General features: G+C 32.9%; 3 protein-coding genes and 1 pseudogene across 5 annotated transcripts; 1 reads left to right on the forward strand and 3 right to left on the reverse strand.

Annotated features, from left to right (window-relative positions):
• The first annotated feature begins 19,936 nt into the window (after positions 1 to 19,936).
• LOC111365668 lies at positions 19,937 to 20,535 on the forward strand. The gene has a single exon (XM_022986210.1). The coding sequence runs from the start codon at positions 20,007 to 20,009 to the stop codon at positions 20,343 to 20,345; it is 339 nt and encodes a 112-aa protein (XP_022841978.1). The 5' UTR covers positions 19,937 to 20,006; the 3' UTR covers positions 20,346 to 20,535.
• A 3,009-nt stretch (positions 20,536 to 23,544) lies between these two features.
• LOC111373460 lies at positions 23,545 to 39,029 on the reverse strand (annotated as a pseudogene).
• A 2,854-nt stretch (positions 39,030 to 41,883) lies between these two features.
• On the reverse strand, positions 41,884 to 48,314 carry LOC111365674 (maltose excess protein 1-like, chloroplastic). Of its 3 annotated transcripts, XM_022986213.1 has the most exons (11): positions 48,229 to 48,314; positions 48,063 to 48,129; positions 46,940 to 47,223; positions 46,509 to 46,697; positions 46,021 to 46,311; positions 45,832 to 45,921; positions 44,508 to 44,609; positions 44,301 to 44,419; positions 43,402 to 43,464; positions 43,242 to 43,303; positions 41,884 to 42,319 (listed from the first exon to the last, which is right to left on the reverse strand). In XM_022986213.1, the coding sequence occupies exons 3-11, from the start codon at positions 47,171 to 47,173 to the stop codon at positions 42,237 to 42,239; spliced, it is 1,233 nt and encodes a 410-aa protein (XP_022841981.1). In that variant the 5' UTR covers positions 47,174 to 47,223; positions 48,063 to 48,129; positions 48,229 to 48,314; the 3' UTR covers positions 41,884 to 42,236. The 3 variants fall into 3 exon arrangements, 2 of the variants coding, with proteins under 2 accessions (XP_022841981.1, XP_022841980.1); XM_022986212.1 differs by having other exon boundaries at positions 46,940 to 47,296; positions 48,063 to 48,307; XR_002697473.1 differs by lacking the exons at positions 41,884 to 42,319; positions 48,063 to 48,129; positions 48,229 to 48,314 and having other exon boundaries at positions 43,249 to 43,303; positions 43,402 to 43,477; positions 46,940 to 47,599.
• A 12,463-nt stretch (positions 48,315 to 60,777) lies between these two features.
• Positions 60,778 to 61,416, reverse strand: LOC111376071. The gene has a single exon (XM_022999001.1). It carries the CDS (start codon positions 61,377 to 61,379, stop codon positions 60,963 to 60,965), a length of 417 nt encoding a protein of 138 aa, XP_022854769.1. The 5' UTR covers positions 61,380 to 61,416; the 3' UTR covers positions 60,778 to 60,962.
• Between the last annotated feature and the right edge of the window lie 10,673 nt (positions 61,417 to 72,089).

Genomic DNA, 72,089 nt, shown 5'->3' on the forward strand with positions numbered 1-72,089 from the left:
TAACCCCAATATCTCTATTCCGAATTAAACATATAGAAATTATCAAATATCTGATTCTTTAAATGAATTGGCCTCAAAGATTCGTACTTTCTCTCGAAACTTACGAATTCTAGGTTATGTCATTCTTTAAATCACGCCTAAATTTCTCTCTCTCGAGCAGCAAACTTGAAGCATTAAATCATTCAATTATTGATCAGGCAATTAAAAGCATTAAGCAAGAACAACATAAATAAATTTCAGGAAAATTAAAGGAAATAACTGTATTGGAATCAAAACATGTTTCAAATAGGTTACGTCAAGCCCTATATCTCACAGTTTAGTTCATAATTAAATTGATTGACATAATGGAATATACAATAAAAAACTTGAAGAAGAAGTAGGGAATAAGAGAAAAAACTAGTTGTGTTTCGTGAATTCTTCCCCCAATTATTGTCAATCTTCTTGCAATTGTTTGTTAATTTTTGCCTCTTAGATTTTCTTTCCTTGCAAGCCTCTTTTTTTTTTTGTCCAGTCGAAGAAGGAGGCGTTCTGGTCGTAGCCCTAGGTTAAATAGTATGTTGAATTTTGTTTCCATAAGGGTTTGTGTCAAAAAAGGAATCTGTCCGATTTTTCTCCGAAAAATGCCCACGCGCGCGAGGTATATTTCCTTACGCGCGTGCCGCCTATTGGTTCTACGTTCTGCTTATGGAATTCAACCCCTTGCGTGCGCGAGAGTTTTGGCCTCCACACACGCGCTGTTATGAAATTTTTCCGTGTGTTGCACTTTGGTCCCTATACTTCATTCTTCGTTCCTTTTGGTCCATATCTGATATCTTCTCGATTATTCATCTTCTTACACCATTTAATTGCCTCTTTCTCTTCTTCAATCATTAACATCATGTCCAAATCAAATATTGATACTTTAGGATTTAGTGCCCAAACTTTTGACTAGGCCCAAGTTAGCACATTTCCTGCTCTTCTGTCCAATATCATTGTTTTGCCTCGAGTTACACCTAACAAACGAAATATGTATGAAATTAAGTATCAATTCATCCTAAATAACAAAAATTGCTCTAGTTTAATGAATGAAATAAGTGTATAAAATACACATATCACTCTCAATAACGCTTCATCTCATAAATTAAATGGCAACTTAGAATAAGTTAATATGACATTTATCATTTCAACTAGAATTCTATTTTTCCTTTCAACTAAACCATTTCATTCGATTGTCCTAAGTGTAGAACATTGATGGATAATACCTCGTTGTTCATAAAACAAGTTAAAATCACTAGAAAAATATTCGCCTTCTCCATAACTTTTTAGAGTTTTTATTCTCTTACTTAGATTATTTTCAACTTCATTTTTATATGTCTTATACATATCAAAGGCCTCATATTTATGTTTCATCAAATAAACATATATATACCTAGAGAAATTATCTATAAATACTTATTTCCACCTCTAGTCAACACGTCATTTAATTCACATATGTCCGTATGAATTAATTCTAATATACTAGAAGTTCTTTATACACTTTGATAAGGTTTCTTTGTCTTTTTAGATTCTACACATGTTTTACATTTAAATGCATCATTCTCATTGTATGATATTAAATTAGATTTTAACATTCTTTTCATAGTGTTTTTACCTATATGACCTAATCTAGCATGCCATTAAGTAAATTAATCAATGATATAAGCAAAATCAATTTTTATTATTGATAATTTTGTCAACAGTACTTAATTTGACAATTCCTTTACAAGAATAATCTTTTCCAAAAAATTTCTCGTTTAGGGATAATACAAGTTTACCGAACTCATAAATGCATTTAATGCCCGATTTTCCTAAAAAATTGCCGCTAACCAAGTTCATATTTATAGCATGAACATGCAACACATTTGTCAAGGTAACGATCTTGTCGGAAGTGAAGATGGTTTCTACATTTCATTTCCCAACTACCTTGGATCGAACTTCGTTACATATTTGAATCTCTTGATCTCCATCCACTTCATAGTATATTTTGAACAACGAGTCATCATATGAAATACGTACAATTTGACATGTATCACCAACCGAGAACATTTCACTTGATAGCATCGATCTTGCTTACGGTGACCATGATATTGTATTATTCGATGGAGTTTGTTTCGCGCGGGTTAGTCGCTAACAATTAAAAGGGATCAGACGATTGTGTAAGGGACAAACCTCTTGAGACAAAGTCCCAAAAAAGGGTGTTCTTTTATTGGCGATGACTTTACAATTGAAAATGAAAAACAACGTGCCTCCAAGGGGCGCAAGCACACGAGTTACTGAAAGAAAAGTGTTTAAGTCTAAAAACTAAGGAAATGAAAATTACATATTCTCTGTTCGAGAGTTTTGGATTCGGTCCTTTGCTTCTATGTCCTTTCTCTCTTTTATACTTCATAGACGATCTCTTTGTGATTAACTACTCTAAAAACTGCTTGATCGTCCTATAACTACCCACTTTCTTCGTAGTGGCCATTTTGTCATGAAAACTGTCTTTTAACTGCTGCCATTACCTTTCATCGTTCAACCGCTTTCGATTGAATTCCTTGAATCGTGGAACGTGATAGGACTGCTTTAACAACTGCTTTGATAACTGTATTTCTTGATAACCACGATGCGTTATATTTGTTGATACCTTGGGCGACTTGAAGGTTTGGGCGAGAATAGAGTAACAGCTCTGGGCGACTGTATGACACTCTATTCGTTCAGATTCTGGGTGACTTGCAAACTTGGGCGATGGCGTTACCGCATTCTTGGGCCTCCTTATTTGGGCCTTCGTCTTGATTTGTTCGATTGGGCTTCGTTCTTTGGGCTGTTTGATTTGGGGGTCCTCCAATTGGGCTTCACTCCTTGGGCTCCTCGATTTGGGCTGAGTTTTTATGTGTCAACAATTACCCCCCAATATGGCAGAATTAATAATAATTATTGAATTTTGCCATATTCACTTTGTGCTTCCAGCAACGTTCGAAATTTCCAAAAATTTCAATCATTGTTTCCTTCTATAACTTGAAAAGGTGCGTCGTTTTGCAAACCCTTATAAACCCCAAACACATCATTTCATTACTACCAAACCACGACTCATATTTTTTGTGTCTCTTTCACGGTTCACTGTTCATCTTTTGCTTCTTTGCTACGTAACCCTGAAAAACTTCGTTCCTTCTCTAATGGCTGCTTCACAATCTCAAGCTAGCGATTCCTTTAGTTTTGATGACTTTCAGAGACTTCTGAGTCGCCCATACATAACCCCAAGTTTTCTCGCACCCGCCGACGTTGGACGTAATGAGTTCTACTTGGGTCCTTTCTTCAACAATGCAGAGGCAGTTGAACAGGCGGCGGTGGGTCAATTGTTTCCCTACACTCAGGGTCCTCCATTCCTGAACTCTCTACTGTTGGGGCCACTTCGCGAAAGAGGTATTCGCACTTGGCCTAAATCTGATGTAGCTTTTCGTAGGTGGCATGCTCGTCTTGTGGGTCATAGTCCTACTAAGGCACTTTTTGATAGCGCTAGGATTTCTGACTTGTTAGAAGTCTCTATTCGCCCCCCTACTTTTGATTCAGCGCTCTTTTCGATTGCTTTGAGTTTTTGGTCCCCTGAGTATAACACTTTTATTTTCCCTCTTAGCCCCATGTCTATTACGTTAAGGGATGTTGGGGCCCTGGTGAATCTACCACCTTTGGGCGATACCATTTTCCCAGGTATCTTAGTTTCTGGTGGCGCCCCAAAATTTGGTAAAAACTATACCGACTCTTATTCAAGCCTGCAGACCCTCCACAATCATTCGAGTGCTGAGCCTACCCATACTGAGCGAGTGGCCTTCCTTTTAGTTTGACTTTGTAAATATATTTTGTGCGTGCCAAGTATAAAGCCCTCTCTGAGTTATTTACCTATAGCGCACGAATTAGCGCGTGGCAGGCCTTTGAATTTATGTTCTTTGTTTCTGGCTGCCCTTTATAGAGGCATGGCTTCTCTTCAAGCTCAATTGAAGAATGGTGCATCTCCCACTGGCAGTGGACCTCTTTGGTTCACTCAACTGTGGTTGAGATCCTATTTTCCATCGCTTGGTGCTCCATCCATTTCTCGTTCTTCTGCTAGCTGTTACGGGCTAGCTATGGAGCCCTTAACTCCAGTAAATATGTCCAGAAGGGACATTTTTTTATTCTTTTATTCTTTAGATTCAATCTCTTCCTTTTTTCCTTTTCCTCCTTTTTTGACTCCAAACTATGTACATCCCCCTTCCACCATAGATAGCGCGAGCACCTCCCTGCTCATTTGGATTCAGTTTTTAACCGGGAGGGAGCTATTTCATGATATTCTAACTGGGACTAATGCCAAGGCAGGGGTAAAGATTTATGCTCCCCAATTTTTTGCTCGCCAGCTTGGTTTTGGCCAAACTTGGTCTGTTCCTCCTTGCTATTCAAAGAATTTAGTTGACCGTTTTCATACCATTACTAAAGCGGAGGCAGAGGCTATAGATGCTCGTAATCTCCTTTTAACCAGTCATTTTTCATTGGCCCCTTTCAATTCTAGCCACGCCATTCACCCTCTTTTTGAACAGCTCTGGCCATCGGTGAAGCGCAGATTATTTGCGACTGAGGCCAATCGTGTCTTTCATTCATTGGACCAACCGATTATTTCTTCTCCTCCTCCTGTTTTGGTCACTCCTTTGTCTGTTCGGAGCCCCTCTCCTTCTCGTCGCACTAAACAATCAGCTCGTCCATCTTCTTCCCTCCCATGCCAAGCCTACTACGGCCAAGAGTGCTCCAAGCCGCAAACGGCCAGCCTCAGCATCTCCCATTCTGGAGGATGATGTCGATGATGATGATGATGCCCCTCTTATTGTCAGGAGGAAGGTAATTAAATTGGTTTACTTACAAGTATACTTTTCCATACTTGAAACTTTTCTGTGTGCTGATGATCTTTTGGATTTCTCAGAAAAGTTCAGCCTCTCCTTCAAAGGCTTTGACATCGACAACTCCTGCTCCATCATCTTCTGCTGAGGCTACTTCATCCAAACTGGTTGATGAGGGGGCTACGCTTAAAGAGACATCTTCAGTCCCAGAATCCTCATCACAACCCATGGATGAGCCACCTTCTTCCCAGGGCGCCAACCCCCCAAACATCGAAGCAGAAGGTAATTCAGTTTTTTGATGTCTTACCTTTGCTCGTGCTATTGGTTTCTGATTTGTTGCTCTTGAGCTTTGCAGATACTCCTATGAGTCCGCCCGTTGTGGCAACATCTTCTCGTTCGGACAAGGGGAAGTCCTCACGAATGGATGAGTCGTTGGTGGCAAACTTGGCTGAGGGCGCGCCATCTTCTACGATCGTCGACGAAGTAGTTTTTTACTTCACTTCTATTTCCACCTTGTTCGCTGTAGTGAGGATTTTCAATATTGGCAGTTTTCTTTGCAGGATGCTGACAGGATTGTGCGTTCTATCTAAGACTTGTTCGCTTCCTGGGGGCAAATTCAGACGTTTCGCCCTGCTCCATCCGATCGTCCCGCTGCTTCTTCAGAGGAAGACTTGAAGTTCCTGAAGGAATTGATATTTGAGTACGTATCCTTCATGGATATGGATATTGGAAGGGCTAGTGCTGCCAGGCATAAGGATGAACTTGAGCACTTGAGTGCGAAGTTGGAGCAAGCATTGACGCTTCCGTCGCTCAATCTTTCTGTCGATTTTAAAGCGACGTTGAAGGTTATCTACTCCGAGGTCCTTTCTATGCTGGCCAAGAATACTGAACTAAAGGCCAAGCGTACTCAATATCTTTGAGCCGTAGCTGAGAAAGAGTCTTTGCGTATGGAGATTAACAAGGCTGAGGACGAGTTGAAAGAAATCTCCTCCGAAGTCATGATTGAAGACTCTTTGATGGTTAACTTGGCTGCTCAGATGAGGGAACTTCAAGCTAAAATGGACGACTGCAGGGCGAGGATGGCTGCTAAAAAGCGCAACGCCTCCCAGGGAATTGAGCGAACTAAGTCCTTGGTCGAGCAGTACAAGAAGTTGGAAGTTGATGATGATGACGTCGCGGCTGAATTGAACATCACTTCCTCTCGACAGAACGAGGATTGGGAAAAACTTAGGGAACGAATTCGTTCCTTATGGGGTAGACTGTAATTAAGACATACGATATCTTTTTTCTTTTGTAATTCGATTTTTCCCTTTGTAACTTTATTCGTCATTAATGAACATTAACTTCTTGTGCATTTATTTGACGTTTATTTTTTAGTCATCAATTCTTTAAGTACTTAACTGCTTTGCACTAAGAATCTTGTCCATTCCCTTTTGATATTTCCACCACTTTTCCCAAGATTTAGGGCTATTTAATTCCGTTTATTAGACAGAAATGTGGCTGTTCATATTCTGTCTCTTCATCTTCACCCCCCTATAAATGCTTCACATTTTTCATCCTCTATCTTCATCTCTTCATTTTCTTCTTCAAAACCAATTTGCTGCCATTTCTTGGCATTTTGACGATCAACCTGATCCAAAAATGGACTGTTTAGTCCGTCCGCCTCATATTTACCTTGATGTCACCTTTGGTATGGGAGGTATAGGAAATATTTTCTGGCCAGCAGCGAAGTTCTTTCCTGCAAAATTATTCCCATCGTCTCTTTGTTCTTCACAAGGAGTCAATGATGGAAGGCAATTTTTGGGCTGCTTGTGGGCCACTTTGCTTGCTGAGAGTGCTTCTCAGCTTGCCTGCTGAAAGTGTTTCTCATCCTTTTTGCTCGCCATTGCAGCGATGCATTTAGGAAGGTGGTGAGGCCAGTACACCCTCTTACTCGGCAATCCCACCATTGCAGCGATGCATTTAGGAAGGCGGTGTGAAGCTTACTCAACGATCAACCGGGAGATCATCTTACTTTAGTTGTATTTTGTAGCACGTCCATTATTTGTATCTTTTGTATTCTTGTAATGAACGTTTGATAATAACGAACTTTATTCGAACGTATTTCGCTCTGTCTTTATTATCTTTTGATCGTCCAGAATGTTTGGTTATGTTTTTATCTGTTCACATTCCCATAAAGAAGGAACATATTTTTTCAAATATTTGCCGTTAATGAATCTTACGTGCTTGGTGCCGTCTAAATCTTCCAAGTGGTACGCTCCATTAGGCAACACACTGTTTATTTTGTATGGTCCTTCCCAATTGGGCGACCACTTCCTGTACTTTGGATCCTTGGTATCCAAAGGGAGTATCATTTTCCAAACTAGTTCACCCAGGCTGAACGACTTGGCTATGACTTTTTTATTATAAAACTTAGCCATTTTTTGCTTTTGAACTTGCAACCTATCTAAGACATCCAACTTCAATTCGTCTAAACTCAATAAATTTTGAACTAGTGACTCGGCATACTCATCATCATCCAGCTTATGTTGCAAGCACACTCGAATCGATTGCACGTTGATTTCCATAGGCAAAATGGCCTCCTGTCCATAAACAAGTTGAAAAGGAGTAACTTTGGTACTTGACCGAGGTGATGTTCTATAAGCCCATAAGGCCTTGTTCAAACATTCGTGCCAATTTCTGGCGTTTTCATCTATCATCTTCCTGATGATATTTTTCAGAATCTTATTAGAAGATTCCGCTTGTTCGTTGGATTGAGCGTAGTATGGTGTGGAGTTTACTAATTTAACCCCAAACTCGCTCAAAAATTTGTTCACTGATCCCCATTCAAAGATGTTCCGTGATCTACCATTAAAGTTTGTGGAATTCCAAACCTATAAATAATGTGATCACGGATAAACTCTATAACATTCTTCTGGGTGATCTCTTTCAAAGGTATCGCCTCTACCCATTTGGTGAAATAGTCGGTTGCAACTATAACAAAAGTATGTTGCTTGGACGATGGAGGGTAGATCTTCCCTATTAGATCTATCGCCCAATCTTTGAACGGCCAAGGTTTAATAATAGGTGTCATTTCTCGTGCTGGCGCCCTTTGTATTGGACCATGCTTTTGGCATGCTAAACAACTTTTTGCATACTGAACGCATAGTTCACCCATCTTTGGCCAAAAATATCCACTTCTAATAATTAACTATCTCATCCTTTGGCCAGCTTGATGAGCTCCACATATCCCTTCGTGCACTTCAGCCATGATCGTCTTGACTTCTTGCAAACTTACACACTTTAGTAATATACCATCAGAGCGTTTCTTAAACAACTCTTCATCTATTAGTGTGTAATTCAGCAAACATAGCTTCATTTTCCTACTAATCCCTCTGTTAGGTTCTTTAAGGAACCCTTTAATCTCTGTTCTCCAATCCACTGCATCTCCATCTTGTATACAATGAAGTTCAATTTTTCTCGCCCTTCTTTGAGTTACGGGCAATATGGTTCCATACTCACAAGTAGACTTCCAATTCAAGACCTTTGAGTACCCTGAAGCCATTTGGGCTAACTCATTTGCCACATCGTTATATATCCTATTAACGCATTGAAGTTCTACTTGATCGAATTCCTCTAATAATTCTTGGGCAATCTCATATTGACTTATAATGGAATCACTTTGGCATTTAAAATCACCGATCAACTGATGTATCACCAATTGAGAATCACCCCTAACGATCACATTTCTTACTCCCATATCTATCATTAGTTCCAGGCCTACAATTAAGGCTTCATATTCGACCTGATTGTTGGTGCACATTCTGTCTAAGGTGAATGCAAATTTGTAGCAAATCCCTAAAAGATTAATCAATGCTACTCCTACTCCTGCACCTTTAGAGGTTTTTGACCCATCGAAATACAACACCCAAGGTTTTAATTCGAACGAATTGATTTCTAATTCGATTTCTTCAGGCATGTCAAGGCATGGATGATCGGCTAGAAAGTTAGCCAAAGCATGATTTTTGACTGCCTTTTGAGGTATATATTGTATTTCGAATTCTGATAAAGTCAGTGTCCAAAGGCCTACCCTTTGGTGTAAGATAGGGCGCGAGAACATATACTTAACTAAATTTACTTTAGAAATTAAATAAACGGTTACGGGCCGTAAATAAGCCCTTAATTTTGTACATGTGAAATACAGTGCAAGACATAGTTTTTCAACAGCAGAGTAATTACATTCACATTTCGTTAACCGTCTACTTAAGTAGTAAATTGCCCTTTCTTCACCAAATTGGTCTTCCTGTGCGACCATTCCAGCTATTGATTCTTTTTCAGCCGATACATACACTTTCATTGGCCGTCCTTGGATTGATGACACCAACACTGGTGGACTTGATAGATATGTCTTCAGGCTTTCAAAAGCCTTTTGATGTTCTTCTTTCCAGATGAATTCGTCCTAATTTTTCAGCTTTAATAGTGGCGAAAAGACTTTAGTTCGCCCTGCACAGTTAGAAATAAAGGGTCTTAAAAAATTTACTTGGCCTAGAAACCTTTGCAACTCCTTTTTGTTGCTAGGTGGTTTGGCTTCTAAGATAGCCTTCGCTTTATTTTTATCAAGTTCAATCCCTCTCTTGTGTACTAAGAAACCAAGAAAGTTTCCTGCATTAACACCAAATGCACACTTCAAGGGATTCAACTTTAGCTTGTACTGCCTCATTTGTTCAAACGAACATCTTAACTGTTCGAAATGGTCCTTTTCTTTAATGGACTTGACTACTATGTCGTCTATATACACCTCAACAAACTTGCCTATCATATCATGAAAGATTAAATTCATTGCCCTTTGATAAGTTGCCCTCGCATTTTTTAAGCCGAAAGGCATAACTACCCATTCAAAACATCCTAGAGACCCAGGGCATCTAAAGGCAGTTTTGTGTATGTCTTCTTCAGCTATATAAATTTGATTGTATCCTGAATACCCATCCATGAAAGAATACATGACATGTCCGGCAGTTGAATCTACTAAAGAATCCACTGTGGGCATTGGATACTCATCTTTGGGTGTAGCTATGTTTAAATTCCTAAAGTCTATACACACCCTTAGTTTACCATTCTTTTTTAGTACTGGCACAATATTCGACAACCATTCAACATATCTGGCTGTTCTTATAAAACCTGCTTTCAATAATCGCTCTATCTCTTTCTTAATCTCAGGGAGTACATTGGGAGCAAAACGCCTAGGAGGTTGCCTATGAGGTTTAAAATTAGGCTTAGTTGGTAACCTATGTTCCACCAAGTCTCTATCTAAACCAGGCATTTGTTCATACTCCCAAGCAAAACAATCTTTGTACTCTTTTAACAAAGCGATTAATTTGTTACTAACCTCTTGGTCGAGCATCTGGCTGATGAACGTTGGGTGATCTTCTCCTTCATCGCCAATATTTACTTTGATCAGAGGGTCTTGTGCTTGAGCGTATCCAGGTTTGACAATCAGCATCACTTCGTCGTCCAGTTCTCTTGTAAGTACTTCCTCCTCCAAACAGTCCACCTTGTTGACTTCTCGGTCAATGCTTTGCTCTAACTCGAATACTGCCAACTTGTCCTTCAGCGCTTTTAGGGCAGTCTCTTCCTTTGCCTTGTCACTGCATTCCTTATTGAAAGCCATCAGTCTAGCTTTGAAGGCCTGAATGTCGGCCATTTGCTTTGGTAACTTAAAGTCCATTCAAGACTCCTTAGTTATTCTTTTGCCAATTACTGGCTCTTCCAGGGCCACTATATTTGGCCTCATCTGTTTGAACATCTCAGTGAGTGCGTCCACTGAGAATGGTTCTTCGCTTTGCGCGACAACCTGAGTTTCTTCCCCGTCTTGTACTACTCTGACAGGTCCATAGTTTCCTTCGTACATGAACTTTTCCACCGAGTTTGCTTCCGCGACAAAAGGCCTGTGTGTGATAGGTCGACGTGTAGTATGTCACGCTTATCCTCTGTCTCCTGAATCTCCTTCTTGCTTTTTTCTAATGCTTCCTCATCAGTTATCCAACCTGTGGGAGGAGGCATTATTTTTGCTTCCTCATCAGTTATCCAACCTGTGGGAGGAGGCATTATTTTTGCTTCCTCATCAGTTATCCAACCTGTGGGAGGAGGCATTATTTTTGCTTCCTCATCAGTTATCCAACCTGTGGGAGGAGGCATTATTTTTGCTTCCTCATCAGTTATCCAACCTGTGGGAGGAGGCATTATTTTTGCTTCCTCATCAGTTATCCAACCTGTGGGAGGGGGTATTATTCTTGGAGGTGACCCATAATTTTTGGAGCGAGGTACTCTCTTCTTCCTTTTGGTGTCCCGTACAGTACGTAAAAATCGAAAGGACGCCCAGATGGCTCTCCCAACAAGTCTACTTCGCGAACTCCCTCTTGATGTAATTGCTTAAACAGGGTATTGCGCGATACTCCTCTCTTTTTCCTTTCTGCTTCTAGATCGATTTCTTCTTCAATGTCCGTCATCCCATCGTCTTCTTCGTCGTTACAGGCCTCTCAAGAAGTCTGGCCTTCTTCGCATACCAACACGCAGGCTTCTCCTTCGTTGTCCTCCCTCTCTTCTTCCTTTTCCTTATTCTTGAATTCATTGGCCATTAGGTAATTATTGGCCATGACAGGAGGCAACGTACCGAATTGGATAGCAAGGGGCTGATCTGGATCTTCTTCATCCCTCTTGTCCCTCTCAAACCTTGATCTCCCAAAAGAGGTTTCTGGCAGTTCCTTCATTGATTCATCTGTACCGATTTCTTTACTACCTTTGAGGACGTTTTGATTGGCTACCTTGAGTAGTATAGGTGCTTTAGGGTGTGGCATTCCTTGTTGCTGCCTCATCATCCGTCCGTAGTTTCGTTGGAAACGCCTTTGTTGGGTCCTAGTCATCTCATCGAAGGGTATTGCCCTTCCTACACTGTACTGGAATGAATGCCATACATTTGGCCGGCGAGGTTGTGGCCTAAATGTTCTTCCAGTATATGCTGGTCTGAACTGCCTTTCAAAAGGCGGTCCTCTATAGAATGATGTACCTCGCCCTCTACCAAGCTGAATGTTTGGGAAGAAGGCAGGGCGATGAGGATGCTGCCATGTCCCTAGTTTCTCCGTGTTTTCATTTACTTCCCTTTTACACCTTGCACACAGGACGTCTTCGTCCTTTTTTGGTTCTTTTCCTTTGATTCGTTCAAAGACGCTGGGATGTGGTTTAAGATCTTCTTCTCCGTCATCTACGACCAATTTGAATTTTGGTAACTTGTTCTTGAATCCAAATGTTACCATGTTTACTCCAAGTGGCTGTGGGAAAGGATTCTTGTCCACTGCCATCTTTTTCTTATCATCGAACGTAATTCGTCCTGATTCAATAGCATCCTGCAATACATGACGAAAAACCAAGCAATTGTTAGTCAGATGTGACCATGTGTTATGCCATTTACAATATTTTTTACCATTAATTTGTTCAGGGTTTGGCAATTTGTGCTTATCGCTCAATCTTATCTGCTTATTCCTATATAATTTATCGAATATAAGGTCAGTTTTGGTCACGTCGAACGAGAACGTTCTAGCCTTTATGTTTCCATCCTTTATGGGCTCATCTTTGCCCGATGGTCTAGGCTTGGCCATTATGGGACAAGTATATGTATCCCTTTTAACCAATTCGGCCAAACACATTTCGGCCTGATCGTATGACTCGTCGTCGATGGTATGAACGTCGAAATTTGGGTCTTTGTAATAAGTCCCTTTACTATAATTTTTCATTTGCTCTTCCTCTCTTATCAGTTGCTCATACCTAATCACATTCGCACTCAATTGGAACAGGTCAGGAAATTCCTTGTCCTAGAACTTCTTTTTTAAATCAAAGCTCAAGCAGCCTTGAGCGATCTTAAAAAATTCTTTTTCGGGCAGAGGTACAAAACACTTGCTTCTTGCTGTCTTGAACCTTTGGAGAAAGCTTTCTGCCCATTCATTTGGCATTTGACGTAGATTTGCCAAATCAGCCAAGGTGACCTCAGACTCAGTCTTGTAAAACTGAGCGTGAAACAACTGTTCCAATTGTTGCCATACTTGAACAGAGTTCGCTGGCAAGTTGATGAACCAGGAGAAAGCTACTCCTGTTAACGAACTAGGGAAAAGTCTCATTTTATGGTAATCGGTTACATCACCACTTTGCAATGTGAATCGCCCTATGTGTTCTAGAGTAGACACCTCTCCTAAACCAGTAAACAGTGAGAATTCTGGCACTTTGTATCCTCTAAGCCATGGATATGCTTGATGTACCCAATCAGGATATGGCTTTGTGTACGTCGACCTAATGACGGGACGCACCCCAAAAGCCATCTGATCCTGTACAATTTCCATAATCTGGTTCCTCAACAAGACGTTGGGATCATATGGAATTTCTACAGGTTGGTTAACTGGGTGGTTTGCATGAGGCCTGATGTTTGGTCCTTGATTGGCAACAAAATTACCATGATTAGGACCATTACCATTAGTCTGAACATCTACTCCCTCGTTACCACGTGGAATATTCTGTCCATTGTTTAGGACATTATCTCTCACGTTTGGATTACCCCCCAAGTTAGGCATACCACTACCATTGCTTTGATTTGGTACTGTAGTACCCCCTTGGTTTGAAGTAGAGGAACCAGAAAGTGGTTCTACCCCTTGACTCGGATTTAGGACCAAATGATTATGTCCTACAATTGTCCTAGTTTGAAAGTGATTTGTAAGATGTATAGCTGGTTGACATATTTGGCCTACTAACTTGTTCATTGTTTCATTCAACGTCTTTAGTTGTTTGGCCATGTTGTCATAGTGTACATTCCCATTTTGTGTAAATCTTTCCATATTATGAATACTTCGAAAATTTACCTGTTCAACGACGTCTTGTGTGAGTTCTCCAAGTAATGCACGCATGGTTCGAGGACTCAACTCCGTCATTGGTTCGTAACGACTGTTACTGCTCTGATTTTGTCCATCTGTTCGTGGAGAGGCATGCTGCTCCTCATATCGCTCGATTACAGACTGGATTCCTCCCTGACTTGCTGCTTCCTTATCGGATCTCTGAGGCATATTGTTTCCCATTTTGTACTTTCAACACCTAACACCAAGGTCCCACTGGGCGTGCCAAATTGTTTCGCGCGGGTTAGTCGCTAACAATTAAAAGGGATCAGACGATTGTGTAAGGGACAAACCTCTTGAGACAAAGTCCCAAAAAGGGGTGTTCTTTTATTGGCGATAACTTTACAATTGAAAATGAAAAACAACGTGCGTCCAAGGGGCGCAAGCACACGAGTTACTGAAAGAAAAGTGTTTAAGTCTAAAAACTAAGGAAATGAAAATTACATATTCTCTGTTTGAGAGTTTTGGATTCGATCCTTTGCTTCTATGTCCTTTCTCCCTTTTATACTTCATAGACGATCTCTTTGTGATTAACTACTCTAAAAATTGCTTGATCGTCCTATAACTACCCACTTTCTTCGTAGTGACCATTTTGTCATGAAAACTGCCTTTTAACTGCTGCCATTACCTTTCATCGTTCAACCGCTTTCGATTGAATTCCTTGAATCGTGGAACGTGATAGGACTGCTTTAACAACTGCTTTGATAACTGCATTTCTTGATAACCACGACGCGTTATATTTGTTGATACCTTGGGCGACTTGAAGGTTTGGGCGAGAATAGAGTAACAGCTCTGGGCGACTGTATGACACTCTATTCGTTCAGATTCTGGGTGACTTGCAAACTTGGGCGATGGCGTTACCGCATTCTTGGGCCTTCATCTTGATTTGTTCGATTGGGCTTCGTTCTTTGGGCTGTCTGATTTGGGGGTCCTCCAATTGGGCTCCTCGATTTGGGCTGAATTTTTATGTGTCAACAGAGTTCACATTTCCTTCGGAGTTATTTCTTTTCTGGTGTCGACATTCCTTTGCATAATATCCAGGTTTTCCACATACGAAACAAATTGCTTTTGGACTTCTTGAACTTATTAAGGTTTCCCGAAGGCTTTCTGTTGTTAGATTTGCTTGAAGGTTCAGTTTTCTCTCCAACATTGGCCTTGGAAGTGCCTTCATAAGAATTGTCATTCTTATCTCTTGCCCTAGAATCTTCCTCGATGCGAAGATGTTTCTGCAATTGTTCCAAAGAGTGATTTTCGGAATTATACATTATTTTCTTCTGATATCCTTTCCAAGTCCCCGGGAGTTTAGCAATAATTCTTCCGACTTGAAAAATTTCCGAAATCTCAATCTTTACCACCTTCAACTTGTTGACAAGAACTAGCAATTCATGGATTTGTAGAGGAAGGGGAATATTTTCAAGATACTTAAAGTCAAAATACTTAAAAATTAAGAATTTCTTAGTACATTCTTCTTCAGCTTTGTACTTACTTTCCAAAGCGTTCAAGATTGTTTCGTCGAAAATGTGTTAGTGTAGAGATCATACAATATGTCAGAAAGAACATTGAGAATATGACCATGATATATAAGTTCAATTTCTTGGTGCTTCTATCTTTCGGCTTTTATGGCATTTGTCTCTCCATTTGGTAGTTCGTGTAGCGAAACCAATTTTGGATCATGCATGCAAAATATCTTCAACGTCGTTAGTAGAAATTTCAATTTGTCTTGCCATCTCGTGAAGTTGGTGCCATCAAAACGATCCAATCAAACAAAATCTTGATTCATCAATTTTATTGTCACCATAGTGGTTTCATTCTCCATTGCGCACACAATTTCGTTTGAGAATGTTGGAAATTATTGTTTGTACAAAGAGGGAACGGAAACGTAATTGCCAAAATTGATATTTCAAGTGTGTTGTAATGAAAGTCAATCACCTATTTATAAACCTCATTAAGATCCCATGAAGTGATGCCAAAATAGGACGAAAAGCCGCCAAAATTCAAACAATGGCCATAAACGACTAGTTTTTAACACTAGGCATCACATAGGCCAAACCTATACGATTGCATAGTTAGTTCCATGGCAGGGAACCGCATGCAGAAATGGCCTATGTGATCGCATGGTATTTGTTTTGGCCTTTATTCCATTTTTTATTTCATACTCGTTTTATTAATTTTGAACAACATACAAACACCCCTTCGATTCATTGATTTATAGGGGGGCTGTCTCCCCCCATTTTCTTGAAACTCAATAAATTTAAATTTTCTGTTGTTATCAAATATTTATAGCATTCCCATAAATGTTACATGTAAATTTGTTGTTTTTATAAGATGTTGTGTGAGGATAAATTATAAAGCATGATGCACGTTCTTTCGTAGAAAAGATCCCTATAGTTTTTGTTGAAAAAATGATGCTTCTTGATCGAACTATGGATTTGACCCTCTTTAAGAATTTCTCTTATGATACTTATTTGCTCACCTTTATGGATTTGTCTCAAAAGAAGATCTTGAAAGATGACAATTTGGTTCGGCTGAAAACAAAGTATCCCATTACTTATAATTAAAAATCAGCTTAATTCAAAATAGATGCGTCGAGCTTGTGCTACATTCTACTAATATCAACTTTTTTTTCCTTTCTTCTTCTTCTTTTTTCAAAAAAAAAAAAAAAAATTGTTGAACATAACATATTTGAGCCGATACTTTCCTCGAGTGGAAAGATTCTTGTTTACCACATTTTTCCAAAAACTGCAATATATATATGTGTGTGTATATATATATATATATATATATAGAGAGAGAGAGAGAGAGAGAGAGAGAGAGAGAGAGAGAGAGAGAGAGAGAGAGGGTTAAGCACTATTCAATATCAATTTTGACTAGATAAAAGAAAAATGAAATAAAATCAATCTTGGAATTTCGATCTCTATTCGATATCAATTTTCAAGCGTCCGTTTGGCTTGAACTTTGAGAAGTCACAAGGAGTTTTTGAAACTCAAAAATTGCTTCGGGAAGAGAAAAAACTTTTAGAATTTAATTTTTATATGCTAATTAAGCCCTTGTTTGAGCCCCAATTTTTATTTTTTAATAATATATTTTTCTCCAAACTCATTTTTAACAACATATTTTTTTAATAAAATAATAATATATGCAAATCTAAAAATTTTTTCTACTTTTTAATCACACATTATTCAAAAATTTACTATTCCAAAATTTATTTTTACTAAATAATGGAACTCAAACAAGGACGTCCCCATAGGCTTCCTTTAGCATGACAAGAAAGGGCTTGTCATGGAAAGTGAGCAAGTTTCCAAATCATGCAATATTGGGTCAATCGAACTTTTTCTTGTTCTCTTTCTAAATACTTCAAAAAGTAGAAATTGATGGACGTTGTAAGTTTAGGATATTATTTTTCCAACGAGTGAATATTATTGTATAAATTTTTTATTTAATAAAATTTTTGACCCTTCGTAAAATTTAATCCTTCTTTTTTATATTTTTTTCATCTAGTATTTTTTTTTAAGTCTGGGTAAATTAAAAGAAATTAGCTCAATTCCCAACATTAGCTCCTGTTTGGGCTTCATTATTTCAAATTATAATAAAGGGAATAGTAATTTTTAGAAGAATGTGTAGGTAAAAAGAAATGAAAAATTTTTAGATTTACGTATAATATTATTTGGTAGTATAAAATTGCGGTAAACTCTTCATATTTTTCAAGATGGCAGGTGGGCTTCATCTAGTAAATTAGGTAGCGTTGGGCTCAGCTTATTGGAGGGTAAGTCCATATCATAAAAGTCCATCTCAAGAATGGACTTTTTTTTAACAATATTTTGTCAAAATTATTTTCAACCACATATTTTATAAAATTAATAATAGTTTCTACTTTTAATTACACAATCTACGACCAAAAAAACACTTACTAAGTTCACGTACAAGTTTATAAGTTAGATTTAAAATGAATAATGTTATTATTAAATAAAGTTAAGAACATATAAGTTGCTTATTTTTTATACTAAGGTAATAATTACTTTTCAAATAAGTAATTCCTTTCTACTTAAAAATAGGTAAAATTACTTATTTTGAATGAAATTTCTGGCCCATTTTTCCTAGATTTCTCTATTACACAACATTGATGGGTATATTGGGCTGCAAATAATCCAGCCCACCAGACACCAATTATATCAGCATGTAACTTTGCTAATATAACTAGCAACTTGGTTAGTTTTCTTTTAATAATTACTTAAGAGTGTATTCAATTGGGAATTTGAAAATTTTGATGGATTTTATTTAAGTGATGATTTTTGTGGATTTCGTAGATCTTTTAAAGATTTATATAGAATTAGCGGAAGTCTTTCATAGACTTCTATAGATTTTCATTTTAAAAATTTTATAGACTTTTGTGGAATTCAAAAGACTTTTGAAGACTTTCTTTTGAAATAGAATTTACATGGATCTGATGTGAGATTCTCACATGCGAGGTGTTAGTTCTCATAATTCCCCTTTTTCTTCCCCTTCTTCTTCCGATATAATAAAAAAAAATTGAAAAAAAAAATATTTAAGACCTTAATTAAATAATTAATAATCAAAATTATATATATATATAGTTTTTTCATATAAAATTTTATAATTTAATAAAAAAATAATATTTCTCACAAAAAATTAATGAAAAAAGAAAAAAATGTTATAAGAATCTTATTTAATTTTTTCAGAGAAAATAGAGATAAATAATAAGAGAGAAAAAGAAGAATAAATGGAATATAATAAATAAAATAAATAAATTTTAACATGTCCATAGAAGGTTAAAAGAAAGAAAGATTGAAAAAAAGTTTTTTTTGTGAAAATCTCTCAAAATCTCGTGATCTTTTTTTTTTTTAAGTCTTCCAAAATCTCGTGATTAATGAGAGACAAATTTTAAGATATTATATAAGTACTTTCTGCTTACAAGTTGGTACTCCATAAATATTTATAAAAGTCTCTAGAAGTTATTAAAATTTGAATATCCCAAGACTTTTAAAAAGTTTTAATTGAATACATTCTAACTTTTAGAGACTTTTTAAAAGTCTTATTTGAATACACCGTGATTTTTAGAGAGTTTCAAAAAGTCTCAATTGAATACTCCTAAATTTTTTAAATCTCAAAAAGTCATTAAAAGTCTCAATTGAAAAATTACTTAATGTAAATACTAACTATACATATTTTGGTCCTATTTAAGTTCAGCTAAAAAAAATGAATTAAAATTTAAGTTAAAGTAAAAATAAATAAATTTAACAAAATATTTTATGAGACGTGCAACTTTTGAACCATATATTCCATAAAATCTGATTTTATCCAACCAAACAAGCCAATGAATCTATGTCAATTAAGTAAATATGTTTCAAAATTTTAATCGGGTAACTACATTTTATTTTTATTTTAATTGGATAACTCCATTTTAATTTGATTTCTATTAAATAAGTACATTTTTATTTGATTTCAATTAAGGCAACTTTTTTTGATGATATAAATGAATAACGTGACAATAAATAAATAATTGTCATTATACGTATTTGCTGTCATGGGATCACTTGAATGAATGAATAGATTTTTCTTGGTGTTGCTCAATTGACCAAATTGTAAATGCCAAAGGGTGGCTGGCGTCGATGAAACTGAGAATTTTCGCCGCTACGGACACTTGGAGTATTGGACAAATCCCAGAATTGACTCCTAGAAGAAAACGAAAAATACCTGGACCAATGATCCAACCAATTAACTATTTTCAGATGAGACCCTCGAAACCCCCGTCTCTTCATTAACACATTGAATTTTCAGAAATCAATTATCCGTTCTTCAATTTGGCAAATCACCCACCTTTTTCGTTTACCTTCCCTAATTAATTGTGCCGGTTTTATTCCTTATTTTTTGTTTGTCTACAAATTCTCAGTCAAGGGATTTTCTTTTCTGCACTCTTAATTTAAATCCTGATCAAGCTTAAAACGTCTGAAAGTTGGCACCGATCTGTTTGTTCAAAATTCTTGATCAAGCCCACAAAGCAATTTTGGGTTTGTTCTTGAATTTGCTTCGAATTCTTTAAACGTCATTTTTCCAGCATTCTGATTGGGATTAACTCGGATTATCATTTTTTCCCGAAATTTGAACGAGCTCATTTAGCAATTCTAGGTTTTTTTAAGATCAGAGTTTTGTGGGGTTCACATCAAATATTTGTTTTTCATCAAAATTCTGATCCGTGATTAGCCCAGATTTCTTTAGAGCTATGAATTTCAGAAGCATGGAAGAGTTCTGGCCGTTTTATATGAATCAGCACTCAAAACCAGCCACAAGACGTTGGCATTTTGTGGGCACTTTGTGTAGTATCCTGTGCTTGGTATACTCAGTGTTCTTCAATTGGCGGTGCCTGATTCTCGCGCCTTTATTTGGTTACTCTTTGGCTTGGTATAGCCATTTCTTTGTTGAAAGGAATGTTCCAGCAACTTTTGGGCACCCCTTTTGGTCTCTGCTATGTGATTGGAAGATGTTTGGACTGATGCTTACTGGCCAAATGGATAGAGAAATCAAGAGGCTTGGTAAGAGGCCTATATTGCAAGCCTCCTGATTTTAGTTTGTTTAAAAGATATAGTTTTAATAACACGTGAATCTTTCTATATTTTGTCCGAACTTTATATATTTGCCTTTTCTGTTCTTTTTAATGGACTCGTGATCTTGTACAACTCTTATCATGAAGCTTGTACTTTCTTTATGGTTCAATGCAAAGCTGTCGAGGGATTTCAATGTTGGACACACAAGCCTGATAATACTCCCTCAACCTAATATTTAGGGTATATTAAGCGTTGTATGCATGTATTAGGTCGTCCTAATCTTGCTGCATACAGATTGGATTATTTAGGGTGAGAGTAACACCATTGTAGTGTTTTTTTCTTCTTCAAAGTAAAACTGTGGGGTTGAGTGGATTCAGACGGTGAACCACTATAATCTGCATTTTTCAAATTTCGTTTCGCTTAATATTGGTTTCTCCTGATCGGAATTGGGCTTTATCCCTAACATCGAAGTATAGCTGCTTTTAGGTTAAACTCGTGACCATATCACCTCCATTAGGGCTATGTTCTTATGTGTTTATTGAAGTAAGCTTTTCTCAGCTTCAACAATGCATTATGAAGGTTTCATTTGTAATTTGAAATGGTTGTTGTTCTATAATCATTCGTAGATTTTAGATTTTTATGCCCTACATCTCACTACTTGCTTCAGAGGTAATTACATCAGTATATAGAAGTCTAGGGAATTAGACCAGCCTGCCTAATAAAAACAGTTGGAGGGAAGTACAAGAAAAATCTCTTGAATGATCCTCCCATTGCAAATATAGCGTTCAATTCTGTTTAGATTCTTGAATACTCAGCATGGTATTTTTCAGTTTTAACTCCAACAAGTGTTCCGGCCTTGTGCTGGAAATTGCTCTTGTTCATTTCTTTGCATATCATCAGCCGAGAGACAGCCTCAAATGTGAGTCGTTGAAATTTTATCCTGAAAATATCTGAATCATATTTCTGTTGTGAAGGAGGCGGCCTTATATGGTGCCATTAACTTGTAATATATCAGCCAAATTTCTGCGGGAAAGGGGCAGGAGAAGAACAGCTTATCCATTGTCTTGTCTGCACTTTTTCTCTGAACACACACAGTAGTAATGCTATGCCATGATGGAATGATAAATGTTTATTTCAGGACTTGATTGCCCTTCTTCGACCCTTACTGCCAAACTTGAGAACAGAGAGCTAATTCGTTCTACAACAATGGTTAAAGAGGTTAACATAACTAGGTTAAAGAGATGATTGAGAATGCCATTCTCTTTAAAATTGAAGGTCATCCATAGAAGGCTAAATCAATGAACTTGTCTTGAAAATTTGAGCAAAAACGACATGGACAGTTATCTTTCTTCTTTGAGTGTGCTCGTCTACTCTCTCCCTCTTTTCCCTACTTAACTTGCTTTGCATGCTCAACATCAGATTTCAAGAATTTCTTGTTACTTACAGACACCCCAGATTTCTAATGTCGGGATAGATTTTTTTAACTTGTTTACCTAATTCATTCTTCAATAACTAGATTTAAAAGTCATTGGATATATATGCATTAAGCTTCAATATATTATTATAGTTATGTTCTGATTGAGATGAAGCCTCATTCTATACTCCTATTTGTGGTGGGTGCTGCTGGCAGAGTAGGGTGGATTTACAGAATTGAGAAATGTGAAAATCAACTGATCTTGAGAGGATGATGAATGACTGTTCAATTGTGTAATAACTAATTACTGTACAGAGTACTGGACCGCTCTTCTTTGTGGTGACATGGAAATGTGGTAGTGCAGTATCGTGGACTACTAAATGGCTTCACTTGGGACGGTGAAGGGGGGCAGAGGTGCTATGTGGATGTTATATGATTAAGCAATGGAGCATTCCATTATTGCAAATTCTAATGGACAATATAAGGAAACTATATGCCCTCAAATAATATTGATGGCGATTCAAGTAATCTTTCTACCGTTTAGATCACTCACTTTTGCTTCAAATTGAAGAGTTTCACGAGGAAGTTACCTTAATTAATATTTGAAAACTAATTTATAACAGAGCTGCTTCTGTAAGAGCTTTTAGAGGAAGTCATATTGTGACAGTTTATCTGAAAGCTCTTCTAATTAGAAGTACTTTTATAGAATTAACCAAATGAATTAAAAAGCAGCTCTTGAATCATAGAAATTCTTTTTAACTTCTCAAAAATCTTGCCAAACACGCCTTAACATCGACTTGGCTTATTCTATAGTCATTATCCATCAAAGATAAAGGATAGGTTTGATGTGTTTCTTGAGTAATGCGAAACGTGCATAATTTTTGTTGGTCGATTAGTTGGTCATATTTTATTCATGAATGAGATGCACGTCCGAACTTCTTGTTGGATGAGTTTAACAAGGAAACGTAGATAAGTGTCTCTTAGCGCTATTAAAACAGGACTAAAATTGGAATCTCTGTTGGATGTCAACCAAGAATGAATAGAATTACCATTGAATGTTCGTTCTAATCCCCGAACAAAATCACATCCAGCACGATGACAGTCGAACTGTTACAATTTTTTATCATGTCGTCATCTTGTTATTGACCGACTGATCTGGTTCATGGAGCGGTTCAAATTCTATAATTTTATTGTTATTAGAGTACAAGGGCAAGAAACGAACATGCAAAGGACAAGTTTGGCACACCTTGTTAGACTGATTAAGGATTAAAATAATTCTATCTAATTCTTATTTGGTGTTTGATTAATTAACGTTGGAATTAAATTAATATAGAATGCTTAGCCTTCTTTATTTAACCATATAAAATTAATGTTCTATGTGGGATTGGGTTTAGGTCATATTATTCACTAATTTATAAATTAAAAAAAAGATTAATTAATGGAATTACATAAATTTACTTCCAAGTAAGAGCTAAGAATTTCACTTGTAAGTTATTTAAAAAATAAAAAAAAATAAAAAAATAAATAAAATAAGAAGAAGAAGAAGTTATAACTAAAAAAAGTACAAGTAAAAAATGCAATAATAAGCAAAAATGTCACTTATAAACGAAAATTTCATTCTTATTTTAAAAAAAATGTATATAAGTGAAAAATTCATTTATGAGTGCAAAATTTATGTATGAACAAAAAATTTACTTTTGAGTAAAAATTATATTACAAGTTATGAAATGCTTGTGCAGTTATAAGTGAAAAATATAAGACAAATATTCACTTATAAGCTGTTATCAACTTTACAATCTCTCTGATCTCAACCAAAATATCCAAATTGGCTTTTTACAAATGTTGAAATACAGGTTTTCTAGTGGAAAGTACATTAGAGTCGAGAAATTCTAACTGCTGTAATCAACTTTACAATCTCTGATCTCAAACAATATACAACTAAGTGTTTATCATAAACACGACAGCAGCTTGTACCAAAGAATCAAGAATATGAATTTTTCGTCCCCACAACAAAGATTGCAACCACTGAGTTTTCAATACTTGTACAGTTGACATTTTTCTTTCATTCACAAAACAACAAACACTGCAACTACGCGAGAACAGAGCAATACTCATTCAAGTGAACCCTTCAATAACATATTGACAAAAGCCGAAGCCATAGAACTCAAAATCACTGTCCTAAAAAAGCTGCATTCTTGACAACTAAAAAAAAAAAAACTATTCAGATTGATATACATGGTGAGACTATTTGCTAATTCCTATGAGAATAAACACAAGCCCTGATGTGAAGGATCACTTGGAAGTGTGGCAACTGTCACGAACTTGTAAACTGGCAATGCTCTAGATGATCCTTTTGGATAACATTACCCTGTACTGTCAACTTTTACATTTACTAAATCCCAGAAACATTTGGGCAGTTAGCTTCTATTGATGAAACATCTTACACTTATTGATCAATATGTCACCTGCGGCGCGAAGAATTATAGTGTTTGTGGGCTTTGCTCTCACTCTGTATCCTATCTGCATACATTACCAGGGAAATGATCTCATTGATTTCGTTCAAAACAATATCTCCTCCGTGATATTGTCATTTATACTTCTCATCACCTGTTTTCGTTTTGGGAACACCATTACTGGGTCTGATAGCAGATTAAGAATCTGGAGACAATATATAATGATTATGGGATATAAACATACCTTCCTGTACGTGTTAAAGTCATTTGGGGTCCCTTTATCTAGCCTCACCTTCACACCCATACGTCTTCCTCAGAATTCCAAGAACGCTCGATAATGTTTCCCGAGAAGATTGAGGGGTCAGACACATCTGTGGCCTCATTAAAAATTGATTAGAGGGAGCATTGCCAGATGACGACAAAAAAAGTAAAAAGGGACTGAGGAAGTAACAACAAATCCAGAATTGAAACATTAAAATGACATGGATACAATTCATAACAAAGAGACCATTTTAACATACTACGCAATAATTAGCATGTCTAACTGATCACTGTTTAAAACAGAGCAAGTTGTTTTAAAATGAAATTCATTTGCTCTATACCATCCAGATAGGCTGTAGAACGTGCATACGAAGCTTGCAGTAAAGGGAAATTGCAGTGAGACGAACGTAATTTCTGACCAATCAAAATCCTCACACAATCTTGTTCATATTCTAAATTTTAGAACCCAGCAAGGCACATATTACTCCATACTATGTCACATTACTGGAACATGAAGTGTGTGTCTTGCAAAAAGCCCTGCCAAGACAAGCAATTTCCACTTCATTCGCGAATCTTATTATACGGCTAAGAGTAGGACTATCGAGAATGAAAGCTTGAGCCATCACTTCAGAACTTGAATTATGACTTGACTTATAAATGATATGAAGGAAGAAGGTGAGCATAGAGGCAGCAGGGCTTTCTTCAGCCAGACAGGACAAAGAAGGCAGTAGCAAAAATGGAGGAAAAGAAACATTGAAGCACAAGATTTTGAATCTTAATCTTCAAAATTAACATCCGTGCATCAGATTATAAATAATTATTTTATCTTTTTAATGTCACCGCATAAATTGGCACATCTTTCCATTGCAATTTCACTTGAATGCTTGAGAAAATTGATCCCACCAAGGACAAAGGATACATCCCCAGATAACTGTAAATGACTCTTTCGGGGATATAAGACTGTTGCTTCAACTCATAAAATTACTTGAGAACTTGCATTTGGTTTGAGAATCCCATGCCAAAGTAAAAATCCAAAAAGGATACAGAAAGAGTAACATAATTGAGTGAGGCATCAGATGAGCAAATGAAACTCGTATAAGATAAAGAATGTTTGGAAAATTTAACATAATGCAGAAAACACAAGATAGAGATCGCAGGATCCGAAAGAATATGCCAGTTCTAAAGTTCAATCATTTTTGTATCTAACCACTGGGATCTATTTGTTGTATATCTCAAATGAACAGGACAGACATGATAGAAGATTCAATTTTCTGTTGCAAGACACTTTAATTACTGTATTGTTACAATGCAAATTAAGACTCTTGCACAGAGCATGCTGGTCACTTGATTGGAAACAGAAACTTTTCATCCCTAAAAAGCAATGACAATGATAAGCGCAATGAATATTAATTTATAAAATTACTACCAGGAAAAATAACCTGATTTTTTCATACATCAGTTTCTGCTTTCCTCACTCGTATAGATAAAGCAACTGTCAGCTGTCAACCATCTGTAAACCGAATAAAAAAGTTAGAATAACAAAAGATGATGCCCAGTTACTTGTACTCAACTATAAGGGAAACACAAAAATACAAATGATCCAAAAAAAAAATTTTATAGGAAGCGGGATATAAGAGAAATCATAAAATTGATGACAACCTCAAAGAGAAAATCTACTGAATTCTTTTCAGGGTATTTCCACTTCAAGAAACCCTCATGTGTTCGAGGAACATATGGATCATCCCAGCCCTGAAGTACAAAGGCCACAGTCATCTATTTATTAATTAATTAGCAAAAGATTCGATGACATCAAATACTCTGATCACATACCACAATACAGTGTATATAGCACCTCAAAGAAAGATAGGAAAGAATTACATTAAAAAGACACAGGTAGTGATAAAATTTACAAGTTGAGAGCTGAGCAATAAAATTTGCTACTGGCCCTACAATATTCTGTTTTCTCAGTAACAACAATCTGATGATCCTTCACAGTGGAAACTTTTTTCTTCTATTTTTCCTGGTTTCCACAGCAGCTGAGAGACATTATTGTAAAACTATGCAATCACAGTAATTTCTCGTATGTTAAATAATAATCAAGAGCAGCATGTTAAAATGCATGAAGATTAAGTTCTAAATACGAGTACTCACTACTCAATATAATTGTCAGAGCAAGAACCTGAAAAATAAGACCATCTGCTGCATGTGATAGCTTTGGAATAAATCCCCTCAAAAGTTTTGTGACAGTAGACAGCATCCAAAAGTCCTTCCTCCTTACCTATGAAGCTTTGGAAGATTAGAAGAGAATTCCATCATTTTGCGAGAGAGAATGAGGAAAGGAGGAGAGTTGGAGGCAGGGGTAGGTGAGAAAAGGATAAATAGCTATAATTCCATATGACATACCCTAAATGGTTCCATGTCATATCTATAACAAGGATTTCTGGTCTGATACATATTTTGCCGCTCGGTATTCCGAGGTTCAATCAATTCCTTTTCAAGCATTTTCCAACGTTCATTAAAGGGGCACTGCATCCGATTTATAAACCATAAAACCAAAGTTTGATAAGAACATAGTCAGCTGCAATCATGAATAGCAATAAAAACCAAAATTGTTGAAAAGAATTTATAGTTGCCCAAGAATATTGGTAAATATCATTGGATAAAGACTGTTAATAGCCAAAAATATTGGTGAAGGAGTATGCACGCAACAGTCACAATTGTATAAGATCTGCCAAGAAACAGAGGAAGAGAAGGGAGGGAAGCAAAAGAGAGAGAGAGAGAGAGAGAGCCATGAATGAGAGGAGAATTGGGAGAGCGTAGTACTGTATTCAATAATGAGAGTGTAATTAAAACCTTCTCATACCCTTCTTTATATAAGCGTTTAACTTAATCTAACTTAAGTAAGAACTTGTTCCAGGAAATAAAATAAAAATTACAAATATCCTTCAAAATGCTTCTAAACTCTTTTCTAAAATTAAGCGTTCAGTCTTGACAAGTCTTCCATAAAATATCTATTACGATCTCTATCAAATAATTGGCAGCCTTTTCTTCGTAAAGTAAATACTGCCTGAATACTCATTAAAATTGCAATTTATGGACTATCAGCAACTTTCCAGGCGGTGCAAGTTATTAGACCAGAGGCGTTTTTGTTGACGAGTTGATGACAGATGAGATGCAAGTTAATTGAAATGTGTCTTCACGAGTATCATCAATTTCATTCGACTGCTAAAATAGTGAATTTTTAACGACAATACAAGACCTCTGTACTACTATATCTTGCATTTATATTAAGCATAAATCAGCCCTTTCACTATAATTCTGCAAGAAGAAAACAGAACAGTGAGCATATATCTCATATATCACAAGTTAGGTTTCGAAAAACATGCCATCTAATAACCAGGGAAGATGCAAATTACAAGTGAACGTTTCAGATTTAAGATCAATCAACTCGACTGAGAAAAGGTTGTGAACTTAAGTATGAACTCTCTGATAAGATAACAAATGAAACTAATGCTCTAGAAGAAATTCAATTTTCCGAATTTCTTCATTTCTGTATGTGTTTTCCAATTTCTGCCAAAGAAACACGCCTCAAGCAGCAGGCATGAACTTATTCCCTAACCAATAGAAATAGAAGTGCTAGGCAATGGAGTGAAGTCGATAGCTGAAATGAAAGGCTCCTAAGACTCTCGTAAAACTATAGGAAATAGTTTACACTGCGGTCTAGCTAACCATTAGTAATGTAGCAACCACCCCTAAATACACAACCATCGAGTTTTCAAGAAGAATAGGAATAGCTACAGCCATTAAAAAAATACAATCATAGAGGTTTCATGAAGAATAGCTATTAAACTCATGCCTTAAATTGCATAACTTTATAGTTTACCTCTACGATTGACACCTGATTAATTGCCATCATATCATAAATAAGATATCTTCTTTCTTTCTTTAGTGAATCAGGCAAGGTATCAAGTATCATCTCCCCATCAAGTAATGTAAAATGGTGGTCTTTCTCAGCCAGTCCCTAGCAGAGAGACACCAGAGTATTAAGAGAAAAATCATCGGCAAGAATAATTTCAATCATGAAGCTATTTAAAGCTGAAAATATCCAGATAGCGAGTAAGCATGCATACTTCATTGCTGAGTCTGCAAGGGAATCTCATTTCAACTCTTCGAAAAACAAAATGCCTATCAATTAAGTAACACCCGTCCATAGTTATTATGTGGCATAATAGTAAGATTGTCTTAATAATCGTAAGTTGTCCCTGGATGTAAAAGAAAAATGAACTACAGAGTCATGGATGATACAATTAAAAAGAGAACATATACAATGTACATAATAACCTGCCTGCTACCAAATTCTAAGTTGATTCAATTAAACCAGCTTTTCCCATCAAGATGCAAAAGTTATTTAACAATGATATCTTTATGGATGTACAAAATATCGAGTACAGCACTCATGTCCATGCGCAATGTAATGAGGACACAATGCAGGCCTCCCTGAGTAATCAAGTATGAAAGCTAGTCAAAACAGTTGCTAGGATAAATTTTAATGCATTGTTTTCTTTATAACCTATCCCCAGTGGAAAGATTAAAGCTTGCGGTACTTCAGTAAGGTTTGTGAATGCCTGGACAGAATTTCGAAGTTGATTGATTTTCAGATGGGAATGGGAATGCGAATGCGAAAAGGAGTTCACTTCAATGCGTTGTGTGATTTCATTTCCTTCCACGTGTTGCATGGTAAAATGACTCTTCATCTAGTAGTTCAAAAAGCTGGAACAAAAGTTCATTATTAGCTGGTTCACAGTTGAATGACCTTTGAACTCAAGAGCTTAGTGTTTTACAATATGGAATGTACTGGGTGGTGCCAACATATATTATAGAACATAGATCCTCAAAATTGAGAAATTATAATATAAATAACTAAATGACCCATCACGCACAGACGAAGATGTTGAACAAGACCTGTTAAGAGACACTGGATGCGACCCAGGAAACTGTGGATTTCCTCTAACCTGAAGATTAAGAAAATAAAAATGGCATTAACGGTACATAATCGGCTGAAATAGAAATCTCACATAATATTGCTAATTCAAACAACATTAGCAGAATATAATATCAATTTGAAAATCATGCCATTACAGAATAAGAAGTGAATATGCAATTAAATAAGGAATGGCTGAAAACATCCTATGTATGATATATCTTTAGATAAGATAAAGTAGAGCATGCAAAACTGAAAAATCAGAACGCAGAGGAGTTCCTATTACTCCAGGACAATAAGTGATTAAGAGACTCAGCGAGAAGTATCTAAAAAAATCCTATATCAGGTGTGTAGATAGAATAAATTAGAATGAAAAATTTGAGAATGAAATGGCATCCAAATTCCTACCACTCCAGGCAACTTCAGGGATTGATAGCAAAACTGTCGCAGGGTTTCTTGTTGGTCAACAGGTATAATATCTCCCAAAATGTCATCGTTTGTCATTACCAACTGTGTCTTATGACTTTCCTGTAAGAATATATTTTCTGAAGTAAAATAACAGGGCACTGACATAACTACAAAGATATCCGAGGAAAAAAAAATGTTAACCAGAAGGAATCGTGCATAAAATCTCAAGGCACCGGAACAGCGTTTCACCAGGGCAGGTTCAACTTCATTACTTCTCTTTACTAATTTGCCCCCAGAATCCATTATGAAAAGGACTGACACATACATAAAAAAAAAGTAAAAAAAAAAAAGGCCTACTTGTGGAGGAGCTGCAAAACCTTCATCATCGTCATCTGGAACCACCTTGCCATTTAGATCGAATTCTGAAGATCTTTTCCACTCTGGAGTTGGAGAGCAGACAACCATTTCAGGTTTATTCTCATGATAAAAGTTATACAAGGCGTCAATGTAATCTGGTTTGTATATTCCCGGAGGGCGTGCATCAGCAAATAATTTGATTGCCTGAAAGGAGAGGAAGTAAAGGTAATCTGAGGAAATATTGTTTGCTCCATTGGAAATAAATGAGGATAAAGTAAGACAAAGATGCTGAACTGAGTGACAGATTTTGGTTGTGTACGCACGAGATAGTGAACAATCATGTACCCAGTGCGATTATGACCATGTGTACAATGCACAAGGATATATTTCTTTGATTGCTTTTGCCGAGAGAGAAATTGTGATACCTATAGAAGTAAAAATATCACTAAAAAATTTCATAGATTAGGACACGACAATAAGACCAATCATTGATACCTATAGAAGTAAAAATATCACTAAAAATTTTCATAGATTAGGACACGACAATAATACCAATCATTTATCAATTTCATAAACCAAAGACCAATTTAAAAGGAGTATGTTGTTGACTTGAGGACAAAGGCTACAAAATAGAAATGCCAAACATAGAAAAGTTATCACATATCGGATCCCATATATCAAGTAACAGATTCTGCTAACCTAAAATGCTCAGAATTTTCTAACTACTTCCTCCAAATCAATTGTAAGAGGTACATAATTATAAAATTTTCTACTATTTTAAATTATTGAAAGATCTTTTAGATCCATATGCAGGAGAAAGAGGTCATCAATAATTAATGTATATTTTAGTTCAAACAAAATAGTTTACACCTGTAAAGTTCCTGACATTCTTTTAATTAAAGAGCTCCTTTTTTTTCCGCAAATGTCGAACAGGAAATGTCCTTTCTACATCTATCATCCAGAATAACCCTTTTTATTTATTCTTCTAACTTAAAATGAATAGCACACAGATGTCCAGCAGAAAAATTTCGCATCCATAGCGATCATCCAGGAGAACCCTCTTTAGTTTCTCCCAGTTGGAACAAATACTGTATAACATGGAAACTGTCAGTTATAAAATATTATGCACATATTGTTGAGTGAGAATGAAGACTGTGAGCCTTTAATGAGTACCGAGATATGATGAATGTTTCTATACGCCACATACCTCATAAAAAAAATATTAACAGCCTCATTATCAGGCACAGAATCACATCCCTTGCATGGAATCTAAATTAGAATGTAAATAATCAGCAGCACAGGAATAAGAGTCACGTATTAGTGGAAACCTCAATCTTCATTTAAGGACGTAGATGATTGTTACCCACCTTAACATGCTTGATACCTTCTTTCCTGCAATCTTTTATCACATAATATCTATTTGAATTTGTAAGATCGATCACCGAACCAAGCTGAAACCATCAGTAGAAATTCAAATGATAAAAATAATGCTCTGAAAGTCCCCGTAAATTGTCTTACTCTTACAATTAACCCACAGACATTATGATTCATTGACCATGTAGAACTAAATGTTTATGTAACACCACAGACCAAAAGATGATTGTGGCATCATATGCATTACCTATGATCACCACATGCTTAACTTTATTCAAGTACATCCTGAAACGATATGCACATGTTTAGTTTACCATCTCATTTCCAACTTTTGCCACTGAATGCACTAACATGATGTCAAATATCCTACTCTAGGAGATGTAAAAGCAGCATTCCTCACTCAAAAGTTCTGGGCCACTATGACGAAGCTGAGAAAATTTGAAGGAAACTTGAAAATAATGTTGCATTTGCTTCAATGCTGACAACAAAAGTAAAGATCGTCTAGTCTAAGGTTAGTCAAAAACTCAAAATAGAGCAGCAGGGACAGATTAACGCTTCCATGTGTGACCTATAAGCTTATGTAGGCAACATAATGTCTAATGGTCTTGTTAAATGGCTTTGAATCCCAAGCTCACCTCCTAAGCACCCAAAGAATCTGTTTCATCAGGTCTTGCCTCAGCATCAGAAGAATCATGTGCCTCAGATACAAAACATATTATACCTTTCTGTAAACCTCATAACATATTGTTCTTTTCTGGAACCCCTTTTAGGCAGAAGATAATTTTTATACAATATTTCAAACCAGAAGAAACTTCAGCAACTGTTCCAATACAAATTCAATTTAATGTGCCTCCTCCAAAAAGTCGACAAAGAATTGATAATTACCAACCCATCCCTGTTCCCCGAAAATTGGGGTCCATGTACACACCTTTCTTCCTAAAACCCTTTGCTGATGAATCACCTGCCTAAATGAGTATCTTATACCAGGCAGAATATAATCATTGAACGATTCACCTAAAGGCACTTTTGAAGGAATTAGACAGTTTAGTTCTTGACCAAATGCAGGGCAGTCCAACCAACCTGCAACCCGGGGAACATAAAGTTCAAAAAACCAAAATGATATGGACAAGAAGAAGAAAAGGAACGGACAATAGCAGTACTTAGCCCTGTTTGGGCTCCATTAAAATGTGTTTTGAGATAAATGTATTTTAAAATAGTGATTTTTTTGAAGAATGTAAGTTAAAAGAGAGAGTATGAATTCACGCGTAATATTATTTTATTGAAAAACGTGTGTTTAAAAAGAGGAGACAGAAATACATTTTGGATAAAATGGAGCCCATACAGGGGCTTATTGAATGCCCATCCCACGACCAAGCAAAAATATTGGGGACAACTTATAGATATTTGGTTGGGCTTGTGCTCAAAAATAGATACTCAGCCTACGGCTCAGAGATAAACAGCAATTTGATGCTTATCTTTTCCGTAAAATGGGTACTCATTCTTAAGCACAAGGCTAGGATTGTGGGTAAACTCTAATGTTCGAACTCTTCAAAATAGTCGGAATACTCATATCAGACACAACACGACATGAATATGGGTATGGAATATGTGTTGAATCCTCCAAATTTCAACTGGATACTTCATCGTTTTTGCTTCTTCTTCTTTCTTTTTTTCCCCTTTAATTTCGCTTTTCTTCTTTCCTATTTTCGCTCTCCTAGCGTCACCACCGAGAGGCTGGAGAAAGGCAGCAACGCTAGGTTTTTCCTTTTTTTTTCTTGTCCTTCCTTTTTTCTTTCCATTTTCTTCTTTTTTCCTTATTTCCCTCTCTATAAAGATGGTTTAGAACTTTGTTTGTATAAAATGAAAATAGGTTTCATATAATGCTCCTTAGTGCTTTATTGAGTCCAAATTGCAATCAAATCCCCCATTTTCTATTTTATATAACATTTACAAATTCCTATAATTGAAAACTAAACCCAAAATTCTATTCTATTCATCTTAAACCCTTATTCATCAGTCATTTCCTTCTTTGTGAATGATTTATTTTGATCTATTCAAAATGACATCTTGGATTAATAAAAAATTAACGTTTGAAAGACGTACCCACGTACCCATATCGAAAATTTGGACTTTTTAATTATGTTCCCGCATCCTACATTTTAGAAAATTAAATATCCGACAGTTAGATACGTACTCGATACCCGTACCCGAGTCTGAGCATCATAGTGACTACCAAAATGTAAAGGAGCATTTTTTCAAAAAAAAGAGCCCACGTGGAAGGACATTGCATTAGGACCTTTTAGAAAGTCAACTTGAGAAATTTTATTAATTGCAGACAAGTATAAATTTTTGGCAATTGCACGTTAACATAGCCAATAATTAGTAACAAATTTAAATTGTTCTAATTGTACTTCGGAAATTTTTTAATTTAATTCAACAAATTATTGAATTCATTTTATTTGGTACTACAACACGTGCACATATATGTAGGCAAATAAAATATTGTTAAATTCATGCCCATTCAGTGCCACCAAAAAAATTGGGCACTTCCACCCATCAAATCAAGTTCCACAACATAGGACATTGAGCATCAATTACATTGGGCCATATCATCAGTTAATTACGAATGGCTCTCTCATACCTGTATGAAGTGGTCGGGCACAAATCTGTACTCAAGCAAGTTCTCTCATGCATTAAGTTTTCATCATCATTCAACGCAAAATTTAATAAAATATTATCATTTAATTTGAAATTGGTGCAAAGCCCTGAGTTACAGTCAATCAAGTCCGAGATAATAGCATATATGGGGAATTTTGGAAGACTCTTGAAGTGATTAAACCAAATTACACTTCTGATTTGAGATTAAAGCATGAAGTCCTTGAAATAACAATTTAATTTTATTCAAGTGCAAGATCAAAGCATCAGTGAATAGTTCAACGAATGACTTCTTTTTTATTCGAGAACAGCCATCAACTCAAGTTTACATTATATAAAGATAAAGAATCAAAAGATCTTTGTTTGAATTAAGAATTTGTTTGTCCTAATATTTTGAAACTTAATCAAAATTTTGGATTTTTCACTGTTTTCTTGACTATGATTTCGAAGTTAAACTTTGTGTGTACACTAAGTTACCATTTTCTCAATTTTCTTTTAACAGCATGGTGGGTGGACCATACAACTAACAATGATGATTCAGACTTTCTGGTATCAGGGACCCCATTTTAATTTGTTTTAGTTAATAAAATAGATGGAGAAAGCTACAAATTATATATTCATTGAACCAACTACTTCCTTAACACCTTTCATTCTTCCCTCTCTTTGAATAATTTCGGATTAGATTACTGATAACGAATTGGAATACTTGAAAAATCGTCAAAGTCCATTTGGATGAACAAATCCCGTTATAATTCTTCACACATCAAGCTCAAAACTAGTGGAGATAGTTTATTATCATGTCTCTGTTTCTCAGTTAACACCTCCCAAGAAGTTGTACTAGAAATGACTAACTGATCCATGCAACAAAATTGCACTTACCTGGGGGGAGTTTATTATGAGGTCTCTGTCTTTTCATTTGATACCCATCATCACATGGAGGAAGCTGGGATACATATAATGGCTTGTCATCATTTCGTTGTCTTTAAGCCACTGAATCCTTTCCTCGCGTTCCTATTGCAAAAGCACACACCAAAAATCTTGCTAGCAAGTATATATGGCTTTCAGATTACAATTTTGAAAAAAGATGTTTCAACGTGAAATTAATTATATGTCAAATCAAATGCATGGGCTCAAAAATATTTTTGTGCTTCGGTAGATATATATATCCTTATTGATTTCTCTTTTTATTTTCTAATGGGGCATATTTTGCCAACTAACTCAGTAACAAGTATTGTTTGCAAAAAATGCAAGTAAAGACACCAGCCAATTCGACAATTTCGAGGCATAAATGTGGGCTGAGATGGAGCAGAAGAATTAGGGGCAAAAATGACGAACAGAACCATGACTATCTCACTCATCTACCAAGTACCGTGACATTTCACATGCCCAGACTAAAAGTTTTAAAACATATCAGCTGTCGGCATTATTGTAAAGGGAGTGATTCTGCAGGATGTAAGAAAGAGAGAGAAGGGAGGAGAGGAGAGGAGAGGAGAGAAGAAGAATATGCGGGAGGAAATCTGTAATTTCAATGTTAATAATAATTGTCTGACGACAACCAGAAGCATTTAATTTTTTTTTTTTTTTTTTTTGTGCGCCAGGTATTCTACTGCACCGAAGTGAGAATTCAACTTCAATAACTTAAAACTTGTTCTGTGATCTAGTAGTGCTCTTCATGCCTAACATTTGACCTTCTATAGCAGGACTTTATCTGTCACTAAGCTAAAAGCCTTCATATAAAATTTAAAGCAGTACTAATCTGAAACACAGAAAGGTAAAATCAGATCAATCATTTCAACTCAATATTAAGAGGCTTAAATGATAAGATAGTGATACCCGACGTGAAATCTGAACAGCGCTTTCCCCATGTTCTGCATGTTCATTGTATATATGTTCTTCTTGCCCATTGTCTTCTTCTGTGTGTGGTTCAGGAAACACCTCATCCTCTTCTGTTTCTGGGAAGGCATTCAAGTCCATGCTGCCAATCATTCAAATCCACTGAGAAACATTTGTCAAGGCAATGCTGGACAAATTGTGGTCTACCTTCAAATCACCAGTATTGACTCTATTTCCTAAGCCAGACAATAAAGAAAACAGAAGTTACTTAAACATGAGCTTCCAACAACAAATCATGCTAACAAAAAATATCATAAATTAACTCCCTCCTGATCACCTAGGCCCCCACCATCTCTCAGAAAAATATAAGTAAAACATTGCCATAAAATATCACCCTGCTATAAAACATAATGGCAAATATTAAGCACGTATCCATGGTATTGTCATAGTTGAGAATAAAGCAAGAAACACGTCTCTTTACTCTCAGTTAATGAACAGTCCTACAATCTTTCCCTTTTTGAACATTCTCCCCCTTTTCTTGGAGAGCCTTTTAGGAGGAAGGTTCTTATTAACAGTCTATAAAAGGAAAATGACCCTAAACCACTTAGTGTAATCATAATTTTCTAACAATAAAATGAACGTATGATCTAAGTGAAAGGAGAGGTAAAGAAACAGAAAAAAATCTTTGGCTTCTAAGGAAAATGCTCCTAAAACACTTAGTGTAATCATAATTCTCTAACAATAAAATGAACCGCATGAACTAAGTGAAAGAGAGAGGTAAAGAAAGTACAAGCATCTTTAGCTTCAATAAATATATAACTAACTACATGAGAACAACAGCAGATCAAAAGAGCATCTTCAAGCGAGAAATCCAATTAAGCCCTAGAAAAAAAGTCAAAAAGACACTGAAATGTAAGAACATGACTCTGATGCTTAAATTTGAATGTTGCACATTAGCCAAAGAGTGCATAGCCATAAGTATCCATTAAAATGCCAGGCACAACCCTTTGAATCTCCATGGTGATGTAAAATAAGTCGTGCGCATTTAAAGAGAGAAGTCCAGCTATTCAAACAACAATTCTGAATCTTGCCTCAATTAATTGTGTGACAGATAAGCAAAATAACATTGGTCGACTATTAAAATTCTTAAGAATTAAAAAAGTAATATGTTACTTCCTTTTCAAATGGCATCAATCAGAACGTTTCCAAATCTGAACAAAATTAAAGGTAACAGATAACATTATGACTGTTCAAAGTGCAAATGGCCACAAACCAATGCAGGAACAGCTCGGCTACAAACATATTATTTGCCGTATCTCAATTGCAAATCTTATCATATTTTTTTCCCAATTTGGGTTAACAGCTGTTTCGCGCGGGTTAGTCGCTAACAATTAAAAGGGATCAGACGATCGTGTAAGGGACAAACCTCTTGAGACAAAGTCCCAAAAAAGGGGTGTTCTTTTATTGGCGATGACTTTACAATTGGAAGTGAAAAACAACGTGCCTCCAAGGGACGCAAGCACACGAGTTATTGAAAGGAAAGTGTTAAAATCTAAAAACTAAGGAAATGAAAATTATATGTTCTCTGTTCGAGAGTTTTTGATTCGGTCCTTTGCTTCTATGTCCTTTCTCCCTTTTATACTTCATGGACGATCTCTTTGTGATCAATCGCTCTAAAAACTGCTTGATCGTCCTATAACTGCCCACTTTCTTCGTAATGGCCAACTTGTCATGAAAACTGCCTTTTTTAACTGCTGTCATTACCCTTCATCATTCAACCGTTTTCGATTGAGTTCCTTGAATCGTGGAACGTGATAGGGCTACTTCAATAACTGCCTAGATAACTGCACTTCTTGATAACCACGACGCTTTATGTTGTTAAGACCTTGGGTGATTTGAAGGTTTGGGCGAGAATAGAGTAACAGTTCTGGGCGACTGTATGACACTCCATTCGCTCAGATTCTGGGCGACTTGCGAACTTGGGCGATGGCGTTACCGCGTTCTTGGGCCTCCTTATTTGGGCCTTCATCTTGATTTGTTCGATTGGGCTTCGTTCTTTGGGCTGTCTGATTTGGGGATCCTCCAATTGGGCTTCACTTCTTGGACTGCTCGATTTGGGCTGAATTTTTATGTGTCAACAACAGCAAAAACCAATATTCCCAAATTATAATTCAGTAACTTTATCTGTTCCCTACATGCAAACCTGAGAGTGTAAACTTTAAACCCAAGTCATCATTCCATCTCCTCTTTAAGGGCTAAACATATAGAAATATAACCTTTTTCCATTTGTAATCAATAACAGGATCGTTAATATGCTAAAAATGGTTTGAAAACTAGACTCTATATTTTTTACTTTTTACATGCACACAGTCAGGTGAAGAAAATTAAAACCTCGTGTAAGAGATTCTGATTACAGTAATCCGAAGAGATAAAAATAAATAAATTACTTCGAACCTCGAATAAAAGAGACGACATTAAAACAGTCAGCCAAAATTTCTCACTGAAAACCTTCGATTCACCAACTTGCTGGATAAAACACACGGGGGAAAAAATCCATCTTTCCAAGTTTCCAACGTAACCTATAATTGAGCGGGAAAAAATAAATACACACACGAGCAAACTTTCGGCTTAACAAAACCCTGGAGTGAGAAAGTGAGCGAAAGATCACAGAGGCGCGTATTCAGTCCATGGGAAATGAAAATGGAGAAAAAAGAGTATTTATTGCATATAGACACTCAGATATGTTGTAATATATACTGTGTATGTGAAGTTACATCCTGAGTGAAATGCAATATAGAGAAAAATTTTGATGGTGGAGTGAAGCGTGGTGTGGGGGTTGTACCTTCACGGTTGTTAACTGGCGGTGTGGAGTGGTGGAGGACAGAACTGAGAAGGTCAATACAGTAACAGAGTCCAGAGAAGAGTGGTTCTGTTAAAAGTTGAGGCGGGACTTAACGGGGAGTGGGTTAGGATCTGTTTGGTTGCTTTAGTATAGGAAGGATTAAAAATAAAATAAGAGTAATGTCAGTTATTTTTAAGTATTGTTATTTTGTTCATAATGGTTTGGTTGAAAATCATATTTTTAATAAATTTTGATGAAATATATGGTTAAAAATTTAATAATAGTTGATTTCATAGAATCGTGGTTAAAAATGAGTTTTAAAAAGTTGAGACCAAAAAAAAGAGGTGGTACTGAGGATGTGCGAGTTGAGCGACCACACAGGGCCTCAAAATTGTAGGGGCACCAAATTTTATTTTTTTTTAGTTGTATATTTATTAACAAATAAATATTTAAATATGTATTAATTTTAAAATATAAAATTTTTATTTTTATGCATGAGATATTAAAATTAAGAATAATGTAAATAACTAATTATACTTTCCTTAAATATAATATTCTTAACTAGTATTCCTACATTAAATAATGTAAAGGAAAAGGGAAAAGTCCAAAAGAGATCAGATCAAGAAGAAAGAAAAATTGAAGAGCCACATTTTCCAATCGCCTTTTCGGAGAAAGAATTAAAGAAACCAACTGTCTTTTCCAATTGCTTCAATGATAATTGAGGCATAGAAGAGAGAAATCAATCGTCTTTTTTGCAGAAATAGTATTTTTCTCCAATCATCTTTGATTTGGCTCCAAAAAATTCTCTCTTTTCCTTAAGCAATGATTGACGATTCGTATTTTTCATTAAACTCTCGCTGAAAATCTGAATCACCTGTTATTTTTTCTTTATTATCATTTCATCAATCTCGTTTAGTGATTTCGCTGATTTAAATTTGCTTTGTAAGAACTTGTTAAAATTTGAATTCGCTTTGAATAATGCTAATTTGAAAGCATGTTGTGATCGTCTTGAAATTGTTTTAAGACATATAAATTTTGAGATCTTGATGGCGAAAATTTATTTCAATAGTTAAAAGTTCTGCGAGATCTTTTACCAAAAGAAATAAAGACGGCTTTTGATATATTAACTTATTTGAAAATATTGGATTGCTTTTTGAATACATGTATTGCTTTTAAAATATTATTGACAAATCATGTTACTGTTGCATTTGTCGAAAGAAGTTTTTCAAAATTGAAGTTATTAAAATCTTATTTGTAATCAGCCATTTTACAGGATCGATTGAATATATTAGCTTTGATATCTTTAAAGCAATAATTTCTAGAAAATATTAATTACGAAAGTTTAATTAGTGAGTTTGCCTCTAAAAGTGTAAGAAGAAATATTTTTACATGATTTGTTGCATTTCACGCTTTATATATATATATATTTTCAAGGTTTTCTTCTATGGAGTTGCACGAAGAGGCTAGTGGCTTGGATGAGTCTTTATTGATAACATATGAATTTTGATGAAGTTCAAGAGATGCTTTTGAGTTTTATTTATATTTTCTTTGTTTATGTATGTAAAAATAATAATAATAATAATAATAAAACAAATATTTAAATATCATATTTTTGCAATGAAATAATATTATTTATATATTTTAGTTACTTGAAAGGGACACCATTTTTAAATCTCGTACAGGGCATCAAAATCTTAGGGTCGACTTTGCAAAAGAGAATGTACTTTTGACGCGATCAAAAATTTCTGTCCATATAGGCTCATGAGTTCAAATCACGTCACCTGTTGTCTCATTCGATAAAATTGTACACATTTTTTGAAGTGGAAATATCACGTGAAGCTAGGTAAGAAAAAAAGTTAACTTTTTCCTAATTTCATAATTACTTGCATCAAGTGAACTTTTTTATTATTATTATTATTTTTTATGAATTATGCATGTATAGCTTCAGCTAAAATTTACTTTTTCGAAAATTAGGTTAGTCTTCGAGCTTTCATTCCTCAATCCACTTATCCGTTCCTTTGTATACCTCTCCACCAGTAGATACAAATGAGAACATTTAAACCACGTCTACAAAATTCAGTGCCATGCAGTTGCTTCAAAGTCAATGTGACGCTCCTTATGTTTGGCTTTTATTTTATAAAATTCATTTTCAATCATATATTTCAAAAAATTCACAAATTTTATCAACTTTCAAATATAAATATATAACTTTTATTAAAACTAACTAAAAAAAATCTAATTTTTAGTTTAACCAAACATGGCCTTAGTACTTACTTTCAAGATTAATAAGTTCTATTACTTGGAAAAACTATAAACATTGTACAAGACGAGTAACTTAAAAATAATTTTTACGACCTAATAACTAAAAGAAAAGTGTCGTGATCATTTTTTTTATTGCATCATACATGGGCAATTACCATTCCGTTTCAATCATGTCATGTGTACATTAATTTTTACACTATACCACGTGATAATACAAGATTGGACAGTTTAAGAAAAGAAACATTTTTTCCATCAATCAAATCATGCCAACTTAGATGATTTCAAAGGTGAACATCACTTTTGATATACAGATGGCTTAACTCATTGAGTTTAGATGGTTGAGGTGTTTTTTGTCCTTTCTCTAGATTTGATTAATTGTTTTTGGATTCTGTTCGAGATTCCCTTGATGCATTGGAATCTTGTACAGAAACAAAATAATAACGTGAGGTACCTTGCAACCATGCAAAGTCAATGCCAAATAGATTGTCATTATGAGATTGTTATGACAGGATTAGCATAATCTTTGTTGATTAACAATTTGCTTAATTGTTACAATGTAATAATTAAGGTAATGTCAAAATATTACATCAAATTATAGAAATTGAAATTTTGAAGAAAAAATAAATTGATTTCCCCATGTTTGGTTTAGATATAAAATTAAATTTCTAGTAGATTTTTATAAAAATTGATGAAATGTATTGTTGAAAAGTTATGAATCCCATTAAATACGCTGCTAAAATTAATTGATGACTTTAGAAGCCTGGATGCTAAAAAGACAATTTCTAATTTTAAATCAAATATGACAGTTCCTAGCTAATCTTGTTTATCTGGAGAGAATTTACAAGAGAGTGTCTGAGTGCCAAACTACTTTATCTACAGCATTTCATTTGCTCTGAAGATTTGAACCAACATTCTCCCCCCACTTTGATTTGCCAATGCTCAAAACCAAACTGATTCAATCCAGAATCTTGACGAGGCATGGAGGAACTGTTGCATTTCTTGCATGTTACCACAATACAAACTTCCATATTGACTTCCAAAGTTGGCAGAAGCAGAGGAGAAGAAACTTCAAGGGCCAAAAACCAGCTCCTTCAAGGATGTAAATGGTGAGGAGTATCCATAAGCTCGAGTATCTCTCCATATGGTGACTCCTATTACAAGGCAAACATGATATTTAAAGCACCACAATCAACCAACATATATAAAATGGAAAACATGAGGTCTCATAATCGACATTTTCAACATCAAGATATGTCGGGCTTCTTTTTGTTCTTTCTTTTCTTTTATAGTTTGCACAAAAACCTAGTTTTAGGACTAGTGCACAACACGTGGTACTAGAGCCCAACAAGATATAATATAGTCAAGTGCAATTTTTTTCTAATTTAAAGCAAGTCTGATAGTTGGAGAAAGGATTAAGACTTAATCCCAAGCTACTGCTTCATCCTCAATGTGAGTGATAGGACACTCATCGCCGCAGATTTTCTCTAAAAAATGTATATTACAACTGTGCTTCTTATGAAAAAAATTGGACATCTTTAGCTGTATCCCTCCTCCAAAGATGGATTTAAAAATGAAAGGCTCAAAAGAAAACTTCTAAAAATTTCTATCTAAAATTTTTTTTACATTTGAAACTTATCCTTTTGTTGGAAACTTTGAAAAAATGTATAATGTTCCTATAAATCTATTTTAGATGTTTGATAGATATTATTTTTATTTATTAAATAACAAAAAATAATCTTTTGATTGATTAAAAGTTAAAATAAGAAAACGTCTTTTTACGTTTTTTTTACGCCTATGTTTCGCCTAGCCTATAGTTTAGCCTCCACGCAGTACGCCTTTTAGAACACTTGGCTCAACGTATTGCTTATCCTTTTGGGTACCTTCCCTTTTCCTTTGTAACAAAACAAGGCAGAGCATATTTGGGTAAGCTGGAAAAAAAAAAAAAAAATCGAGAACATTTTTTTCTTCTAAGCATGTTTGGATATGTTATGTATTTTAACGTTTAAGCAGCTCTTACCTTGCTACCAAGCACAATGTTAAACTTCATACCAGAAATGTGAAAGTAAGACGCACCTATCCAGGCAATAAAGCCAAGGGTTGCAGCCAAGAAGAACTCCTTGCTAATACTGTTGAAGCTGAATTTACGACAAGCTTTAAGTTTGTAAGAGAAGTACAGCCACTTGAGATACTCTTTCTAAAAAATTGCTGCAAATCAACATTTAAAAGCACATACCAGTACATGCATACTAGGTTGCCCAATCCATAGAATATACAGCCCCAGCTCGAACCAGTGAACCTGCAAATAAGTTCTTATAGACCACATATTCTTACTCATACTTTTAATTGCAATTGCAACTATCTCTCAGTTACTAATGAAAATAAATGAGATTAGAATACAAGAGATTTAGTGCATATTTGGCAAAGCTTATAATTGCTTACAAGTTGGTCGGTTTTATAAACACGTCTCTAGGACGCAAAACTTTTACCAACTATTACCCACATTATTCACACATTTTGTAGCTTATAATCTAGTAAAAAACTTTGCCAAACTTAGAGCATGTTATTAACTCCTCTGAATTATTCTACTTGTATATTCTTTGTGTACATCATGGTTGACATTGTGTAAGGTGTAAAAGTCGATTGATTGTTTTAAGTGTGTTTAAAATTAATGGCAAAACTGTGTGCCACATCACACAATGTCAAAAGAACTGTCAACCTAACGTACATTAAGCAAACTGAACTCCTTAATACATCAAGTGCTTGTGTGGAAGGAATTTTTTGAAAAACTATTCTCAACTCATTTTCAACCACACATTCTCCCAAAAAAAAATCATTTTTCATGTTTTCCCATAATTCTCCACTTCTTAATCACACATTCTCCCACTTTAAAAATTTCAAAAAATCACTTCTTAAAAGATACACCAACGCAAGCACTAAAAGCCACAATACTTTATTACATTTATGCAATAACAAAGAAACATCATTATAACAAAACTAAGTTTATGAAACAGAATGAGCCTTTTCCTTTGCCTTCTCAATGATGAAATGTGGATTGGATTAATATGCATTAGATTAACCATATTAAAATCAAAGGAAAATCATTGGACACTAGAAAGAGGGACACAGACATACCACATGAAATCCCGAATAAATAAGGCACGTGGAATCATAAATCCGTTTCCAATCATGGCAAGTAACATTGTGACAGCTGACAAACCTCTTATGTTATCAGGATTCAGAAGATTTGTCCACTGAAAAGGAAGTACAGAGTCAAGAAGTTGCACTGAATGACTCAGTGAAAATATTAATTTTTATATACAGGAGAAGAAGATGGATAACCATTTGTGCAACAGCCATCCACATGAAAAGAAGAGTGGCACACCAGCTAGATGCTGATCCAAGAAATTTTGTTCCTTGGTCTGAGAGCTTACCCATCCGAGCCTAAAAAAGGTAAACAGCGGCAAGAGTAGATCAATGTCCTACATCTCAGTTCTAGATCAAGAACTCCAATGGTAAAAATATTCAGCTCTACTCCCAAAAAGATAATATGTGAATTACAGATTGGTGAATGCATAGACATAGACATATGCATGCAACAACCATGCATAACTGACTAGAATGCATTTCATATGATGGGCTAATATCATTTGGGGATCTCATGATACAGATATAGACTAGTCTAATGTAAATTTTTGGCACCCAAAGCGTGACAAATAATGAAATCGAGCAGCAAGAGATTAAATCATAATTTACTCGGACTAACTACATCACAAGGGTCAAGGTTTGAAACTTGAACCTTTCCTTGAAATGGGTAGGAACACAATCAAGGTCCAAGTTGGGTGATGCTTCAATACATCACTAAGAGAGCTACAAAGCCCTTCACAGAAAGCAAAAGAAAGAGTATTTAACGAGGAGAGAATCTGGGTAACAGAACGTGAGAACTCGAAGTTTATTTAAGATTATAAAAAGGACATATGATGCTGTTCATAGAAGTTTGAGGAAAAGTAACTTAATGGGGAAATTTTGAAGTGCATTTTGCTTCCAATCTCAGAACGCAATTGAGCCATGAAGACCTTAAAGTGATAGTTCTTCTTTTATTCCCAACTCACTACTGTAGTTCATTTTCTTGTTTCCTTTTTCTTTCTTCTTCTTGTGTTCCCTCCATCCATTATCGCAAACTACCAATGATTTTTGCAGTCAAACATCTTTTTTCTAGCTTATTTCTGTAGGCTTCTTACCTTTTTAGTTGTGAAAAATTTTACATTGATTTTTTTTACCCTATTGAGCGGAAGTATTATTTTTATTATTTGGAGTTCTTTGGTTGACAAGGGAGACGCACTATTAAATGCCATGATCAGGATAGGCTGAGAATTGTTGCATACCCATGTGCAACCAGAGGTTCACCCTCTCTCTTCATGTACTTTATTAGGAGTTCTTTTGGTAGACAAGGGAGACATACTATTAAATACCAGGATCAGGATAGGCAGGGAATTGTTGCATAACCATGTGTAACCAGAGGTTCACCCTCTCCCTTTCATGTACACATGCACTATTTTTTAATTTGGTCATCACAAAAAATGCTGAAAAATGCCAAATGTACAACAATCTCTTACGTACATTTCAACTTTCACATTCAAGTGGAGTTTAGTGAAGTCATGCTTACCATAAGAACAGCAAGCACAGCCGTCGAAAAGGAAATCACTCCAGGCAAGATAGTGTTTGGAACATATGGGACAAATGTTGACCACATAACCTAAAACTCCATCCATGATGGACAAAGATCAGAACAAGGAAAATTTATGCTGTTCAGAATCCAGCAAGTTACTATGCATTTGAATGAGAGGAATTTTACTTGTGGAAGGGCAGAGAGCCCAGCGATAAGAATGAAATCTTCCCAAACACGCCAGATTTCCAGATTGAGCAAATTAAAGTATTTCATAAAATTCACAATGAGACCAGATGCAATCACAAGGGAAGTAGCAATAAAATGAGGAAGAGGCATAGCTTCAGCCATGGCCAGCTGCAACATCACCACGTACATGGATACAACTCCAAGAGTCTGCACCACCACTGCTTCAGTTTCCTTCTTCTTGATAAAGTACGACATCAAAGACAGATTCCCGAGCAATCCAGTGAACATCCCCTGTACCAAATAGTCATTAGTTTAGAACTTCACATGTTTGGTTGTGCTGAAAAGTAAGTTTTGTTATTAAAAGAAGCAAATTTGAAAATTATGTTTGGCAAAATAAGCAACTTAAAAAGTAAGTCTGACATAATATTAAGCACAACCATACATATAAATCCAAATCTTTAGTAATAAGTACAAGCAGAATGTGGTACCAGCCATGGAACAGCTAAGAGTGCAGACTTGTTCCCTGATAGAAGATTCCGAGTATTGAGTATAATCTGAGGCAGTTGCAACAACAGAAATGGTACATTTGCAGCTCCTGCAAACTTTGCTGTCACTGAATCCCATTGTTCAAGGTTCTCATCTCTTCTCAATGTTGATGATTCTTGTGTTCGGTTTTCCTAGCAATGATCAAGAAAGGAATTTTAGCCCCTGGATAAAGAAACTTAAGGGCAGGTTAATGTAAACAATGGAGAGAAAAAAGAATAATCATTTGCTGCCTGAATAATTACATTAAACTGCATATTAACTAGAAGGCGGGTTCCAAAGTTTACCTTAGAGAGAATATTAGAGATGCAAGGATAATACTACACCTAGACTGTTTTTAATTCAAATTGAAAGCTCATAATATAGTTTAATTTACCTGATTAGTGGGATGTATCTCTCCAGAGTTAAGTGCGGGAATTGGTTTGAGCCGATAATGGCATACTGACAGTCCAAAGATCAGCACCTCCTTCAAGCTGAGCTTTTCATGAGTGGTTCGTTTCGAGTACAGTTGAGAACAGAAAACGAACTCTAAACGACGAGAATAAGAGCAATAGGATGGCCGACAAATTTGCAGTGGCACCTTACCCGGTGGTAGTAACAAACACGACATTTGACTTTTCAGGAAATAATAATCCGTATTTTGCACTTGTATGATGGAATCTGGCCCAAGGGGTAGTTCAAGATATGATCATATGAATTTCCCGGTGACAAAAGCCAAGTGAAATGTTGCACCCTTACATGGATAAATGCATTCTTTCGCAACAGTTATATCGTGTATACTATGTAAAGACTATGTACCCAGAAATGACCATGAACTGGAGTGCTACGCTGTCTCATAATATGTATTGCATCTAAATTATACCAGAGTTCATTTGGGGAAAAAAAAATATGACAATGAAAATGAATTGTGCATTTCACCATACTCGGGCATCTCAACTCTAAGTCATGTGCATCAAAAATACCAAGAGCAGTTGATGCATTTAATTGATGGAACAAAATTTTTGCTTAACACGAAGAGCGAGTTAAAAAAAAAAAAAAAAGAGAGAGAGAAAGAGAGTAGAAATTACTTTTTTTTTCATTTTTTTTTTTTTTACATGCTTAATTTTATTATTAGAATTTTAGTTCAAGAACTTGCTCCTCTTTATTTAATTTCCTCAAAAGTACTTCATTCTTTACTTTAGGCTAAATGCTCAATAGCAATTAAAACTAAAATATGCTCTCCATAATTTGTGGTTGCTTATCATGAAATTATCTGAACCCAAAGCTCGTAATTCATTCAAATTCGTTATGCTTCATCAAAGCGATCAATTACCGATTAGTGAATTCAATTATCATGATCCTCAAGTACAAAGAAACTATCTTTTGGGCATTTCAACGAACAGAAACAAGAAAACCCGAGTTCTTTTAACAGCTTAAGATTAACCGTATTATATACAAAGGCGGAAGGGGGGGCGCAAATTACAAAATCAGGGCGACAAAGAAAATCCGATCACACGTACCAGTTTAAGAAGCAGCTGCAGAACGAGAGTAACAATACACTCAGAGATGCAAGCTTTGATTTGGTTCCTTAATTTTCCAAAAATTTATGCTAATTACGTTCATATTCTATAAATATATTTTGTGTTTTTGTGTGTATATGTATGTGTGCTTCCAGATGTACCGAACCTGATCCGCAAGAGGTGGTGTGGGAGTTTGCGTTCTTGATGTTCTTAGGAGGGAACAGAAGGTTCGGTAAAGAAGTGGATTGTGTCACCTGTCCACGTATAGATTGATATTAATACATATATTCAATCAGGACTTTTTTTCAATAAAAAATAAAAATAAAAAATAATAATAATTTATTTCACTACATCTCATTTCCCTACTATATAAAAAGGGGAAATGTGAGGACACTGTAGAAAACAACAATGTCTTGATCCATCTTTACCGTATCTTTTTTTATTTTTTTTGTTTTTTTTTTTTCAATTGGGACCAAAAACGACGACGTTTGCTTGATATATATTTTATTTTATTGTACACTACCTCCAAATTCACTGCAACACGCAATTTTCATTCTTTCCCCACTCCGATATATATATATATATATATATATATATATATAGGGATATAAGAAAAATATCACTTTTATATTAAAAAAAAAAGATAGAAATAATATGCGACAGAATTTTTTTTACAACATATTACTTGTAACTTGTAAGTAAAAATTTTGAAGAGATAAAGAGAATTTTAAATTAAAAAAAAAAATTATAACGTAAAACTACGCAGTAAAAAAAGAAGAAGAAGAAGAAGTAATCTCTCCGTACACGGAGACACTATCTCTGTGCACAGAGGGGGGAAAGAATTAAACTGAAACTTTCGTGCATGGAGACAAAGTTTATAAAAAAAATTTTATATATTATAAGTAATTGTTCTTTTTATCAATTTATTTAAATTTCTTTTCTCTTTTAAATAGAACTTAATTTTTCAATTTTAACAAAATAATATTTATATATATATTTCGAAATTTTCGATAACAAGTTAACTTTAAAAATTTGTCAAGGATTGTACGAATCAAAAATGTTTTACATTATCTCGAAACTCATTTTGAGAACTATATCGTAGAAATATCGAATGATCTAAATAAATATCGAAAATAGTTAAACGGATATTAAATGTATGTGTTAAAAAATGTGTATAAGTCGTTTTTTCTTAAAAATCAATTTTTTATTACTATTTACAGCTTATTTGGGAGCGATTTTTGTCCTAAAAAATTAATTTTTTGACCGTTATTTCACTATTTCAGTCGTCATATTTGACTTCTTCTCTCACGGGGTGGACCCCACTTTTCTTCTAACGATGAAAAAATCAATTCTCAAAATCACTCCCAAACAGACTCTTATTATTTTTTCGCAACATTTTTCTCAATACATCATTTTGCTCAAAAAAAATTGTGCGGTGTAATGTAAATTTTTTTTCAAGTATTTAAAATTTCATTTTTTCCAAGTGGGAAGCAAAAACGACACGTTCCTCCATGCATAGAGTGCATGGATATTTATTTTTTTTACATTATTATAGATATAGAAAACTAAAATAAAATAAAATTATATCATCGTAGTTGGATATATTTTATAATTTCAGACAATATTTAATTTTATAGTAATATTTTTAGTAATATTGAATTTTTTAAATTAAATTTATCTAATTTTTATTTTAGATTAAATATTAACTCAAAGTTTTAAGTATATTTCTTTACATATTAAAAAGTTTCCTTCAAGTTGTAAAAAGAAAAAAAATTAAAATTAAATAAAATAATATATACACACACACACACACACATACCAAAAGGGTATATAGTAGGAACATATAGTAAAGATTTAATTGAAATTTTAGAAATTTTAAGAATTGTTAGAAACTTACCTGTTGAAATAAGAGAAAATATAGTAAAAAGAATTTTAGTAGAAGAATATAAACATATTTATATTTTAGGAGAAATCTCTTATATATTAGAACTCTGGATACAAAAAGACAATTTGATTATTTAGACTTAAATTTAAGAAATATCAGTAAAAAAGTACAAACAATAGATAATAATATAATTAACTGTAATTTAGAAAATAAGCATAAATTACATAGTTTATTTTCAGAAGATCCAAGTCAGAATTGTTTAATAGACTTAATCATAAATTTATCAAAAAATTTAGAATTAGAAAATAAAAAGAAAATTAATTATTTAGAAATTATAAAAGAAAATATTACTACTAGAGATCAAGAAATTAGAAATATAAAAGATTCTTTAGATTATATTAAAAATCAAAATTCAAGTATTTTAGAAAAACTTGTTAAATTAGAAAAAATACCATCTAAAGTAGATTTAACAGAAATAAAAAGAATTTTAGATTCTAATAAATCTAAAGAAATAGAAATAATATCTACATCAAGTGTAGAAAAAGATTTAAAAGTTTTAACAAGTACATTAGAAAATGTAAGTTTTAGAGAAACAGGAAAAGAAAATGTAACTAGAAAATTACCTAAAGAATATAAATTTTCAAGATGAATACAAATCATTTTTTAGGAAGATCTAGAACAATAAATGAAGAAGTATCTACATCTAGAAATAGCACTTCAAGTATAAGCAGAAATATAATAGAAAGAATTTTGAATAGACCAGTACAATATAATCAAAATATAGAAGAAATTATAGATCTTCGACAAGATTATTTAAGATTTCAAACTAATGGATTAAGAATTCTTAACCCAAAAATATTATATAATAGAGGAGTTTTTTAGACAAGAACACAATTTTTCAGACATAGTAGAGAAGTATCTATTCAGTGTATAGGAAATCAAGTAAGAAAATTAAATTTAATATAAGAAGATTCTAAGAGAGAATTAAAAAAGAAAAATTTTAGATTCATGCATTTAGGATTAATAGTTATAGGAATAAAAGAATTAATGAGGAAAAATTTAGGATGCAAGGTTTTAGTTACTATATATGATGAAAGAATTAATAATATAGATAAAAGTATGATTGCTAGTACAGAAGTTGATATGAATAATAATAATGGAATAATTTATTGTAATCCAGATTTTTTATTAACTATTAAAGATTTTTCAGAAAAAAATAAAATGGGAATTCAAACAAAATGATATGAAGAAGTAGAAAACGGAGATAATTTATTAATTAGTATAGGATTTTTAGGAAGATGTTCAAATAATTCCCAAACAAAATATAAAATTTATATAGATAAAGTGGTAAATTTAATGAGTAGTAAAGGAATTAATATGATTAAACCTAAAGAATATTTATCAGAACAATTGGCAGGATTAAAATGGGATATGGATAAATAATTATAGCACCACAGGAAGTATTAACTTATAAAGATATTCATGGAAGAACTAGTTTAAGATTTTTAGATTATAATCAAGTACAAAGATAGAATGATTTTGAAGAAGAAACTAATCCTGAAGAAGAACAAAATGAACCATTTCAAAATCAAGTTCATATAGAATTAATGGATGAAAAATTAGATAGAATAATTTATCCAAAAAAATTAGGAATGAACTTAGATAATAAAGAATTTTTAGAACTTGAAGATCAAATGTATCTTAATAAGATAATAACAGAATCTGAATATTTATATTATGATCAAGAACAGAATATAAGAATATTAATTATTAAAAAAGATAATGATTCAGAAAATTCAGATTTAAGTTATACAAAAGAATTTATGGAAAATTCTAATACATATAAAACTTTTAGTGATACTCCTTTTAATAAAACAATCAAACATGAGACAATGGTTTATGGTGTAGGATTTCCCCCAATAGGAGCTTATCCTTTATGTAATAATACAGAAGGAAAATATATAGCAAGAGGAAGTGAAAGACCCTTAGAAAAGAAAATAGAATTCCAATCATATCATAAAGCACAAATTCCAAATATTACAGTACATGATCCACAGACATGGAATAATGTAATAGATGTATGAAAAAAAAGACTATAATAGGACATTATACTATAAATTTTCAAGAAATTGAAGCTTTAGACATGTAGAGATATTTAGAAACATTTTTAGGAGAAAGTGTAAAATCTATGTGGGAAGCATTTAAATTAGAAAATAAAAAAAAAATTGAACAATTAATTAATATAGGAAGTAATCCATATAATTTTGTCAATAAAATACAAATATTAATAACAAGAGCAGATCCAAATTCAGGACATATGAGTATACAAAGAAAAGTTATGAGAGATCTATAACAACTTAGTCTTTATAAATGGACTAAAGGAAAATATGTTTAAAAATTCTTAAATGAATATCATTATTTAACTTCAATATCAGGAAATACATTTAATCGAGAAATTGGTAATAAATTGTTTCATAAATTACCAGGACCATTAGGATTAGAAATTACAGATAAATGGAATAATTTAGTATCAGTAAAAAAAGAACCAGAAAAACAATGGAATATAGAACAGAGAATACAATGTGTAATGAGATGCCTAGAAGATAAATGTGTAGAATTACAAATTCAAAAACAATTTAAAAAGAAAGATTATAAATTCTGTAAAGATATTTTTACCCCACAAACTTATGGAGCCTCTAGTTCAAGAAAAAATAAATATAGTAATAAAGAAATAAATAATAAAAGACATTTTAAGAAAAGATACTTTCTTAGAAAATCCAATAAAAGAAAACCATATTTAGATGAAAAAAGACATGTTAGAAAATTTAAACAAGAAAAAACTTATAAAAATAGACTTAGCTGTTATGTTTGTAATAGTAATGAACATTTATCTAAGACCTGTCCAAAAAGAATAAATAATTATGATAAAAAGTACACTAATAGAATGCACTGATGGAGATTTAATACAATTAGATGAATACATCTCAGACAAAGAATCTATTTATAGTATTATATCAATAGCAGATAAAAATTTAGAAGAAAATAGAGAATCTGATTATGAAATAATAGATGAATTCTCTAACATAAGATTATAAGAAGAATCAGAATCAAAAGAAGAACTAAATTTAATGAATAATATAATAGAATGTCTACATAATTGACAAAAATATAAAGGGGCAGATAATATAGCTTGTTATTTATGCAATTGGTATCCAGTAAGAAAGCTTAGAGCTAAATGTTTAGAATGTTATAAAGAAGCATGTATAAAATGTTTAGAAAAAAAGAACCTTATTGAAAAAGAAGAAATTAACTCAGAAATTTTAAAGGAAAGAATTGAAATTTCAGAAATAAAAATTCTTAGAAAAAGAATAGAAAGTTTAGAAGAAATGCAAAAATTTATGATAAACAAAACAGAAATATTAGAATATATAATAAAAGAAAAATAATAGAAATAGAAGAACAAAATCAAAGTACAGAATATAAAGAAAAAGAATATGTTAAGGTAATATGTAATCCATAAAAACTTAAAAGTATTAAAGTAAAATGTTAAATAAGAATAGGACGATATGAAATAAAATGTTTAGAACTAATAGACTTAGGATGTAGTAATTGTACAATTAATAAGAAATTAATACCAAAACAATATATAATATATTCAGAAAAACCAATAGAAGCACAACAAATTGATGGAGAACTTTCTACTTATACAGAATTATTACAATCAAATAGTAAGATTAGTTTTGAAACAAATTGTGGTAGAAGTATAAAATATACTTTACCTAAAGAATCTGTATGGATCAGACCTTTAAATATTAAAGATACAGACTTTATTATAGGATTAAGTTTTTTTATTAAAAGATAATGGAAGTGTTACAATTACTAAAGATTTTTTACATTTACAAAAACATACAGTATTTACACTAACACAAACTACTTATTTTCCATCAGAGTGCATAGAGAAGCGTGGTGACAGTAGTAACAGTTGTAAGTGAAAAAGAAAGAGAATGTCAATTACTAGAAGAAGATAATTTAGAAGAAATAAATTTTGAAATTCTAGAAGAAAATATTATAGAAGAAGATAATTTATTTGGAATTATAGAACTAATTGATAATGAAAAGATTTATGATATGTTAATAATAAAACAAGAAATCGAAAATTTAATATCTAGTTTAGAAAGGATAGAAATAATAAGAGAAAATGTTTTAAAATATTGGGAAAAAGATAAAATATTATGTGAATTAAAAATTAAAAGCTTAGAATATATCATTAAAACTAAGAATATAGAAACTACAAATTTAGATTTAGAAGATTTTAAAATACATATAAAAGAACTCTTAGACTTATGAGTAATTAGAAAATCAGAAAGTTCTCATAGATCAGCAGCCTTTATAGTTAGAAAACATTCAGAAATTGTTAGGGGAAAAAGTAGAATGGTTATTAATTATAAAAGATTTAATGATAATACTATAGATGATGCTTATAACATACCAGATAAGACAGTTTTAATAAATAAAATACAAGACTGTAAAATTTTCAGTAAATTTGATTTAAAGTCGGGATTTTGACAGGTAAAAATGCATCCAAAAAGTATTAAATGGACATCTTTTACTTGTCCAGAAGGACATTTTGAATGGCTTGTAATGCCATTTGGAATTAAAAATGTACCTAGTATTTTCCAAAGAAAAATGAAAAATACTTTTAATAAACATAGTAAGTTTGTAATAGTATACATAGATGATATTTTAGTATTTAGTAAAAATAAAAAAGAACATAGAGGACATTTACAAATAGTATTTTCAGAATTTATTAAATATGACTTAATAATTAGTAAAAAGAAAATGATTTTATTCAAAGAATTTATAGGCTTTTTAGGAGTTAACATAGGAGAATGAAAAATTAAGTTACAACCTCATATTACTAAAAAGGCTTTAGAATTTCCAGATAAACTTGAAGATTTAAAGCAAATCAAAATTTTTTTAGGATTAGTAAATTATGCTAGACCATTTATAAAAGATTTGGGAAAGATAGCAGGACCCTTATATGCAAATACATCTCCTACAGGACAAATTTTTTTAATCAAGAAAACATAAAATTAGTACAACAAATAAAAGAAAAAATAAAATTTTTACCAGAATTAGCCATGACATTAGATTCAGAATATTTAATTATAGAAACAGATGGAAATATGATAGGACGGGGAGCTATATTAATATGCGAACCCAATAAATATATTGATAAAAGTACAGAAAGAATTTGTAGATACAATAGTAAAAATTATAAAGAAAAATGAAATTTAAGCAGCATAGATGCAGAATTATTAGCTATAAATTATGCATTTGATAGTTTTGAATTATTTATTATATCCAATAAAGAAATAACTATAAGAACGTATTGTGTAGTTATAGTTTCATTTGTTAATAAAATGAAAATAGATTAAAAAAGAAGTAGTAGAAGAAGATGGTTAAATTTTATAGATAGAATTACAAATATAGGAATTAATATAGAATTCGAGTATATTAAAGGTAGTGATAATAAAGCAGCAGATATATTAAGTAGAATAATAGTAGATAGAAATTATTAAACTTGTTTAACATAATTTTAGTATACAGACGACAAGACCAAGACCTTTAAGACCAGGAATTCCACCAGAAAATTCATTTGCATCAAGTTCTTTACCACAGACTCCATTTAATCAGAATAGACCAATGTTACAAGACAGATTAAGGTATGGAAACCAAGAACTTATAGTTTTTTCAAATAGTAATATTTCTTTCAAAATTTTACCTCATATTTCTTTATCTAGATAAGAAAAATGTATTTTAGATAATTTATGAATTTCATATAACAAGAATCTAAAAGATCAGAAATATTTTCTTGCATACATAAATGCATTATCAGAACATTTTAGTCAGAACAAGTAAAGATTTAAATTTTATGTTGTTATTAAGGGAAAAAATTCAGGAATTTTTCATTCTTGGATAGAAGTTTTAAACTGTATTAAAAAATTTTCAGATCCTTTTTACAAAGGTTTTACAAATTTTCAAGAAGCATTAGATGCAGTAAGACAGCATATAGGAATAAATTTTTATTTATCTCCTTCTTTAAAAAATTAATCCGATCCTCCATTAGACTTCTCTCCAAGTAAATACCAGAATATTTTTTTGCCAACATTGTGAGTGTATGCAAAGAAATTATAAAGTTATTAACGAAGCCAACCAGAATCTTTCATTAGAAAGAACCCAACTCCAAAAGAAAGTGGCCCAACTTGAAAAAGAGATTTTGGATTTAAAAATCCAATATCCAACAGGTACTATGGAACCCAATAAGTCCATAGCTAGTCCAGCTTAAACGGTAGCTGGTAAAGACTTATTAAATCCTTTGAAAGTTGTGGACTTACCAAAAGCCCAACAGACTCAGGGGACTGTTGATTCCTCTACTAAATTAGAAAATCAGACTCAGCAGACTGATAAATCTGCTACAAACAAGGGTAAAGAGATTTGGGATCTTTTAGGACAGTCCAGTGAAAAATTTGATTACTTAGTTAAATATAGTCCACCAGAACATTTTTCACCAGAACATTTTTCAAATAATCCAGATTTTTAACAAGCCCAAGAAATTCAGTCTAGTAAAGGAAAGGAAAAAATGGTTGCCCAAGATAGTCAAGATATTTTATTTTTTTAAGAAGCACAAGACCCCAATCAAGACACTGTCTCTTTAGAAAAGATTTTGGAAAAAATTGAAGAATTTCAGAAACAATCCAAAAGAGATTAATGAACTTCTTCAAAAAGGAAGAAAAAGATTAAGAAGAAGAAAAATGATGAAGGATTAAAAGAACAGATTAACGAAGCAGTAAATCAAGCATTTGAGATAATTCTAAAAAAAATCATGAAGAAGAAAAAGAAATTACAGAATGTCCAGATTAAAAAGAAAAAGATGAAGATAATCATTCTAAACTTTCAGAAGAAGATGAAGATCCACAGAACAAAGGATACAATAATCCAGACAGTGGAATGTCATTTTCATCAGTGGCACGCCATAATCTTGATACATGATAAGATTCTTAATAATGCAGAACAAGACAAATCTTGATGGAAGAAAAGAAGAAAAAGTTGAAGACTTTTTTATCACTAAATTGTAGACTTTTTGACTAAGTTTTCATTATTAGAAAAGATGTCGGAACTTTTTGAAAAGAAAGATTCCCATTTAAATTTTAGACACTTGTTAGAATTTTGATTGGCCAGAAGCTTCTCGGTGAAGTGAGTACCTTTCCCATTAAGGGTAATTTAGATTTTTTACTCTCAATAATTTTTCTATTTAAAGAGACAATTTCATTTGGTTTATGCAGAAGTTTACAACCTGTGTACTCTCTGCTATCTATAAAAACTTTTGAAATCTCTCCTTCAGAAAAATTCTCAATCAAAAAACTATTGTACAGCTGAAGTTCTTGTGAATATTTTAAGGTACTCTTATTTTCTTAAATTTATTTTAGAACTTTAGGGACTTCCCGAAAGGAAAATCTTTAGTTGTAAATCTTTTAAAGATGAATTTATAAATTCCTGATTTATGTTTTACTTCTTTATTTTATATTCATGTTTTTCTTGAAGTAAATATTTGTCATATTTCTCATTGCATCCTATGCATATAATAAAAGCATAACTTGATTTCTAGAAGTCATACTGTTTTTAGGTTAATCCTGAGTGACCCAGATAAGTGAAAACTTTTGACCGGAGTAAGCCTTTTGATGTTTTTTAGATAAGCTGGGGAAATGGATAAATTAATCTAAAAATTTTACAAGGGAGTGCTACGGGTAACCTTATAAAAAGAAATCAGGTTAAAGTTTATATGTCGTAGGTGGTAAAAAAAAAAGATTTATATATGATTCTAAGAAAAGATTTATAGAAAATTAAGGAGAGTACCGAGTATGATTAAAGTTATTAAAAACAAAAAAGTTATCAACAGTAGCAAACAAACAAACAGCAGCAAACAAACAAACAGCATACCCCCCCAACTTGAACCTGATTTCTTTTTATAAGGTTACCCGTGGCACTCCCTTATAAAATTCTTAGATTAATTTATCCCTTTCCCCAACATCTCTAGAAAACATCAAAAGGCTCACTCCGGCCAAAAGTTTTCACTATCTGGATCACTCAGGATTAACCTAAAAACAGTATGACTTATAGAAATCAAGTTATACTTTTATTATATGTATAGGATGAAATGAGAAATATGACAAATATTTACTTCAAGAAAAACATGAATATAAAATAAAGAAGTAAAACATAAATCAGGAATTTATAAATTCATTTTTAAAAGATTTACAATTAAGGACTTCCCTTTCGGGAAGTCCCTAAAGTTCTAAAATAAATTTAAGAAAATAAGAGTACCTTAAAATATATGGATCCGTGCACGGAGAAATGAAATTTATTATTATTTTTATTTATATTTTTGTGTTCATTTTCACGCTCATTACGGGATATCAAACGAAATCGAAATATTACATTCTTAATATCGTTTTGAAGTACTCGCGACATAGTATTACACGTCGTTAACGGTGCGTGAAACGGTCAATCATAGCAAATGTTATGAGACGTCAAAGTAGGCATTTTCAAACTATATTTCGAAATTTTCGATAACAAGCTAACTTTAAAAATTCATCGACGATTGTACGATAGTTGAATCGATAAATGTTTTACATTCTCTCGAAACTCATTTTGAGAACTATATCGTAGAGATATCGAATGACCTAAATAAATATCAAAAATAGTTAAACGGACATTAAACGTATGTGTTAAAAATACGCATAAGTCGTTTTTCTTAAAAAAATCAGTTATTTTATTACTATTTTGAAATTTTCGTAAAAAGTTAACTTTAAAAATTTCGTCGACCATTGTACGATAATCGAATCGATAAATATTTTACATTCTCTCGAAACTCATTTTGAGAACTATATCGTAGAGATATCAGATGATCTAAATAAATATCAAAAATAGTTAAACGGAAATTAAACGTATGTGTTAAAAATGCGTTTTTTTTAAAAATCAATTAGTTTTTTCTTTTTAATTCTTTTATCTTCCAAATAAAACTTAATTTTTCAATTTTAACGAAAAAGTTATTTGTAGGTTAAAAAAATTGAAGAGAAAAGAATTAAATTTTTTTTTATATATAGTATGGTTTCCGTGCACGGAGGATTATTCAATTTTTTTTTTTTACTTTTTTGTTCTCCATTTTCATACGCTATGGCACGCCTTTTCAAATCAACTCATTTGCTTATATTATTATATTATATATATAGTGTAAGAGAGACAATGTGAATTTATGTAACACGCAACTTTCCATACCTCTCGCATTACTCTGTGCTGACCACTTTTATAAGTAAAAATAAATAAAAATCATTTTTAGTAAAAAAAATGTAAAAATAAACATATTAACAAAAAATATTTCTAATATATGTAAAAATTACTTATATAAGTAAGAGAATCCGTTTAAAATTATTTAGAAGTAAAAAATAAATTAAAGTTATGAAAATTAAATGAAGAATATATAAATATTATTTAATTAAAATTGAAAATTTTACTTTATAAATAATTGATTTTTTTATCAATTTATTTAAATTTCTTTTTAATTCTTTCTTTTTCAAATAAAATTTATGTAATTTTTTTTTTTTAAATTCTTTTGCCCTACCAACCTTTGAGTGACTATTGTATCGTCCGAAAAATAGGTCTGCTGTTAGAGTTCTAATTCTTACACCAATAAGGGAGTTGGTCATCCAGTAAGTGTCACTTCAAGTTATTTTACGTGCAAACCTAAGTTTGTTATTTAAATATTCGTGTATGTGGATATTCTCTTTCAATTTACAACTGCATGGGTTATTTTTGAACTATAAGTATAGCCTCTAGAATCGAAGTTGCTAAAGAAAAGCATTTTGCAAAATTCAATTTACAACTTATTTGCAATATCAAAAAAAAAAAAAAAATTCATCTATATTAAACAAAAAATACAAAATGTAGTTAAAAGTAAATTATCGTTAACATATAAACAATCACAACATTCATTATATTTATTTATAAGAATAAAAATAAATTATCGTGACATAAAATCTACAGTTGACCAAAAGATGAGAATCAAACAAATATTTCTTATTTCCAAATATTTTTTGTACAATCTATAAATTCTACGCTAATAAAACAAAAATAAATACAAAATTCGTGCAATGCACGAGACGCAGACTAGTATTTATAAAATATTTTGTAATTACAAGTAACATTATTCGTAATGTTATTGGGAACTTAAAAGAAGGTCCTTCTGTAATGGCTGTCTTGATTCAAGCTTATTTTAACTTGTAGTTTAAAAATAATTTTTATTTAACTATAATCTATATATTTTCTTTGTACTAACCTATATTTGTCGTAAAATAAGGATTAAAATTCAAAGTTAAATTTAAGTTAAAATCAACAATTACAATTAACATTATATTTAATGAAACCTGTAATTTTTTAACTACACATTTCATCAATTTTTATCAAACTATACTAAAAATTTGATTTTAATCATCAAAAAACAAGGGCTAAATTAGAAAATGTAAAACATCAATATATTTCTAATTTTTTTTTTTTTTTATGTAGAAATAGCATTATGTTACGTCAATCCTATTAAGCCCTTGTTTGGTGGAGATCAATATTTTTAATAAATTTTTATTAAAGTTGTTGAAATGTGTGGTTGAAATTTTTTTATAAAATGTAATTAAAATTAATTGTTAATTTTAATTTAAATTTAAATTTTAAATTTTAATCCCTACCAAACGAGCCTTGAAAATAGAAAAAACATTTGAGTCTAATAATTCTTCTGTTAAATCTTATTGAAAAGAATTACAGTGACATTTGAATATAATTATTACACAACAATTACTCAAACATTTTTTATTTCATCATTAATATAACTTAATTCTGAAAAGATCCTCACGTTTACCAATCTTTCCTGTCTCTGAAGATCATTAACAGATAAAAGACTTGAGCATTCAAGCCTTCTGATTGGAATTAGAAGAGGATTCTCCTGATTCAATATCCCTCGAAGCAACAATTTCTGAAGATTCTGCATGCATGTTTTTCCCCAGCTTCTCATTCTTGATAATTTTTTCATCAAAATGCTTATCATCTTCTACTGATAAAACCACAGCGTGTGGCCCATGCGGCCCTTCTACAATTGCCTCCTTGATTCTGCGGTGTTCGTTGGCGTGTATGAGATCGGTTTCTTGTACAGTCTTCTTTCTGTTGCGCCTTTTGGAAACAAAGCACCACAGGGCGAATAGGCAGAACGCGACGAAGAAAAGGCAGCCGAATGAGATGAACACTACTATGATTACGGTGGTGCTGTTGTCTGAGGAGGAAGGAGGCGGTGGGGCAGGGAAATGGCGTGAGTTAACTGGCGATGCCATTTTTGAGTTGGGTTTTTTGAAGATGAGGGTTGATTGTGTTGAGGGGAAGACAAATTCCATGCGCTTATTTATAGTTGTGGTTTGCATTGTATGTTTTTTACAATGCTTTCAAGATTTCAAAGACTTGACTCCTATGTAAAGATTATGTGAGTTTTGATTGCATTGGAAAACACTCTAAGAGTCTCACAAGATATGGAAATTATTACTTATAGAAGGATCTTCACCTATCTATTATTGGCTATTGATTACGATTGATACACATAATTAGACAATAAATTATTGCAAAGTTTGACAATCTATTTAAAAGATGAAAGTCGACTAACTCGTAAAACAATTTTCTAAAAGATCAATGACAAGTTAAAGCATTCTATATTAAAAAGGACTTCGCTAATTATAATTTCAACCCGAAAAAAACTTAATGAGCTAGTCTCCTCGAAATCCTATATGCTTCATTTCTCCGATATTATATATATAAAAGAAATCTAATAACCCTTATTAGATAGAAGATAGTCTAATGAGTGGAGGGAAATAACTGTCAAAAGATTCATGATAGTTACAGGTGCTGCGATGGTGGCACCTATATATATGGTTGCCCACTTGCCTCTCTCTCTCTCTCTATTCTTTTTTTGCCAACTAGTCAAAATTGAACGTACATTGCACGTTATTCTAAAATACTTTATAAATAATGTAAAAGTAATATTTCATACAATTTTTTTGAAGAATTTGATGAGTCTCGGATGAATTAAAAAAATAAAATTTAGTATAGAAATTTAAGAGAAGAAAATTGTAATCTCAAGACTCAATTTATAAGAATCAAATTTTTATAGTGATGAAATAATATAAATAAGCAATTTTTTTATATTACATTAGATACATAAAAATTAATTGCTAATATATAAATATAAATAAATTTATAGATTCATATAATTCAAGATTCATCAAGTGAAAATTCATTGAATCTAGATTAATATGAATATTAATTAATTAAGAATTAATAACAAAAATTTTATAAATGACAATAATTTTATAGTATTTATTACATATCGAAAAATGAAAAGTAAGATATTATTGAAATAATTGAATATTAGGGGGTTAAAATCGTCCAAAAAATATCCTCCCTTGATGTGATATTTTAATATATTATAGATGACCATTAAAATAATGTTAAGGGTGGTCATGTACATCTCCCTTGTACATATGGCTTTTTTCATTTGTATAAATCATTTCACAGAAATTATATAGAACTCTCACATGGGAGTGGGTCTCGTGTGAATAAAATAGTGCTCCCCCACCCCAAAAAAAAGTCACCATTTGCTGTGTATGGTCTGTAATGTTTCTGTGGAAGTGGTCTGTAATGTTTCTGTGGAAGGAGTTTCTGTTGGAAATATTTGCATCAACGGAGGAAAATTTCAGAAAATATAATCAAGAAGATGAAGAACACAACGAACATGAAGGCTCGAACGCGTAATCGCTGTCCTCAAACTATATTTGCCTCCTCTTGGGATTGTTTGAGATGCTTAAGGATTTTGGCAAACAGTTTGTAGGATTATATCAAGCCTTGTAAAGGATCTAGCACTAAAGCATAAGAGCGATCCTCAAAAACTTTAAGAACACAAGGAAGAATTGAATGTAAATGAGAAATCAAGTGTTTGATTTAATGTGGAATAATATTTGGATCACAAGGTGTTTTTATCATGTTTGTAATGGTTTTTCACACCCTTGAAATAATCACAAATCACCTATATATAGCCATGAGACAAGGTTATGCGAAGTGGTGTCAATTCATAATTGAAAAGCCGCCAATTTCAAACCACAACCGCCTTCAACGCTCACTCCGAAACTACCATGCGACCGCATGGTATAACTCCATGCGGTTGCATGGAGTACTCGAAACTGGGCTTCCATTCTCGAGTAATGGATATGCGACCACATGGCACATGTAATGGGCCTCTGGTTGGTTTTCCATTTCGCTTTTGTTCCACTTCCATTTCACTTCGTTTTTCCATTGAATTTTCGAACAACAATTTCAACAATCCCCCACTTGTTCGAAATTCAATTAAAAAATCTCAGATTCAAATCATACGATACTCATGCATAATGACTAGATATCTTTCGATTTGAACTAGCCATAGTGTAATCCAAACAAAGTATAGTCGGAATCAAAGGTAGTCGTAGCTTTGAATCAGTTATTCCATGTGACAATACCGATTCGAACACACACACGAGTACCACGTGTTCTCAAGTTCCTCATAACTCGCTTAGCACTGTTATGGCCTTGTGCTAATCCTATTCAACAAACCTTTAAAAGATAAACTCGAACTCTCACTTGAGGCGGCACCACCTCGAAGTTTGTTTACGCGAATTCCTTCCAGTACCTTTGTTACTTTTAGAGATATTTGTGTTTTAGCACTGAACTTCATTAAGAGCTTTAATGCTTAACCCTCACTTCAGTAAGAAGCATCATTATTTTACTTAGGATAGGGTCAATGCGGATTTTAATAATGTTGAAACCATCCCACATATCGAATGACTTATTTTTACCCTTTGAACCCGTGGATTACCTTTTGAGTAATGACAGATAGGGTTGTCGTCATTGGTGGACCTTTATAGATTAGGAGTTTCAACCCCATCCTACTCGAAGTAGATACCACTAAAGTTTTATTTAGTAGTCCATTAAAGGACCCGCTAAATTTTCTTCGAAAATTATTTCACCTTTGACAATTTCCATGTGACGTCACCTCTAAGACTTATATGTCTTTACTTCTCATTTCATGTGACTTAGTATCTTAACAAAATATAACTAGCCAAAGATCGATTCATTTGGTAGATACAAATTGTCACCACCAAGAAACCACATGCTTTTCACTCGCTTTATATAAAACCTTATTGATTTTTAAAACACTGTTGGATGATTTCCATTAATTCATTTTGCAAGCGCCACAATCAACCTTTACCCATTTAATCCACATTAGACTTATTATGTTTCATCCTTACAAAGTCTTCTCTACCTTTCTCCATTATAGATGTATTTCTATGATTAAAAGGTAAAGGATATGGTAACTTTTTAAACTAAGTTACCCCGTCAGTTCCTCAAAATAGGAATTTTTATGCAATCTTGTAATGTTGCATCCATATATCTTTGAACTTCTCATATAAATTCATAAGATTAATGTTTACCCCCACACTTCGGGTTATACTCGAACTTAGAGTTCCTCAATATGTCAACCCCCACATTTGGGATTGTACTTGAACTTCGAGTATATTAACTCGTTCATAGTTCATTCACTTATCACTTTGATAATACTCGTGAAATTTTTAAGTATTTCAGATAGTGATTGTTAAGTCACGATATACTTTTAATTCACTATCTTTAATTTTGATCACACCATTTGATCAAGGTTATCTCATAGACCATTAATGCATTTTCAAGCATAAACCAACTCAATTGGTTCCACATTTGAAGTCAAATTCAATTAATAAATAAGACCGTGCTTCTTGTTTCACAAGAATTGCACTTTGCCACTTTCACAAGACAAAATTATATAATTTAGAATAATAAGGCATATATTTACCTTATTCACATTTGGACAAAATCACATTTTGTCATATTTGTATACAAACATGATTTTGCACAAGATTCTCTCACTTAATTTTGGCTATCAACATTTCAATAGAACATGAAATCAGTCATCAAGTTTATCAAGTGATTTTTAATTTTCTAGTAGAGAAATGGTCATGGAAGTTCACATACTTTCTTTCATAAAATTTTAACATTTTAGAATTTTCTTATATGTAACATATACAATATCATGATGAATTTCATCGCAATAATATAGTATGCAATCAAAAACTTCAACCATTTAACCATATGGCTGAACGCTAAAACATGCATCATTAAGTAAGCAAGTGCTAGCAATATACGCAAATATTCTTCAAAGGAAAGAACACACTTTTTCCTTTATGCACGTATATAAGTACTTGCACACATCAATTAGTGAGAATCAAATACTACTCATTATATCAATTTCTAATTTCACGATAAGGTGAAAATAACATATTTATTTTATATTCCATTAAAGGAAATAATGATCAGATTTATCCAGTCTAATTCAAACATTTCCTACCAGAGGAACACACCTCTTCCTTTATTGCACCGTTCGAAATAAACCAATTCTTTATTAAGCAGGCACCTTTTCATTGATTTTCATCAATTTATTATTTTGTGAAATGCCTTGCAAAACTCAATATTGGTGGCATGTTATGGTATCAGGAAGCAAAATATCTGTTTGTGCCTATCTTGACATAGAAGAAAGAAGAAGTATTTTAACTTCTTTTACAGTTAAAGGCAATCCCTATAACATGTCACGTTCATGCAACTTATTCCCATTTTAAGTAAACAAAAATACAGGGCAATAAGTAATACTATAACACATAAATAGATTATTCATCACAATAATTTAATCAACGCAATTAGGTTTCCCAATATGGATAGACAGAATAGTCACTGGCCAAACCGTTTTAAATCAAAGACACGCATTGGTGACCATTCATTAGCTATCAATTAAATAAATTATACAAGTTTTATATGCATTTATATATGCCAATAAGTAATTCAGGATTCTTTCTTGTGTCCGCACCAAATATATAGATATAATGGGGGTTGCACCATTTCAATACCACATGTTAGAAACCAGAATTCAACAATCTTAAATGAAAAGTCATTAATCACTAAAACTGTCGTATGCTCTTGTATAAACCATCACATGCCGTTTCATACACTAGGATAGATAATTCATGCTCATCATTCCAGAAATTAATAAACAGCTTTTGATTTGGAAAGATACATCTCTCCATACATTATGCATGTTTAAGTTCCATTTCTCTTACCAATACAACATTTTCAGACAGATTATATCAATCAATACTGTGTAACGCAAGCATACAAATTCAGACTAAAGTTGACTATAACGAAAAGGCACCAAAGGAACCTAATCACAAAATTTGGCCGTTTTTCTGCCTTTTCCCAGATTTCTCACATGCAAACGGTATGCTTAATTTAATTTTCATGCAAAAATTCTGGAAATATGCAATCAGGTTTCAGAGACACCATTCAATCCATGCATTTTTCAAATTCATAGTAATTTAATTCTTCCAAAATTAAAACCATGTACGATTCCAAATTATAATGCACAACGAACAAAACAAAATTCATCTTAGGAATATAACGTCGATGTTGTGCATATTTTATATTCATATACCGCATGTATGCATAAAATCAAAACGCAATTTGACTTACAAAATTTGGATAGCAATTTTGACTTATACAAAATCTGGATTCAAGTTCTTCTACAAGTCAACCCATTCCATGAAATTAGTGCCATCAACTTGATCGTTGCCAAAGTAATTTCTTTCTCCATCGCCAAAATATAGTTTGAGATTGTTGAAAATATTTGTATCAACCAAGGAAAATGGAGAAGAAAATTTCTGAAGATGAAACAAAGAAGATGAAGAACACAACGAACATGAAGGCTTAAATGCGTAATCGCTGTCTTCAAATTATATATGCCTCCTCTCGGGATTGTTTGAGACGCTTAAGGATTTTGGCAAACGGTTTGTAGGATTATATCAAGCCTTGTAAAGGATCTAGCACTAAAGTATAAGCGCGACCCTCCAAAACTTTAAGAACACAAGGAAAAATTGAATATGAATGAGAAATCAAGTGTTTGATTTAATGTGGAATAATATTTGGATCACAAGATATTTTTCTCATGTTTGTAGTGGTTTTTCACACTCTTGGAATGATCACAAATTACCTATATATAGCCATGAAACAAGGCTATGCGAAGTGGTGCCAATTCATAATTGAAAAGCCGCCAATTTCAAAACACAATCGTCTCCAACGGTCACTCCGAAACTACCATGCGACCGCATGGAGTGCTCGAAACTGGGCTTCCATTCTCGGGTGATGGACATGCAACCGCACGACACATGTAATGGGCCTTCGATTGATTTTCCATTTCGCTTTTGTTCTACTTCCATTCCACTGCATTTTTCCATTGAATTTTCGAACAACAATTTCAACAGTTTTTGTACGCATAGCATATTTTTGTGCATATAGCAAAGCTCTAGTCTAATCTCCTTGCCCCTCACCATGGCTTTTTTTTCTTTTTTTTTTTTTAAACAAAATAGAAAATATTTCAAGACTTTATGTAAGCCCTTATTTGACAACCATTATTTCATAAAAGCAAAGTTTTGAATAGTGAATTTTTGGAGAATGTATGATTAAAAAGTATGAAAAATTTTGGATTTACGTACAGAATATTTTATTGTGTGAATCTGTGGTTAAAAATGAGTATATAGAATATAGAGTTTTGAAATACTGATTTTCAAACAGAGGCTAAGAATTGTGTCAAGTAGTTTTGCTAGATTTGGAAAAACGTGAATTTATGTTTCAATGCAACATACCTCGATTCAATTTCAAATTTTTATGAAATAATATAGTACTATTATTACAATTTCACTGTTTGGTGAAAATTAAAATTCAGACTTTAATTCAAGTTAAAATTAACAATTAGACTTAAGTACACATTTTATGAGATCCACAACATTTTGGCCACACATTTTATGAATTTTTATTAAAATTTTCACGAAACGGGGCTATATTAATTCAATGGATGGATTGTGAAAAAATATTAAATTCTTATAAGATATGTATTTTCTAATTTAGTTATTTCTCATATTAGTTAGGTCGTCTAGGCTTGGAATTGTCCATCCCAAATACGGCTTGTGGGTCACTCATAGAAGATTAAAGGGAAAATTAGGTCCACTATCCAAAAAAAATATTAATTAATATCCGTAAAAATAATTAGAACTATAGTTCTCGTATTAATTGCTCTCAAAATGCCCAAAAAGCCCACAAATTAATTTTGTCACTTTTTGAGATTTTATCACGATTTTTAATATTTGTCAGTTTGCATTTCATAATTTCTCCTCTCTCTTTTTATGGTATTGAAAGCTAATCATACCAGACGAATATTGGTTTTAATGGATATGAAATGTCACTTTTTTATTAAAAAAATGACATTATATTTTTTAGCAATGATATATCTATTTCAAAAAAAATGACATACACTTCGAACTTCGTAAAAATATTGTCTAATTTAGTTTATCTATAAATATAGGATACACAAGTTATTTTATTGATAATGTTGCATATCAGTTATAACAATGATCTCTTAGTCTCTTTTTAACAGTGTTAAAACTCAATTTATTCAAAAAAGTGACATATACATTTCATGAAATATTACTTTATGTGCATTCCATTGTGAACAACAATTCGAGCCATTTTGACACTTTTATATTCACTAGTCAAAGTTGAACGTGCATCGCACGTTATTTTAAAATATTTTATAAGTGATGTAAAAGTAATATTTGGTACCAATTTGTTGAAAATTTTGATAAATCTTGAACGAATTAAGAAAAATAAAATTTAGCATAGAAATTTAAGAGATAAAATTGTACTCCCAAAACTCAATTTCTATAATTCAAATTTTTTATAATGATGAAATACTATAAATGAGCAATCTTTTTATATTACATTTGATACATACAAATTAATTATTAATATGTAAATTTAAACACCCATTAAATTTTTTATATATGTGAATAAAAATAAATTCATCTATAATAACTCTAGATTCATCATTAATTGAGAATTAATAACATAAATTTCATAAAACAATAATAATTATGTAGTATTTATTACATATCGGAAAACGAAAAGTAAATCATTATTGAAATAATTGAATTGTAGGGGTGTTAAAATCGTCCCTAAAATGATTTTCACTTGATGTGATACTTTAATATATTATATATTAGTTTGTTCCTTGTCTCCATGACAGATGAGGATGTTAATTTTACCTATATATGCAAAAACAATACTAGTAAAATAGAATGACGCTTGTTTTAGAAAAAATGACAAAACATATCACTTTTAAATTCTACCACAATAATTCATTCGTAAAAGATAAATAAAGTGTTAGCTTATCTCACTTTTTAATTTGAAGCAACATTTGAATTCATATTCATATATAAATTTTCACAAATACACATATATGCATCTCTTTAACTTATCTAAAATAATTCAATAAGATAGACCATAACCTTCTTAAAAAAATAACATAGCATGTTACTTTTCTTATTCTCATATTTATATTTACATTTTCAAAGAACATTGTGCACGCTTCACTTTAATGGATTCAAAGTTAAATTTTCATTTATACTAACTCAATAGAATGCATATAGACATGAATTTTCATATATATATACTAACTCAAAAGCATTAATTTAAAGATGAAATTGTGTTCTTGATTCTCAAAATTAAATAAGGGATTTAAATGATTAGTAATTTTTTAGAAATTAGCCTATAATTGCTTTCTTTTTATCGAATAATCATGAAATATATGATGGGGAATCTAAAATTTTGCATGGATGTCACAAATTTTGAAAATGTAAAAAAGTTGTTTACTTTTATAAAGGAGGCTAAAAAATGTCAGTTTTTGGTTATGAAATGTCCAAATCACCTTTGGAGATACATTTTTGAATGCATTTAAAGGTAATTAATGCCATGATTTGATCATGCGACTTGTGTAAGAAAATCCATTGAACTATAATCCAATGTGGTAATTGAATTGTAAACCGAAAAAAAAAAAAAAAAAACCCATTGTATGTACCAACTTTCATACTCCATAAACCAGAAATTCTCTTTGACTTTTTCTCCATTCGAATATTAAGAAGAAAGTTGATTAGTTTATTTTTCAAATTGAGAGGTTATCATTTACAAATTATTTAATAATTTTTTTCTTATTACTTACCATTTTTAAATTATTAAATCCAACAATGTTACATGTATAATTGAGGTTGACAATCACACACATGAGAGGAGAGCCACACTGAATAAAAAAATCGTGAGCCTCTCTTTCTATGACTACATTATCAATCAGAGTTGTCAATTTCAATTATACAACTAAAATAATTCCAACATACCCATATTAATGTAGAATTCTGCAAATTATTATTCATTCCTTTGGTTTGGTTTTGTAAATCCTTTTTTTTTTTTAATAAATATAGTGATGTCCTCCATATAATATTGCGAAATACTCGGGAAATATAGCCTAATAGCCTAAATAAAAGGAGGATTTTCCAAATTAGTCTAAGAAATAAAAACATTTGAAAACTAGTCTCCAAACAATCAATTTTCCAAAAATATCCCTTATAAAGAAATTGCAACCAAAGCCACTACAATGTTTAAAAACCTTCAAATAAGTCCCCAAAGAAATATAGATCAAAATTCTTTAATAAATTTAGATCCAAATATTATACAAAATTTTATTGATCTAAAAAACGCTACAGAAAATGAATTAACCTATTTGGAAGAAGATTTGAAAGACTTTTTTATAGAATATTTAGACCCAAAACTAAAAAATAAAAATGATTCCATAGATGATGAAGCAATCAAAATGGAAAAAGATATATATAAATTAATTCTTAATTTAAGAAGAAGAATTAAAGAATTAAACATAATTATTCAAGAAAAAATATTGGTAAAAAATAATGAATTTTATAAATTCTATTGTGATATTTTAAATACTTATGAAGAATCTAATTGGCTCAAAAATATTAACCCATCCGCTGCACACTCCGAAAAAATGGTATCAGAGCCAATTGACGAACCAAAAATAATGATGAATATAGTAGACGAAGAAAATATAATTGAAGGATTTTTGGAAAATGTTAAAAAACATTAAAAACCTAGTTATCCCTACTTACCTAAAAACACTACAAATGAAAGTTTTGAGGATATACATAAAAGGCTAGAAAATCTAGAATATAATCTACAAGTAGGAAATGCATTATTAGATAATAATCTTAGAGGAAAAGATAGGATTATAATTAATCCACCCCAAGATTTTAGGATAACAAAAAATAAAAGAAAAAAGCATGAAGAAAAACAATATATGATAACAGATGTAGAAGAAATAGAACAAAAATTCTTAAAATCTACAGGTGAAGAGTATGAAGAATATAAAAAACAGTTAGAAGAATTAACTGAAAAAATGGAAAATATAAAGATGAATACTAACCCATCTTCAAGTCAAGATATTAAAGTAGAATTTAGTAGTGATGAAGAACAATATAAAGATTATCCTTATGGTACCCCAATACCTAATAAGGTTGATATTAATCAATATAGAAAAACCCAGAAAAGATATACTGGAAATGTAAGAAAACAATCTATAAAAGAAATAAATCCAATGAAATCTTATAATGAACCAATCCACACAACAGGAATATGGTTAGATTTAGATTGTGTAGATAAAAATAAAGCTATTGAAACATGGATAAAAAGTACAGATTTAGCTATGCAATTTAACAAATGGGAAACATATACGGCTTTTGGATTTATAGAACATACATTTAGAGGAACTGTCTCTGAATGGTGGAGAAAGTTACCAGAAACCATCAAAGGAGGTGTAAAATATGGAGTAAATAGAACTGAAGTATTAGATAATAGAAATTCTTTAAATGAACAAAATATACAAGAAATATTAAAAAGATTTGAGAAAATCTTAAGAATAGAATTTCTAAGAAATAGACATATCTCTAATGAAGAAGAAAGAACACAAGAAGAATATAACCAAGGTATGATTG

Source organism: Olea europaea, chromosome 2 (assembly GCF_002742605.1).
Source record: "Olea europaea var. sylvestris chromosome 2, O_europaea_v1, whole genome shotgun sequence".
NCBI lineage: Eukaryota > Viridiplantae > Streptophyta > Magnoliopsida > Lamiales > Oleaceae > Olea > Olea europaea.

Excerpts from the sequence above, each read along its gene's own strand:
- LOC111365668 (XM_022986210.1), top strand. The coding sequence starts at position 20,007 with ATGAATTTCAGAAGCATGGAAGAGTTCTGGCCGTTTTATATGAATCAG.
- LOC111365674 (XM_022986213.1), bottom strand. The coding sequence starts at position 47,173 with ATGTCGTGTTTGTTACTACCACCGGGTAAGGTGCCACTGCAAATTTGT. Across the intron at positions 45,922-46,020 it reads GGCTCTCTGCCCTTCCACAA|GTTATGTGGTCAACATTTGT; the intron begins GTAAAATTCCTC and ends ATGGAGTTTTAG. Across the intron at positions 42,320-43,241 it reads TGGCTTTATTGCCTGGATAG|GAGTCACCATATGGAGAGAT; the intron begins GTGCGTCTTACT and ends GCCTTGTAATAG.
- LOC111376071 (XM_022999001.1), bottom strand. The coding sequence starts at position 61,379 with ATGGCATCGCCAGTTAACTCACGCCATTTCCCTGCCCCACCGCCTCCT.